Below are 70,652 nucleotides of genomic sequence, written 5' to 3' on the forward strand. Positions count from 1 at the left end.
ACATCACATATGTGAATGGCCCGTCGAAATTGGATTCAGTAGCTTACGTAAGTGCGACATATTTTTATAGTTTTATTCTTTTGCTACGTGAGCAAACTGATGTATATGAAAATCATATCGGTTAAGAATCAGATCGTGTCACATCTCAACTATATATCTATCAGTCGCCGTCACTTTGAAAGTGCGAGGAGGGATGATGCAACCTTGTTGTGTATTACATTCATCAACAAGAGGAAAGTGTGGATTGAAAACCACGAATGAGAGTGATTACGTGATCGGACTCAGTGACTAGGGAGCCGAGATCACACAGGTTGTCAGCGAGGGTCTTGACCTTGATGCAGTAGGCGAGAACGGACATGACGCCCTGGAAAACATTCCGAAACTCGATGCTAACGTACACCGAGCATATGGCCTTCTTGTCGCGAAACATGGATTTGATACTACGCCACAAAGAGTGGGCAGTATCTTCAGAGGTTTGCACAATCTGAAGAATCTCTGGAGAGATTGTGGAGTAGAGCCATGATACAATAGAGAAATCGTTCTGCACCCGGTTACTATCGCCTTGAGCTGGGGCAGAATCGGAGATGTGATCGAAGAGAACAAATTTGCAAAAGACGACGAGGAAGGTGCGGCTCTAGACGCTGTAATTGGAACATGGGTTTTGATATTGATGAGTTGAATCATCTGGGAGGAAGGAAGAGGGTGGTTTGGACTTGCGTGCCAAGTGCCGATTAGCGGGAGTCAGAACCAGCAGAGGAGACGTCCCTCATGGTGGAGAAGGAGAGCAAGCAGCAGAAGAACTAGTGATCAGGATCGCAGAGTCACTGAAGCCATGTGAGAGTGCAAGGAGAGGTGATGCAACTTTGTTGTGTATTGCATTCATCAGTACAGGTTAAATAGACAGTACATGAAGCTAATCAGCCGAGAGAAACAAACTCACTAACAGTCAGCTAACAAACTACCGAGTCAGCCACAAGACCGGATGACTGAAGAACAGGTCAGTATACATGTTCGTTAACAGCCAAAAAAGACACGTAATTAGTGTTTTGTCTCTCTGTTACGTTACTATATTTATACTTGGCATATTTTACTCGGTTTTGAGTATTACGCAAGGTCTCCTACCATTACATATCGTCTTGGCATCTATTTCTATAAATAGTATGAATAGATATGGAAAGGCTCCCGCCTTTGGCCTATATATGTAACACATTGCGTATTATTCTTACTATCAGGGTATCAAGAGGGTTCATCATGCACCTTCGCTTTTACGACATGTAGTCTATTATGTCCCACCGTATCAGCGTGCACCGACGATCGAGAGAGCGGGTCTCCTAAAACTCTTCGTCCTTGTGATCATGCATCGGAAGAGAACGAATAAGGTTTTGGGAAGCTCTCCGCATGATTGTTCGTGATCTGCTTCATCATCGCCATCGACTGCTCGTGATTTGCTTCCTGTTCGTCATCGTCTTCTGCGTCATCATCATAGGGGCTTCGGTGTTACTAGTTGCCGATCAATATGTTTATTGTGATTAATCTTATTTTAATCATACTGTGCAATACTCTATTGTTTATGTTATAGAGTGTATTTTATATATGTAGTTTTGTTATATGTGTTTAGATTATGCTCTTGCCACGTGATAATAATGGTATATCTGTTCTGGTTCATAATTTATCTATAAATTAAATTAAATCTAGAAATGTACATTTATCCAACACGGGCAAGTCCAATCGTTTAGACCATGATCCATTCCCTGGAAACAAAAAGTCTTCGGATTAGACACCATCAACGACCACGACATCGTTTATCTGTCTTTACAGGACTACAGGAGCGATAGCTTTTCTCGACCCCGTGCGTCAAAAGGTGGATTCCCAAACATTGTCTTCGATAATCCAAATCCCGATGTAGATTTTCCAAGAACCTTTGGTATGGGAGCTACTACTCGCGTAAGGTACGAGTACTCTAGACAGTAACGTTGTGTACGCCGGTGTACAGGATTTCAGCACGTACGTCCCGTGCTAAGTGCTACGTATAGTACTAGCAAGTTTCTAAGCATGAAACCATATATTAAGGTACTCAAAGCATGCGTGTCTACGTGCGAACAAACTCAGTTGGACCAAAACATTATCTCGTTTGGTAGTTGCCTTGCTGCAGGGTTGCTTCTAGTTGGTGCAGCGCCCACTTTTATATCTTAACATTTTGATGAATATAGGTTGTGTTACTATATTAGTGCGAGGTAGATTCCACATGCACTTTACATTTGCAGTGTGTATTTATACTCCTATAGAATATATAAGTTATGATAGATCTAGATGATCTCCACCGTATATCTTACACGATCAAACAGTCCAAATTAAAGTTGATCCTCCTCTCCTCTCATGTAATATAGAAAGTCATAATCAAGTAGCCGATTAAAAATCAACCTACTCCGCACGCGTCATCCTTGATCATCTTCCTTAATTACAGCGTACTCTCTTTCCTTCTATCACTCTGTTTCTAAAACTTAAATCAAGATAAATGATCATCATATAATAAAAGGCTAATACCAATCAACGGTGTGTCATTTTCTTCCTCTCTTTCAAAACTATGGTAAGATCTTCAATGATCATGCTATCTTTCCTTCCTTAGTCTATTTCTAAAATTCGGGCACAGCCTTCAATCCTTACTACCGCCTACACGGATCGATATACAACAATCTCAATTTCAGTCACGTGTTGATCAGCTCCACATATGGGTATCAGCTACCTCCGCTCATCGGCTCACACCCACCTCATCAACATAGCCCATCTCTGTTGATCGAATGACGACCATCTCCTCACTCCACGTCATACAACCATCTAGATTCAATCATCATTTATATAAATCCCTCTTTTATTATGTTATATTCTTTTACTTATTTAGATTGTTATATCCTAAATTAATTCTATATGTGTAGTTGCTAGTTTTTTTTATAGAGCCCACATTTATGTGTAGTTACATAATCATCTGGCCACATATGATTACATCATCTGGCCACATATGATTACATCATCTGCAAAAAGAAGGGAATGCAAAACTGGAGATCGTGGGACCAACTGGATTCCTGATATTCTCCCGCCCTCTAATGCATCTTGAGCCTACGCGTGAGTTTATTTATGGCTATAATGAAAATATAAGAAGAGATGTGGCATCCTTGTCGTATACCTCGGTTGATTTGAATGTTCCAATATGATTGACCATTAACGAGTATAGAGAATTCCGAGCCTTCAATATATGCTGCAACTAGAGCAGTAAAGTCATACTGGAAACTAGACGTCTCATTGCTGATTTAATAAAATTCCACTCAAGTCTATCAAAAGCTTTAGCAAGATCAAGCTTAAGAATGAAAGCATGATGTGACCATTTCCTGGTGTTAAAAGTATGCATGATTTCATGTGCAACGATAATATTATCAGTAATTCTATGACCTTTGACAAAGGTATATTGGGAATTCTTGATACAGTTAGACATATAGGGTTGCATCTTAGAGGCTAGAGACTTAGCACATATTTTATAAATAACATTACAAAGACTGATAGGTCTATAATATGTAGGAACCATGCATTGCTTCTTTTGGAGAATAAGCACTATATTAGTCTTTTTAATAGAATTAGGAAGAGACTTACTTGTGTAGAAATTTCTTACCATATTATGAACAACATCTCCAATCCAGTTCCAGCAGAGCGATAGAAATTGACATTGAGTCTATCTAGTCCAGGTGTTGCATTACACCTCATTGAATTTAAGATACATAAGATATCATCTTTGGAAGGGACTTCTGTGAGACTTGATCAATGATATAGGAAGAAGTAAACAGATCTGAAAAATAAAAGATGAAACAGTTAGCAATTTGATCATCAGTGTTTAATTCATGTCCTGTAGAATTATAGCCACAAGATGTGGCTGATCCTATTTTTCTTTCTTCTCTTAATTACATTCTTGTGATAGAAGGAAGTTATTTCGATATCCTAACCATCGTGTTTAAGAGCCGCCCCAAATAGATATCTGCGTACCTTTCGTGATGCTAGATTAACTTCGTATCAATGCATAGGGCTTGTTGATCAGTAGAGTAACAAGTAGCAAGCAGGACATTATCGACCCACGCCTATCATTTACTTTTCTTCTCATATCTATTACATATATTAAAAGGCTAAGAATTAGAGCAATTCTAGAGGTTAAGTTGCTGTAGCTACTGCCCATGTGGGTCCCACATATTGTGTACGGATATATGTATGGATATGTATATATATTAGTCTATACATATACATGTATGTATATATATGTATACGCATACGTATCTATGTATATATGTGTATATGTACACATTTTTTTGAAAATCTAGAAAAATAGCTAAAGGAATAATAGTTATATTGATAAATCGGTTGAAATAAGCTAAAATGCATAGGAAAATATCTAAAACTAAAAAAATATGAAATAAATTCAGTTAGTTTCATATTATTGTCGTCTACATGTTAAAATTATATGCATACATGAAAGTACTACTATTTTTTCTATAATTAAATGAATATATTAAATATTGATTAATTCATAATAAATATTGAGATGCCAAAAATAGTGAATCTAATTTTTAATTTTTTTATTATGCTATATGCAAAAAAATAAGCGCGGCAAGACGCGTCAATCCACTAGTAATTGTTGAGTCATCCTCTAAAGAGCGACGAACTGGTGCCTTACAGCCACACCCTACGTACATGACGAATAGTCTCCTCTCCTAACAAAGTTGTGAAGACTTATACACGTACACGAATATCGCAATCGAAATAGACTACTCATAATGAATGAGGTTAACGGTTCACAACCACTGGAGATGATTGTAAACTATATAGTGGTATATCACGGAGTAGCGTGGCTCTCATTAGGCAAGGAAGGTCCTTTGTGGTTGCTACTATAACATCAACTTAGACCTGGTTTATTTTTTATTTTAATTATCGATTCTAGCTAAAAAGTAAAATAAAAAATAAAAAATTTTAATTTAAAAATTGATTCTTACAATCCATAAACTAAATTATATTTATGAAATACTACAATCTAATAGGAAAGAGATTTTTTATAAAATCTAAATTGTAATAATCCACGTCAAAAACAAACATAACCTTAAACATCGTCGGATCAACAACTGATGACCAAACTCATGACCGAAACTGGTGCCCGACCGAGGTGCCGTCGCCCACCACTTGTAACCCAAGTGAACGTCCAAACCCAACGCAGGCACCAGCATGTCCAATCAACTCCTTCCGTCATGCGCTGCTTCTTCCACACGCCCTTCATATGGGAATCTATAGCAAAGGACAGAGTAATAAAATGGAGTCACTATTCGTCCTATTCCCTGTCCCCTTCAATACCCTCATCATTCATTTTCTCTCGTGCACTTGCTGTCACTGTTTTGTAAGACTACTTTTAACCATATTTATTTTATTTTATTTTCTTTTCTTTTTATTCATCTCTCTGTCTTTATTTTTTTTTTATCTTTAACAGTTTTTTTAAATTAGTGAATAAAAAATAAAGAGAATCCTATCTTATCTTTGTGATAGAAACCGTGAAAAAAATTATTGAAATGTTAAAAAAAAAAATCTATTCGTGAAGAAATCCCTAGGGTGCCTTAAGGGACAACGTCATTGCTGATACATAGTGCCCATTAAAAATTAACTCATTTATCAGTGATGGTGTTACGGTACAGTTTCATCAAATCTGCTTTTGGATACCCATGTCGGGTGCATGTAACCCCTCCTCGTGGCCACGCAAACAAAAGCGCTACCACCAGCACCAGCACCTGGCTTCACCGATACCCGACGTTGACCAGCGGGGCCCGGGGCTCGGCGGCAGCGGACGTAAACGCAGGCCAGCGCGGCTTCACGCTGACACTTCCGAGCGGAGCGCACGGCGAAAGCAACGCCGCGACGTGAAAGGGGGGAAAGGGAAGGGAGGCCCCCGCCGGTTGCGGCGTCCACGTCGCGGAGCGCGCCGTGGCGAGCCACACCCCCACCCCGCCCCCTGACCGCGACACCGTCACCCGGTCGTGACCTCACCGGCACCGCACTCGCGAGATGAAAGCCACGCCGCCACAGTAACCGACGAGCTGCACTGGTAGCACAACTGCTTCGCTCGTTACGAGGTGTGGCTGCGCGCGCGCCGGGTCTCGAGCCTGGAGCGCGGCCGGCCTGGGTCCCCCACCTGAAGGCGACGTTACGATGCGTGGGAGTTGAGCCCGCCGGCTCGGACGGCTTCGATGGCGCCGGCGGAGGCCATTGAAGGCCTGCAGGGGAGGTGGCGCGATTCGGTCTGCCATTCCCTTCGCATTTACTTCCGGGGATTGTGCGGCTGGCTGCTGTGCATTGACATGCATGCAGCACACCACGTCATTTCCAGTCTCTTTCTTCCCAGATACTCAGTAGTGTACGCAAGCTGAGAAAAAGCCTGTTCAGCTTGTGTAATTACACGACGAACTACCGGTACTTATTTGGTGGAATGTATCCGCAGAATCTCACCCGTGCTGGATTGATTGATTTCTTTTATCCTTTTCCCCGTCTTGAGGTCATGACCATGCACAGGCAAGGCAGACAGCAAAGTTCCACGCCTGCAGTCCAGTCCAGGCAGGCAAAGTCGTGGAGGGGAACAACACTAGATCATATCATATTATCAAAAAAAGAAAAACACTAGCTCATCATCTCTCGAAGTCTCAACAGCCAGCGCAGCAGGAGCTCCAGAAGAAATACAAAAGGCAGCATGTCGTGCGTGCGTGCATGCATCCCAGAAAAGGCCCCAACACTTTGCTGTCTGCCCGTGGTTGCTACTCTGCTTTCCTGCCCTTATTTTTTTAACGGGAAAAAGAATTCCTCCACCTCCTCCTCTGCGAGTGAGCTGTGAGCACAATACTATTATTTTTTAATATAAAATTTTATTAACTTTCTTCGTTACGTCAAGACGATATAATAGTTTTTTCTAAATCTCTATATCAAACATACATAGCTAAAATATGAAACACACCCAAAACTCTTTGATAAATTCGAACTAGAGCCGCACAAGTTAGCAAAAGATCTCCACAGCTATAGATATTATTGCTTAAACTTATTTGTAGAGTCTAGAGTACTATCTAAATTAAAGTAACCAACTAACAATGCTCTTAATGTTGTAGCACAGACAACAGAAGGTAGAGGGGGTAGTTTACTACCACCACGGCTTCCCCCATCTCGTATTCCTTGTCTTCCCCGCATCCGCATGCACCAATCGGCAGCAACCGCAGCGTTCGTTGCCCCCTCCACATCCGCCGGAAAACTACGCCTCCCCTACCGCCTCTCTCTCTCTCTCTGTGCGTCTCCCGCTCTCTCCCCCTCCGTCTTTCTCTGAGGGTGATGAGGTGAGGTTCATCGGAGGAGTGAGTGGGCTCGCCGGCCGGCGGCCATGGCGGGCGTGGTTGGTGCCGCGGCGGCGGCGGCGGCGAAGAGGTGCATGAACTCGGCCTGCAGCGCGCCGATGGGAGGGGGAGGGGAGTGGAGGAAGGGGTGGCCGTTGCGATCCGGCGGCTTCGCCCTGCTCTGCGACAAGTGCGGGTACGGCCTCCTCTGTCCGCTCTGCTCGTCCCATGAGCGTCGGGTTCCTGTGTTCCGAATGGAGTGGAGTGATTGGATACTTGAATTAGTTGATGCCTTCTTCGTCTGTTTGTGTTTCGATGCTGTGCCTCTTTATCCCTTTCCAAAAAGACGATATTTACCACTTAAAAGTGTGGCGATTTGTGGATGATTATTCATATTGAATTCCCTAACGGTGCCCAAGTGAGCTGATTTATGCGGAAACAGTACCGAGGTGGAGCGTGTAGAAATTTCTGAAAGTTGCGTTGACTCTATGCCTCGGCTGCTGCTTGGTGGGTGTCAGTTAGATAGAGCAATTTGGTGCCTCCAATTGATCGAGGAGAGCTCCCGTTCAAGCTCAGTTGACATGTCGGTAGTTTCTCCGAGCTCAGGTGGGTATTAGCATATGTGCAGGTCACTGTCGAAATTGCCCCAGTGAGTTCTGAGTTCTGTCCGGATTGATGACAGGGATGAGCCTCGCTTGCTTTCTTGTAACAGTGTCTGCTTGACAAATCTCTGCGTGCTATTTATTGGATCAGAGTCGCTGCTTGGTCGTAAAAAATTAGCTCTAGTGACGAATTGGTTTGGCGCATGAGACTGGATTTTTCTCGCTTTGGTATTTGATGATGGGAAACACATGTTTAGTCGAAAAATAAAAAATCGTCTCTTCTGGGAATGGTGGTTACTTTAACCAATTGTTACCATTTTTCTTGATTGATCTTCTCTCATGAAAGCTTTACTGTTCAATTTCCTGGATTGATCTGTTTCTAATTTCTACTGTGTGGTTTCTGGTGTACCTAGGTTGGCATATGAGCAGCTTGTTTTTTGTGATATATTTCACCAAAAGGAATCAGGCTGGAGAGACTGCTCATTTTGTGGGAAGGTGAGGTGGTGATACAGGTCGCAACTTGTATCCAAGTTCTTGTGCTGAACTGTATTCCAACAGTATTCTAATGATCTCTTACTATTTCAGCGTCTCCATTGTGGATGTATTGCTTCAAAGAACTCTTATGATCTACTTGATAGCGGAGGAGTTCAATGTGTCACTTGCATGAAAAATTCAGCAGCTCAGTCTGTAAGTTTCTTTGTCTCATTATCCTCCTGTGTTTTCCAAATCATCTGATTGTACTTTTTACAGGTTTCCAGTCAAGTGGTTCCAAAGCTTTTTCCATGCCAAAATAATCTGCGGATTTTTGGTAAAAGTGACGAGTTATTGCCAGGTAGAAATTTTGAGCCAACCTCCATTATGGTGGATTCCAGAAATGATGATATTGCTATTATAAATAAGAGCAATCACCCATTCATGGTTAAAAGCATAGAAGCTGGACAAAGCAGTAGCACTTTGAGGCAAAAAGAGATAGAGAATGGCTCAAGGCAGATTAAATGGGAACAACAAACTCTTAGCATTGGTGACATGGGAAGGGTGCCTTTCTTAACTAGGTCTCAAAGTGCACTAGAGTCTCCTCAATGTACTCGAAGAGATGACAATAAAGATCCAACTACAGATAGCACAACAAGCGAATCACTTTCTGAGGCATGTCTCAGCATAAGCTTGAGTATTGCTAATAATGGAAACAAGATGGAGGCTACTTCAACAGTGGAAAGACCTATGCTATCACCAATGACAGCCATTGCTGAAGGAAGAGAACTTGCCCTATCTCCCTTTCAGCATGCACAAAGGGCTCGGCATTTTCTGTCTAGACCACCAAGGGTTGGTGAAGGTGCTGCTTTTGATCCAACCAAGGATATCTTCCCACATCTTCGTGTTGCCAGACCACCTGCTGAGGGAAGGGGCCGCAATCAATTGCTTCCTCGGTACTGGCCAAGAATAACGGACCAAGAGCTGCAACAAATATCTGGAGAGTATCCTTTGCAAATGTATCAACTTTCTGGTGACACTAATAATTAACATTAAGTTCCTTGTAAATACCATGCTCCATAATAGTTCAGTTAGGCTGGTAATCTTCTATAATTTGCTGCTTACATTCCTTTTATCGTGGGTGATATTCTTTTGTCCTCCTTGACTATATTTTGCATGAAGTTCAAACTCCACGATTGTTCCGTTGTTTGAGAAGGTTTTGAGTGCAAGTGATGCAGGTCGCATAGGGCGCCTTGTTCTTCCAAAAGCCTGTGCGGAGGTAAACCAATCATTCATTCTGCGTCCTTTTCACAAATTTTAGTATGCTGACATTATTGATTACCTACAAAATAAAATAAAATAAATATAAAAAGGAAGATCAGAAGCATGCCATTCTCCTCTTATGGTTATTCAGTTCTGAATCTTGTGAAGCCATGTTAGGTCTTAGGGAAACAAAGATGCTATTTTCTTGGACCAATAAGGTCTATATGCATCGTCTATGTATGAGAGACTGTACAGTAAGGGGACCCCAATCCTATCACATTACATACACATTAACACAGACAAACTGATTGATATAGCATCTTATCCTTACTTTTCAACCTAAATGCATCCCTATGATGAACCACCATTTTGTCTGGTAGTATTGCGGTGATGTTACTTGGGTTTCTATGTGGACATGGATACTCTTGTGTAAATGATGTCAAACCTTTTCATTGTTGTGATTTGTTGCTTCCAATCACAAAGTCATTGCTAGTGGGGACTGGGGAAAGCTGCTTGAGTCTTTACTGTGTTTTCTTTTCATTGTTCCTGTCATTTGAGTTGTTGAGGTGCTCTATGTAGGCATATTTCCCTCCAATTTCTCAACCAGAAGGTCGCCCCTTGACAATTCAAGATGCAAGAGGCAAGGAATGGCATTTTCAGTTTAGGTTCTGGCCAAATAATAACAGCAGAATGTATGTCTTGGAGGGTGTTACACCATGCATACAATCCTTGCAATTACAAGCGGGCGATACAGGTGATTAACAACCCATTTCCTTTGACATGATAATAAGCATCACCGCTATTTGCATCATGCACATCACTTCTTTCTTGATTGAGGTCTGGTTTTAGATACTATGTATATTTTTATATAGCTTCTTGTCATTTCTCACATGGTTTCCATGCTACCACATGTATGTTAAAATGCTAGGCAGAATTACGTCATGTATACCTTGTTCTCTGAAGGTGGTTTTGCCAGGGAGGATTTTGTAATTATTGATGGTTCTTATTTTCTGCAGTGACTTTTAGTCGGATAGAACCTGGAGGAAAACTTGTTATGGGCTTCCGGAAGGCCACAAATACTGTCAGTCTGCCAGTAAGTTAGATTTTCCTGTCAATCTTGCAGCAATGCTGCTAATATGTTATTGCAAGTGCTTGCCTTTTGTTTTTTTCCTTTATCTCCTTTCTCCATTTTCACTTCAATGCTTGTATATTACTTTTACACAGGACTCGCAAATTTCAGCTATTGCGAATGGTTCCCTTCTCAGCGAGACACTATTTTCCAATACAAATGAGAACCTAGCAGTAGTAAGTGGTTACTCCGGATTTCTTCAGTCAATAAAGGGAGCCACAGATCTCCATCCAAGCTCTCTATATGATCATCATATGAACTCAGCTGATGGAGATGTTAGTTGGCTTAAGACAGATAAATTCGGCAGCAGGCCAGATGAGGGGTCTTTGCAGTTTTTACAAAAAAGAAGTCGCAATATTGGTTCAAAAAGCAGGAGGCTCGTAATGGATGCTGAAGATGCCTTGGAACTAAAGCTTACTTGGGAGGAGGCTCAAGAGTTGTTGCGTCCTGCTCCCACTGCAAAACCAACTGTTGTGATGATCGAGGACTATGAATTTGAAGAATATGATGTAAGATTGCTACTCATTTTAGTCATTTCTATCTTTGTGTTCTGAACTATGGAGCATCCTCTCTGGCAGGCATAAAAGGCAGATCTTTGTTCACAGCAAAAGACTTGAATTATCTCAAATCTAATCTGTAATACATACATGCAGGAACCCCCAGTCTTTGCAAAGAGATCAATTTTCACCATCCGTGTTTCAGGGTAAGAAATCATTAGACAGAGATATCAGATCACTTACTTTAATTTACTTCCGGTAATTCTGAAATAGTCTTTATATTCTACAATGCCTTGGTGAGTCGTCATTTTTGTAACATGTTTTTACTTTTTTAGAGACCCTTCCAATAACATAAACAATTTGAAATGCCTTGAGACATGTAGTTCCAGCATGATAGATATTTTTGCTAGCTACTGAAGAAATTGGAGTTTGATTAACCGTGTTGATTTATACCTTCCATGAAAAATACAAGACAGTTTCATCTTGAGAGGTGGCATTTAAAAGAACAATAATTGGAAGGTTTGACGGGATTCAGTCAGCTTTAACTGTTAGAAGTGCTGTCATACCATTTGGGGGTTTCTCCTCTGATTGAACATGTTTATATTCATGGTGTCAGTGTACCAGTTTCGGCAAATTTCTGATTATGCATCTGTAGGGAACAAGATCAATGGATTCAATGTGATGATTGCTCAAAATGGCGCCGTTTGCCTCTTAATGTTATAGTTGCCTCCAAATGGACGTGCGCCGACAACTCATGGGACCCAAAAAGGTACTGCTATTTTGATTTTGTGTTCTCTGTTGATATGTTGGATGCTCTGTGATCAAATCTTTCTTTTGGAGAATCTTGAAATTCGGAATACTTGGTATGATGATAACTTTGGTGTGCAACAATGCTTTGCATAATTTACTGGATTGACACTTCTAGGCTCTGATTCTTTAGGTCTTTCTTAAAGCCTTCTTTTGATTTGTTTGATTTGATGTTCTCATATGATTCATATCCTTTTGGTTTGTAGCTGGTCTTGGCTGATCTACAGCCTTAGTTGATCAAGAATTTTTTCTACAATCCTTTGGTTTATAATTGAACAGTTGATCCTGGATTTGTTAGATTTATCCATGTATTTTAAAAGATCTGAGCCTTGTTCTCTCATGTATAGAATCTCTCTATAAAGTCTATATATTGAAAAACTTACTAGCATCAGCATATAATACCGCCCCTAGCCAGACTGTTTGAGCCTCATTTTTGTTACTTTTATCCTTATTATTTCCCCCATATTCATTCCCCAATACTTTGCATTCCACTTGGCAACTTGAACTTCATCTATCGTATCATATTTGCAGCTGTTCCTGCTCTGCGCCTGAAGAGTTGACCCCAAAAGAGTTGCAAAGTGTTCTGCAGCAGCATGAAGGTATGCTTTGCTTATATTCACTGACCCTGATAACAGAATTACAAGATGCCTAGGACATGCCTTGTGATGAAAAACATTGGAATAGCCTGCCTGACCTTATTAAAAAAAAAGAACTTTGTGCATAATACATAATTTTTACCATTGTAACAATAAATTGATTGAATAATTAGGAAGTGAATCACAGATGTTCTGGTGATCATTTGCACAAGTAAACTTTGTCAGTGGTTTGTCGAGAGGTCATACTGCATCTTTTGCTAGTTATATCATAATGGAACATATTATCAACAAATTAACTGTTACTGCAGAAATGAGGAGGCGAAAGTGCAGCTATGGTCTGAAGCCTTCTGTCCCCGAAATGGATGCATCCAGCCTTGATGCTTTGGCCACTGCCGCGGTATTTGGTGAGGTCGGGAACCAAGGCACAGCTTCAGTTGCGGCAACCACGAAGCACCCTCGGCACCGCCCGGGCTGCACATGCATTGTGTGCATCCAACCACCCAGCGGCAAGGGCCCGAAGCACAACCCTTCGTGCACCTGCAACGTCTGCATGACTGTCAGGCGCCGGTTCAAGACACTGATGATGAGGAAGAAGCAGCGGCAGTCTGAGCGAGAGGAAGCCGAGGCGAGCAAGAAGATTGCATGGGTGAGCAGAGACGAGCCTGAGGGGAGCAACCTGTCAAGGTCACCACAAACGCTGGACACCACTCGAGAGAGTGACGTGACGATGTTCGACAAGGTGGCTGACATGAACAAGGGGCACATTGACCTCAACTTCCACCCCGCCGGCCGCGACGATCAGGAGCAGCACGGCGTGCAGCCCCGGCCCGTGAGCATGATGGGCCTCCTCGAAGTCGCGAGCCGGCCCCTGGAGAACTACATGAAGCAGAACGGCATCACGAGCCTGGCTGGAGAGCAAGGGGGCAGCTCCAGCACGGCCACGGTTGCGCCGGCTCCGGTGGAGAGCGAGGAGCGGACGTCCAACGAGGGCCGTGTCGCGTCGGTGGAGCGGGAGCGAGAACCGGACGGCATGGCCATTGACGAGGCCAGCGAGAACCACCAGGACAAGGACAGGGCTGCTGACGATGCTGCTGTTGCTGCTACTTGACCGTGTGCGTGCATGGGTGTGTCAGTGTGTGCTGACGGTGCATCTTATCGGCTCCCCTTGTTTTTTCAGGAACAGCTGGTGAATTTTGATGTGAAAATTACTATAGGGTTTCATCGTGTTTGCTTCTCTGTAACTACGTGTACTTACAAGGCTGTGCAGCCCAGATTGGCAGATTGTATGTTGCAAGTCTGTAACCTCGATGCTCTCTGTAATGAAACGCAGTTGCCTCGGTGTCCGGGGCTTGTTTGGTTTGTGACACTAGAAAGTCAGATCAAATTTTAGTCCTGTCTAGTTGATTTGGCTAGCGTTTGGTTTGAAGTCAAAATTTGGTTGCGTCTGAAATTTTTTGGCCGCGCTCCTCTACAGGCAACTAGCAGCGGGGTGAGTTTTGGATGACTGATTTGGTTGCCCGTGTTTTGTTTGGGATATCAAATTTTGGCTTGGTCACAACCAAACGGCTATTTTTCGACAAATTTTTGGTATTGCCTCGACTTTTGCTATAAACAATATTTGGCTTGGCACTTGAGGACCTGCTACGAAACAGCCTCCTGTGTTGTATCTAACACTTGAACAGTGCTTCATACACTCATAGGCACCTAACTTAGTGAATGTGGTTTTCCCACTTGCGCAAGTGGCAAAATCGGCTTTGAGATTCGTGTTGGAGAGCTGGAAGCTGAGGCAGGAGGTGAAGGTTTCAGTGCTGCCGCCTGCACAAATTGCTTCACATATTTTTTCATGGAAAAATTTAAGATTTACACCTGTCCATGTAGCATAGCATAGATGGCAAATGCTATCGGTCCATATACACTTTGGGGCCAGCCCATTGTATAGTCAAGTGAGCCAACACGTACCCGCCGAGGAAGCGGTTTCTTTGACGTAATTGCAAGAGGTGATTTTGTTGCTGACATACGAAGCCCATTGGGAGCTGATCCACGTGTTAATGGCGATGTCACAGTGCAGTTAGATCAAATGATCTCCTTCCCTCGACGAATTTTATTCTTACCGACCCAATATGAACCCAGCCGACCACATGTTTTCTCTCAACTCAAGCCAGCTGACCCCATCTCCACGGGCCCACCTCCTTCTTTCCTAGATCCCGCACCGCACTCCACTCTTAGTCTCAGGGTCTATTTTGTTTAGATTTCTGGTTTCTGACAGATGATCCAAATAAACGGAATTGTTGAAAAATGATTTATAAAGATATGAACCAGATGCTAAAAGTAAATTTTCTCAGAAATAATGTGCTAAAAAGTTAAAATTTATTATAAAAACCAATAGTTAAAATTAAAAACAGCTTTTTTTAACACAATAAAAAAAGCAAAAATAAAAACCAAACAAACATGCGCAGCCGAGCTGTACCCGACACGCCACACGCTCCCCTGTCGATCGACTCTAGTGCTGCTGCAGCAGCAGCAGCCGCGTTCACTCCCCGACCCGAACACGCGAATCCCAGAGCCGACTTGCGGAGTGCAATGGCGATGCCGTCCAAGCCCGGCGACCCGCCGCAGCGCTCGCCGGGCCGGAGCCCCAACCTCAACCTCCCTTGCCCGCTCCCGCCCGTCCCTGGCGGGGCGCTGCAGCAGCCTGGCGGTCTCCCCCCGCCGAGCGCGGGCCACCACCGCCGCGCCAGATCTGAGGTGGCCTTCCGCTTCCCGGACGACCTGGGCAGCGGGGGCGGTGGCAGCTTCGACGAGATCGGCTCCGAGGACGACCTCTTCTCCACCTTCATGGACATGGACAAGATCGCCGGCGCCGACCGCGACCGCGACGCCGAGACATCCTCGCCGCCGCGCCCCGCCAAGCACCGCCATAGCGCCTCCTTTGACGGCTTCGGGATGGGGCCCGGGAAGCAGCAGGACGGCGGCGGAGGGGTGTTCAGCGAGGTGCTGGAGGCCAAGAAGGCCATGTCCTCCGAGCAGCTCGCCGAGCTTGCCGCCATCGACCCCAAGCGCGCTAAAAGGTGACAGCTTTTGTCCCACTTCCACCTCCTTCGCATTCTCAGACCACCTGGAACTTGAGTTGGTGACTTGATGGCTGGTTGGTAGGATTACAGATGAGATAGCTCTTACTTTTTGTGATCTACAGATGGAAATAAGGTTTAAGGACTTGTGGAATTAGAGTGTAGAAAATGAAAGCTTTGCCACCTGTGAGTCATGCCAAATCTTTGAGACTAGTGGTCTGGAATCATCATGGATAGTGAAAGGCAGCTTATAGGACAGGGTTACATCAAGCTGACCAGCTGAATCGGATATCGCTAGTTCTCACCTTTCCCGCTTAAGCAGATCTCTTTCGAAGTGAGAGCACCCGCTAAAGTTTTATTTGGTAAGTTTCTGTCTTGGTCCATAAAACATGCTTCGTGTCGTTACTTCTTATATTAGTGAAGGGCACGAGGCGAAGGAGGTGGGAAATGATATCATTTTTATTCTATGGCGTTTTTTCTCCAGTGGGTACACCTTTATTTCATTCCTAAGATTCTCCAAGATGTTTAATAAAGTTAGCATGCCATGCTTTTAAATTAAATCTTCTTATTCAGAATATCTGTTTAAAGCTAACCATTTCTCTGTTTTTTTGTTAATGTTAAATGGCACTAGAGATCAGTTAGTTTTATTTTTGCTAAACTTTGTACTATGACAAAGTTATACAATACCTATATTTATGATGTAGGGGTCTCCCTGTGACAATTGATGCAACTGTTTTCCGCATTTGCACTCCTTATTCACTTTAATAATGTTTCTCAATAATATGCTTCTATATGGGTAATCTTTGATATAATAACAATACTTTGGGTACATAACAATGATAAAATTGAACAGTTATTCGCTCAAATTTCAATTTGTTTCGTTTGGCAACTTGTCATTTTAGTCCTAAAGGCTGCTTCCTGTCGTTCATTTGTTGGATAAACTCTTAAATAAGCAAAGAGTACAGGAAGAAAGAGGCGGGAAATGACAAACATTTTTGGCATATTGCTTAGGCATGCACTTTTCATAGTATTACTCCCCGTTAGCAAGGCCTTCTTTTCGTCATGCCCTAAGGCCCTAGTTTTAGGCCTTAGTAAGTTATGTACTTCAAAATTATAGGTCTAAACCTTTTCCTGTTCTAGTTGGACACTTAAACTGCACTACACATTAATATTTTCCCTTGTACTATAAGCAACTATGTAATACCTAGATTATGATTTGGATTTTTTTTAGTTCTATCTGGTACAATTTTCCTAATTGCAACCACATGTTGACTCTGATAATATTCTCTACACTTATCTAATATCAGGTGATTTTCAGTGCAATAGTGTTACATGCTATGCTAAATAACATGTCATGGTCCTTAATAACGACCCCAATATCATTTTAATAAGCTCACTGTTTTAGCTACCTGCATGTTATTGAGTGTCTATTGACTTCCCGAGATTGGTTTGGTACAGAATTTTAGCAAACAGACAATCTGCAGCTCGGTCCAAGGAAAGAAAAGCTCGCTATATAACTGAATTAGAGCGGAAGGTTCAAACTCTTCAGACAGAGGCTACTACTCTTTCAGCACAACTGACACTATTCCAGGTACCTTTTATCCACCTGTTTGTCTCATGGATTGCAGTACTTTGTTTAGTTCTTATATTTTCAGTGCAAAAACAACAATGTGCATAGTAACCCTTCATTTTGATCTTACTGAGCATCCAGCTGTACTTATAACCTGTATCCTCCAAACTGGAATTGCTTAATAAATGACCAGCCAGCATAATATTTTCTTTTCACCGATGCACGTGGCATGTAATTTCTTGTGATTAGAATGTATGGTTATGTGCACCATCTGGAAGCTGAATAGTGAAACTCTGCATGTAGTAATAAAAAAAATCGTTTCCTGGTTCTCCATTGACCAGGACTGTTAGGTTCTAATGCTTGAAAAAAAATTATTATGTAAAAAGAATGGGAACCATACCCCACCACCACCCTCATAGGGGCTTTTTTGAGCCGGTTTGGGCTGCTACACTATCCCATTGATCCTGTGTGTGCGCACGTGCATTGTACTACTATTCTACTTATTAGTCGTTTAATCTTATGCAAACAACGTAGAAATAGTTGGTAAAGTCCGGTAGAATTTTACTGGCCAGTACCGTTTTCAAATCCCTGACCACGACTGCTATTTTTTTAAAAACAATAATACTCATGTTTTGTTTTAAATTGCTTGATATTCTTTAAGCCATTATGTTTTACTGGGCAGAGGGACACAACTGGACTTTCTGCAGAAAACGCAGAGCTCAAGATAAGGTTGCAGGCCATGGAACAACAGGCTCAACTGCATGATGGTGAGCATTTATTTTCATTTTTTGCTAATAAGTTTGTGTGGGAAGGTGGCTCAATGCGGTCTAGCTCCACAGAGGGTAGAATTTTTTTTGTACATTGTATGCAAGTTCCTTGTTATCATTTGTATTTTTCATTTTCGTACGTAAAGCAGATTGGCATTGTCATACTGTGATGGGATAATTGGAGATCTCAACGCTCTTTTTTTTTTCTTAACTTTTTCATTTGTTAGAGCTGCAACATCTTATTACCCTTGATCGTCAATGGGTATGTTTCTGTATTTCTTTTCACTAACTGTAGGTTAATGTCCTCAGACATGAAAGTTATCCTTTTAATTGTTCATTTTTAAATTTGTATGTATGTTCAAAGGGTTATCAGAGTGGCCATTTGGTACTGCTGTTATCTGTTAAATAGACTTATAACATATACCATGTCAGGCCATTATCACACATCTCATGCTGGTAGTGTTAACATGCTTGAATAATATGTAGACATCTTCAACCATTGCGTGGGTTCTGTGATGATGTTTGTGTTATCTGCTAACAGAAATGCCACTACTTTTGCAGCTCTGAATGACGCACTGAAGCAGGAAGTGGAGAGGCTTAAGATTGCTACTGGTGAGATGACGAAGTCCAATGAAGCATATAATATGGGGATGCAGCACGTCACGTACAGCCCATCGTTCTTCCAGCTCTCCGAGCAACACACAGTTCAGCACCATGGAAATATTCAACTGCCATCTCATTTCCAACCACCACCTCACAATGTTCCAAACCACCAGATGCTATCCCACCCCAATTCCCTCTCTGATATGATGCAGCAAGACTCACTTGGGCGCCTCCAGGGGCTGGACATTGGCAAAGGGTCAGTGGCTGTGAAGTCGGAGGCAGAGGTCATGGTGAAGTCAGAGGACAGCTCAATGTCTGCAGTTGAAAGCAATAGCACCTTCTAGTTATACATCTGCCTACCAACTAGTGTTCGTTTTGTCTAGATTTCTTTGTTCATAGTCTGACACCCTGAACTGCTCCCTCCTTCCCGGTAGGCTTATTTTTTTTATTCATTTTGCTATATTTAGTTAACATTGTTTGGTTGTCAATTGTTGTCATGGGGTGGCTGATTCTGTAGAGACATAGATGTGTTTGTTTTGGGTTCAACTCCTGTGTGTTAAGTGTTGTGTCGAGTTAGGGGTTGAGTGGGCACTGAGTGATTTTCCAAGATTTTTCTCGATCCGTTTTACTTATCTTGTAGACTTAACAATCATGGGTATTCCTTTTGTACATTTTGTGTTGTTATGCTAATTGATCTCGTTCTTGGAACCCCCAGCGGTATCGTATTGTGAACTGTTTGTTGATTCAGCGGTATATATGAAGAGAAATGGGTGACACACTTCTTTTTGGAAAATGGAAATGGCTTACACACTTTTGTTTTGAAAAATGAATTACACACATTCTTTTTGGAGTTGGCTGACTCGATGAGGACGTTCGAGTCCTTTAAGGGCGGGTGTATGTGATGACCCAAACAAGCTAGAGCCTGATGAGCTTTATTTACTCTTTGAACTTTGCTACATGCTGAAATTGTAATAAGGATCAGTCATGTAATGACTTTATTTATCCTTTGAACTTTGCTACATGCTGAAATTGTAGTAAGGATCGGGCTAACTGCATTGCAAAATGCAGAGTCTGTAATGAACTTTCCATCTATTATCATATTCAGTCATGTAATTACTTTATTTACCCTTTGAACTTCGCTACATGCTGAAATTGTAATAAGGACCGGGTTAGTGCATTGCAAAATGCAGAGTCTGCAATGAACTTTGCATTTATTATCTTAATATTTAAGGAAAAAAAGAGTCACCGCGTTAGCTCTTAAGGTCACAAAATTATCACATTAATCAGAAAAAAAGAAAATGATATAGACCACTTATTATTATGAATATCCAACGGTCTAGATTAAACCAAAAAGTCTATATCAAATATGATTAAAAAAATAGTTAAATTCAGAATTAAAATTATGAAAAATTACCCGTTCGATTTCCATACGGTTGGGGAGGCAAAATATCTAAATAAAGAGTCCAAATAAAATAAAATAAACAATAATTGAAATTGGGTTAGAATAAAAAAGAATGATCTATATCAAATATAGTCTTAGAAAAAAATCAAATTATTATAAAAAATCAAATATCTAAATAAATAGTCTATGTAAAATATAATTAATCAAATATTATCGTAACAAAATATTACAGCGAAACTAGTCACACTGTAAGCATGTACCACCTTAATAGTTATGTTAAAAAAAATATCTTCGCAAGCTATCAAATCTTGGTAAGATGAGCATATATAAACAGTATCGAATTGTTAATTGTGTGTTGTTTCAGCAGTATATATAAGAGAGAGAAAATGGTGACACTTCTTTTTCGGAAAATGAAAATGGCTTACACACTTTTGTTTTTGCTTAAAATGATTTACACACTCACACGCATAGGGAGACCATATCACCCCGGTTTGGTGACGTTTACAGAAGAAACCCTTGCCGAGCGGTAACCTGTAGGCAGCTGCGCGCCCAGACAGACAGACTGCAACTCTTGCGCGGCCTTGCCGAGCGAGCGAGAGAGGAATGGCGGCGCCCAGGAGATCTCAAAGCGTCGGCCGCCGTGCTTCATCCGATCCGCCGCGGCCAACCGCAACCCCGACCACAACTGGTACGTGCGACGAGACCGTTTGGTTGTGTGTTAGACATGCATTTCTTCTGTGAGTGTCCACCGTCTCTCCGTCTCAGTTGTTTATTGAGATGCCAAGTTGAAATATATATTATTAGTTTATATATGATAAGTAATTAGTACGATTGTTGTTTTAATTTAATAATTTGTTAGATTGTATTAATATGTTTGTGTATTGTAATTATGATCATAATTAATTAAAGTTACAGAGAGAAATAAAGTTGTAGTGTTTTGTCTCTATGTCAGAAAAATTATACACGTTGGATGATCCGATGCTCAGAAAATTGAACACACCGGATGGTTTGGTGTTTAGAAGAATTTCACGTCGGAGCATTTCAACTTAGAAGAAAAAGTTGAAGTACGCACCGAATGATCCGGTGTTGAGTAGCAATGCATGCAGAGCATTTGTTCCAAACAGAGGTTGCAAATCGACTTTGGTGCACCGGATGGTTTAACGATGGGGTAAAATGGACATCCGACTAATATTTGCAGAGATGTTGTAAAATAGGCAGTCTGGTGAGTTGAACACGCTGGGTAGTCCAGCGCTCAAGAGAAGGCAGAGAGGGTGACTTAGTCTATATATTAGGTGTGAGCTTTTTATGAGTAATGAAGATTAAGTTTGCTCTCATACTTGTGTTCATCTCTTTAGAGTCTCTTTCTATTGGCTCTATCGCTTCGTTGCGAGTTTTTCGGTTCTCATTGCAATTTTCGTTTTTGCTTAAGGGTTAAGATTTTGTCTCTTATTGAAGATGTTATTCTTATTATTAGAGGTATACAATTCATATACAAATATATACAAGTAAGTCTTCAATTCTCTTGCCTCTAAATTATCAACTTAGAGAGTTTCTTCACATGAAGTCTATCTATTTGGATCTAAGTGTTTATTTTTCAGGTTGCAAACTTTTGTGTGCAATGATATATGGATTGAGTTTCAGTAGAATCTAATGTTCAATTCCAACTATGAGAATCATGTTTTTCTATTTCTATAGCAACCTGTTTCTCTCTAATTTTGCTTCAACTTTAGTTTTGAGGTACATTGAGTGACTATAATAGGAGAAAATCATCAGTTTTGAAAGAAATTTATGAGACATCTATTCATCTCCTCTGATCGTCGTTCTCAATTCTACATTTACTTAGATCAGCAACAAAATGGTTTGCACACTTCTAAGTTTGTGTGTTAGCCATTTCTTTTCTGCGAGTGTTGGCACCGGTTGTGTGTGTTAGATACAATGTACAAGAACCGGTCGATTTGCATGTCCTTCTAAGTTTATTATTTGAATAGAGTAATGTTTTTGGTTCTTCCTGAATGTATGGTAAATTTTATCTGCCAGTACCATACAATATATATTTTACTATGTGGTGGCTTTACTAGAAGTTGGATGCTGCCCAGTAAACTGAGAAAATCTAAACCTATCGTCGTCGTCATGGCCATCTTCAGAAACTTCTGCACGATCACATTTCCTTCACCTGAACTGTTCCAATCAGATACTCTCTTTGCGCAACAAAATCCTATTGTATCGTCGGGCCTGGCACTTAGACTATTACAGAACGATCCATCACTGCCGGCTGATAAACCAGCTACAATGCCGGTTTTTTCAGCCGGCAGTAAGTATCGAGCAGTGAAAGGTGGAATAACATCACTGCTGGTGTTTTAGAACCGCAGTGAAGCCTTTTTCCCCAACAAAAAAAAAAGAAAAAGAAAAAATAATCCCACCGTGCCATCACTGGACCTCGCCGTGCCGCTCCGATCCCGTCACCGCTGCACCACAGCACAGCACAGCACGCGATGGCACGAAGGCCACTGCCACAACACAGCACGCGGTGGCACAAATGCCACCGCCACAGCACAGCACAACAAAGCCTTCGTCGCCAGATCGAGCTCTTCCGTGTGATGACCGAATCGAAGGAGGAGGGCACGGCTGGAGGAGGTGCTCGGCCGGAGAGGAGGGGCTCGTGTTCCTTGGAGGATGAGGCGCACGACCGGAGGAGGAGGCGCCTGCTTGGCCGAAGGAGGAGCACGGCCAGAGTAGGAGGCACGCGCTCGGCCGGAGGCGACGTCCGGCCGTTGGAGGAGGAGGGCACAACCGGAGGAGTTACGCGTGGTCCGGAGGAGGAGCTCGGTTGGAGCGGCACTTGGACAAAGGCTATTGGAGGAGGAGGGCCGGCATAACTCTCTCTCCTTTCTCACCTTCTCCCCTCTCTTTCTCTCGGGTGGATCGCGAGCAGATAGGGCCGGCGGACTTAGATTTTTTAAATTGGGCGGCGGGAGGAGCATACGTGACGGTGATTAAATGGATACAATGGAAAAATCGGGTCCGAAACTTTGTTCATTGCCGGTTGGTATGAACCGGCAATGAATATCAATCATCAGTGCCAGTTGATTTTAAGAACCGGCAATGATATTTTCTTTTATGGATCAGCAGTGCTAATTGTATCAATGTCAAATTTGTTGAATCGGCAGTGATAGACCGCATATAAGACCTATTTTGTAGCAGTGTTACACTATGTGGAGTTTAGATACTTTGTTTTAATTCACCAAAAATGATCTACACACATATCGTTTGTTCCTTAGGATGCCTCATGAATTTGCTCCAGGAAATAGAAAGATCATAAAATTTTGATGTGTCCTTTTTATTGCCATATGATCATATTAAGCAACACATGCTAACTTGACCATACAAAATTGATAAGTGCTGCTCGGGATTAAACAAAGACCATCATGTCTAGGGTTTGCCTTAAGGTCAGTGACAGATACACACTGATACTCAGTCTGTCAGTCAGTTGTCATGGCCGTGACAGACATTGGAGATCAGGTCGTCAACTAGGCTGCCCTTCTTGGGAATATAGCGCTGCGAGAACCAGAAATCTTGTTCCGCGTGTGATCTGACTTATATTTTAAAAAATTTTGAAAAAACTTTTTATCAAGGTAAAGAATAGGGTTCCAGGCAGTAGATATTAAAAAAGCTGATTTTGAAGTGCACATCTCACAGGGCTTGCGCGACTAGTCCCCTGATCGAGGAAGGAAATCCCATGACCAGTCCGCTGGAAGGGCTTGCTAGTCGTGTGACAAGTATTCATCTAACCAGTCTAATCTAATTTAATGTTACCCACTCAAGTATTTTTTTTCCTTAGACACCTTCTTTCTATGAGTGAAGTCGTGATCGACGCGGTGGTACAGTGTTCTGTCCCGTAGCTACAGGACAGCCTTGCAAGCGGGGGCGATAGTCTCACAAGTGGCCGTGGTGACGTTTAACTAATGGGACATGACGTGCAAGATGACCTGACAGATCAAGCATGCCCACTCTCCATAACAATGGCTTTGTGGTAGGGTTTTTGGCAGGAATGGGACTGCCATAATTCTATTCGATTCCCATAGAACACAAACTTAAAACAATGTGAAAAAAACGTGGCTTGTGAGGCATATGGGATGGACCTGCATTGGGATAGCTCAGGTGAAAAAAATATATTTTAACTTTTTTGTCTAAAAAATACAAAAAATATTTATCAGTCATTAGTGACGGATCAAAATTACAACATGTCACTAATGTTCAATCAACAGTAACGGGTCACAGTTATGACCCATCACTAATAATTGAACATTAGTGGCACGTTACGGTTATGATCCGTCACTAATAACCTTATTAGTGATGAGTCGTCAACCGTCACTAAGAGTAACGGGTACGAGATTCGTCACTAATGTCAGTTATCACTCGTCACTAATGATTTTTTTTTTGACATAGTGATTCTATTTCACAGAGGAAATTCACGAGGCATCCTAAGGAACAAACGATGTTGTTGATATGCAATGTTTTATATTGCTTGTTTAATTGCTGTATGTGCATCTAACTCAACTTCAGTCGTGCTTATTGTGGAGTTTATATGACATTGTTCTGATTTACTAGAATATTGCCTCCCTGTGTGGGAGGAACCAGATTCTGGTCCGGCCTGTTGAAGTCCAAACTCTTAGTCCATGTAATGATCAAGTTAAAGGGTTTCTAGGAAATCAAAGATTTAAATTTGACGGAAAAAATTATAGAGAAAAGTTTAATGTACATTCTTAAATAAGGATATCATGTTTGAATTGGCGAGATCCGGTACACCAAAAGGGACAATTGAATGCATGAAATTTGGTGGATGAATATGTGATGTTATAGGTAGGAATTATAAATTTTCCTGTTCGGTTTATTTGGAACCACAGAGAAGTGAGTTCTCCTAAATTTACAAGGAAAATCCTATTTTTTATTTTAAAAAAATCTAGAGGGAAACAAACTCCAGGTTTACCTTATAAAAATTTCATCCTCTCCTACTTCAGGGAAAATCTTTCTGAAATTCCCAAGTTATTTTCCTACTCTAATAAACCTTGTTGATCCATCATAATATGTATGTTTTTTTTTCAAATTATATATATGATGTATAATCCTTTGTGTTTCATTTGAATGTTCTAATTAATGTGCGCTAGCTCTAGAGCTATTGATGCCTGCAATGGGTTTCAAGAAAACCAAGAAGGAGTTTGATATGCATAAAATTATTGCTTTTAAAAGTAATGCATTGACCATCCAACGCCCGACAGATATAACGGTATAGGCCATCCATGCACTATAATTTCTATTTTTGGTTGGGTTGTCCATTCCCGCCTTTTCTCCTCTAGCCTTCTCTAAGTAAATAAATGCGCTTTAAGGCCTACCTTGAAAGCACACCTTTAAATTTTGACACGAAAAGGTCCTTCATGAAAAAAAAGAAAACACCCCCCTCGTGGTGAGATATCAAAAGCCTAGGAGCTAGCTAGGGTCTAAAAACACCAAAACATACCATAAGTATTAAGGGAACCAGTAGCGTGTGCAAAAGACGGGTCTTAAGAATGAGCTGGCGTTCTTGAGGTCGACCATATACATAAGGAGACTCGGCTTTAGGGGGGGGGGGGAAGGCTAAAGACCGGCCTCAAGCTTGAGACCCACCATCAAGTAATAAAGAATTGCAACGGCACAACTCTTTGCAGTTGCCCGCAATGGGAGAGAATGGGAAGACGGCATGTTGTGGGGAGGAGTTCCCCGTCAAGACCCACCCCGCCAGGACGATGAGATCCACCACACTGTCGAATAGAGAGATGGAAGAATAGCGTGCGGTTGAGGAGGAGGATGAGTCCACCCCCACCGGGATGATGAGATCTTGTCGTGATCCACATGCCGATTGTGGGGGGGGGGGGGAGAGAGAGAGAGAGAGAAGGTGAAGTGGGTCGCCGGGACGGTTTGGATCCCCTTCTTATTTCCCTTGCCTCCTTCCTCTCTACACCTTGGCCGTTGCCTGATCCACACTTGGGTTTATCGAATCTGCCCGACTAGAGCCGAGAGGAGTGGAGGGCGACATAGTGGCTAGTGGGGGAGGAGGATGGGGCAGCGCTGTGAAGGGATGGAGGAGAGCAAGGTGGAACAATCACCGATGGGAGAGGAGGAGCGGAAGATGGTAGGGTGGCTGGTGGGAGAGGAGAGGCGTTGCATCTGTTGAGGTGTTGGTGGCATTGAGGTAATGACGGAACAAGTTCGGGAGGAAAATGGGGGAGGAGGGGATGAGTTAGTTAGAGTTTTTTGTTTTTTGTTAAAAGATGGGTTCCACCTTAAGACTCCTCCTAGGGTATATACACTACAAAAATTTGCAACATGCCACATCATCTCCTTAAGATCTACTTAAGAAATAAACACTAATAGTGTCCTAATAAAGAGCGGATTTTATGCCCATAGGGCCAAGTGTCCATCGAGTGTTTAGTTGTCCGATTGGTTGGAGATTCGTTCTAGATAGCCACGGCAGTAACTGGTTTGTTGACACAACAACTATTAGTGGGCGGGTAGATAATAGTGGTAGGCGGTACGCATGTTTCTCTCTCATCAATACACACTTCTCCCTCCTCTCTTGCCGCCATCACATCCGCTGCTGCAATTGTAGATGTCAATGTGTTCCGTAGAAAATGGAATCCCTATGCTGCCCCATCTGCAAATCTCACCATATCGACATCTCTCCAAATCTCACCATCTCCCTCTCATGCTAGCAATGGAGGTTGAGGAATCATGTGTTGTGCATGCTCATAAGATTTTCCCGGCATCACGCTGTAGGAGGTCACGACGATGAGCCATGGCAGTGGCCTCCTTTCAGATCCTATGTGACGTGACGACAATGGATCCATTACTTTTTACATGGATGTGATATAGTGACAGCGACCCGACATCAATGGAACAATCACCTTCTCTGTCCCTGTGCGAGCTACGTCATGGTTGTTGCTGCTACTGCACTGTCGTCGTCCAAGTTAGGTCAGCAACGGAGAAGGTGATGGCTCCCCTGCCATGGCACATCAATAAGACACGGCATGCCAAACGCAACACTCCATTGCCAGCTTGAGAGAGAGAGAAAATTATATTGGGAGAGAGATAGAGAGGATGAGGTACAATAGTCCCCATCAACCATGGCGCAACAGCAGCTTGGATGGAGGAGCAGGGGATCCATGGGTGCTTTCTCCATGGGTGCCTTCACCGTCACATCGCAGCCTTCATCACCTACAATAGCGAAGAAGCATCAAGAATGCGCGGAAGCGGGGCGGTAGTGAGGATGCACGGTCGTGGATTAGCCAGTGTCAGCAACGACTGTGCTGTAGGGCAGTACCTGTTGAAATAGCGGCACGCAGCAGCCATAGAGCCTGTACAGTAGGGTGTTTAAAGGAGATGTTGTGAGGAACCGTCCAAATAGTATTCTAATTAATCATCAGGAGGATCATTATTCATAATCACAACCTCGACGATTAACCCGAATACCATTCCGGTAGTCCCGGCACGTGTTTTGTGCCCAGGATCAGAACACATGCCTTCCAACCCAAATATCACAACACAGTTTAATAGAGAGCAAGTAATTAAACTGGATTATAATTATTAAACATGCAACTGCTTCCACAATTTACAACAAAAGAAGAACAGCAACAACTAAGCAGCGGAAGAAAAACCTATACAACAAAAGAGTATGGAGCCGTATGCCCTTAGGCTCCATACCAAAAGCGTCGGAGCTCGGAGTAGAATGTGCTACTCCTGCCCGCCACCCGGATCGGCAGGCAAAAAGTAGCCAAAAACCGCCTCTTCCTCGCCGACCTGTGAACCTGAAAGCAACTTAAGGGCAGCACCCTTAGTACGAAGGTACTAGCAAGTCTTACACAGTATGAGTATATATATATTCTCGACTCCAAGGATCATGCATTTAAAGCTGTAGCAAGGATTAAGACATGTTTAAGTTCATTAAGCGGTAAGCAACCTAGATTCTAGGTGTAAGCAACTAACTTAACCAACCACCAACTCAAACCCTGCCAACCAACTGACCATAACAGATATGTAAACAACAAGTGTATAAAAGTAAACCAATACCACCAAATCACCGACCACAAACCGACCAAACCACCCAATCCAACCATGCCACAACCCACATCGAAACTCTACGACCAAAATATGGTCGCTCGGTGGAGATAAGCAATAGCGATGCTCATGACCGAGAGCGCGACAGTTCGAACTGATTATACACCCTGCAGGGGGATACTCCTGGACCCACACGACACAGGGACCATACGGCTTGTGCCACCCGCTAAGATGCGTACAAGGGGGTACCCGTGACAACCTTTCCCAACCAGGCCCAACCATGTGGATCAACCATAGCTCGGCGAGGCGGTATTAGAACTACTCCTCGAGCAAACTAATACCGCTAAAAGCCCGGACTCAAACCGGACTCACACCGTCTATGACGAGGCCCACATGACCACGTCTGCGAAGGTAATCGGCTCGCCTACCATTATATCAGCATGTGGTGAGTAAGGTAAGTGCTAAAGCCGACTACACCGATGATCGGTGCTTAACCGGTGCAAGCGGTCTACGGTGTCCGGGTTCCCTTCCCGAACTGCCTGAGGACTCCTCGTGAGCAGATGACACCCCTAACACCGCCCACACCTCGTCTCAACTCACCACTCAACAACCGACACATCATCAACATAACCACAAATGTGAACAGGTAAAAAGCCCTAGGCTCGCGACAACGGTGGACGCCGTCGTCGACTTCTACCGGAAAGCCTAAGTACCACTAAGCATAGCGAACTAAAATCAGACTGCGACGACACCACTAGGCTCCAATGGAATAACACATGATACGTGACCGAAATAGAAGAATGCATAGGCATAGGTTCTACCCAACTCGGAACCCGACACATGCAATGTATACATAAGCGTAGATAACATATTAGATTTTCAAGTAGATACGGTGCAATATGATAGATGCTTGCCTTGCTGCCCTAGCTGCTGCTCACAGCTACCCGAGTCACGATCACCACTGCGGGAACCTCCGGGTACAGCCCCGTTCGCCTCGTTCGCCGGGTCGAAGTTCCCTAAAAGAATCACGCATGCAATGTAATGAATATGAATGACATGCAATGAAAGATGCTTCACTGTAAGACAGCAGCGGAGATGCAATGCACTTATGCCATGAGTTAAAAGCCTGAAGGATTTCCTTATTTGAATTATTGTTTAACATTTAACAACTTATTAATCCTCAGTAAGCATTTCATAAACCCTAGCATTTTTAATGAACATGGCATAATTTAACAAGATTAACAGAATTTGATTTACCAATTTTGGACTCATCAAAAATTGTTTATGAATTATTAAAGATTAAACACATTCGTTAATTGAATAAAATTAATTATACCTTTCACAACACCTAGTATTTTTCATGTGCAGAGTATGATAATACAAGGCCAACAAAATTAGATTCATCAATTTTAGAAACACCAAACTTTAATTAGGAATTATCAAAGCCTAGACATAATTTATTAACTCAATAATTCACAGCACATATTTCATGGCCACTGGCATTTTTAATGGACAGATCATGACACAACAAAACCAACAAAATTGGTTTTAGGAATTTTGGAGCTCTACACAATTTCCTATGCACTTTTCAAGTTTTCAGCCGATTTAATATTAAACAAATATTCTAATTCGCATTTTCCGGAGTTTTCCCGATTAATAAAAATGCCCGAAATACTTTTTGCACACCCGGCCGGTTAGCCACTGAGGCTGACAGTGGGCCCGGTGGGTTTGACCCGGGTCAAAATTGACCCGCGCCCAGTACCCCACGCCGGCGGCTCGGGCGACGTCGCCGGCGGCGAACGGCGGTCTGAACGGCCCGGCCGAAGGTGGCAACAGCACCAGCACGAGCACGTGGTCACGGTGGGGGTACATGTTGACGCCGGCGATGGCCGGAGCACGGCGATCGGCGGCGAGGGGCAAAACCAATCCGGCGGCGGCACTGCTTTGACGCGCCGAAGGCGAACGGCGACGCAACAGACTCGGGTGAGGGCAGCTATAGCTTCTACGAGGGCGCGTGGACCAAATGGCGCGGCCCAACGCTGAAGAACTCGACGGTGGCACGGCCGGCGGCGAGAGCTATGGCGCGGCGGCAGCCGGTCGTCACGGACTCACGCGCCAGCGACGGGACGGAGGGAAAGCGGCATGCGCAAAAGGTGTACAGGAGTATGGGGAAGCTCACCGAGCGCTTCACTGGGCCGAAGAAGCAGCAACGAGGCAGCTCGACGGTGAGGTGCGGAGGGAGGCCGCCGGCGCCGAGGAAGACGGCACGAGCTCGCCAAATTCGACCGAGAGGGGAGGGGATTCGCACGGAAATTAGTTGGAGAGGCTCCGACGATCCCTCTTTGCGCTTCTCGCGGCTTGAGCTCGAGGGAGCTTGCCGGTGGCGCGTCGGATTTGGCCGGCGGCGCGGCGCAAAGCGGCTCTGCTCTGTGGTGCGCTGGGCGACAGGGAGAGAAAGCGAGGGAGAGAGAGAGGAGCCACGAGAGAGCGTCCAGGGGGGGGGGGGTTAAGGCCGACGACGCATCCACTCGAACGTTCGGCCGGTGACTCGACGGCGTGCTGGGTTTGCCAGCCACCGAAGTCAACAAAGCCAGCACCGCCCTCTGGAAGCAGCGCGGCTGAGTGAGGAGGGAGGATGACAAGCGGGTCCCGCAGGAACAGTAACCGCCAGGCAAAATATCTCCACCACTTTAGCCAACCATTTTGGAGGTCTTACTGTGGTCTAAAATTTGTGGAACAATTTTTGTTGGCTTCTATAAATCATGAACAATCCATTTTACTTTGTTTGACCCAAAAAGCTTGCACCAAACTCAAATGAAAATTCTCCAAAGAGGCAAGCTTTTCAAACTTGTGCTGATTTTTATGCTTTGAAAACAATCCCCAAAATTTGGAAAAATTCATTTATATTCTCCTCCAGGCACCTACTAATTTCTAAAATTATTTCCAACTCTATGTTGTATAGCAATATTGTGAGTTGCTTAACAACGCATCAACTAATATTGATTTTTACAATTTGTTTAATTGAAAATTGCATGCCTAAAACTGCTCAAAACCAAACAAATGATGCTAATGACGCCCATTAGCACTTAAATATATGTTTTAGAAATTCTGGGCCATGACAGATGTTTTATAAAAAAATGTTTTTTCTCAACTATATTGGTACAAGTGATTAAACGGTGGGTTAGATGTTTACTTAAGCATTGTTGTTTATTTAGTGCTAACAATATAGTTAACTATATTTAAAACACATGTGGTCTTCGTTTCTATTAAAAATTATAATTTTTATATAAATGTTTAATACTCTCTTTCCTTAAACATTAGCTATGAACATCTAGCATTGTTTATGGTCTTATGGACTGTAGGAAATTTGATGTGGTGGGAGGCAAGTAGCGCATGGTTTGGGGACATCCCAAATGGCAAAAGGACTTAAGTCTCTCCCACATGGGTTGTCAAAGCATACTCAATGGTATGTTTAAAGGAGGTGCTTACATTATATATAAAAAATCGGTTTGTTTGTACCATTTTACATGGGGTGAGTGCTTATTGGGAGAAAAAAGTGTTTAAGCTTGCTTCGGTGCTTAAAGTGTGTTGAAAAGGTAGTTGAACATTTGTAAGCACCAACTTGCATTGGAGAGAATGATTTTTCTACACGTGCTTAAAGACGTGGCAACATTCACCTTACTTAAGTACTCATCACTAAGCACCTTGTATTGTAGGAGTATATGCCAGGCAAGATAGTTTGCTTAGGGATGGTAATTTATCCCGATTATCCATTTATCCGGGGGTAAATACCCGAATAGGGTAGTGTATGGATAGCATTTGGTACCCACGGGTACGTTTGTGGACGAAAAATACTATCTGATGGGCAGATGGGTATGGGTATGGGTAAGATGTACTCATACCCGCGAAACCCGTATACTCGTATAGTTCTCTGATGATGTCCTTGTTCAGTATTCACATGTTCATTTGAGTCTTTGAAGTGCTCGTCTGTTCAAATGTTTATTTGAATGAAAATTGTGCTATGCTTGGGAGTAGATGACCATAATAAAGTTCAGTATACGTTTTGCTGAAATCATACTGAAATAATACATCTTGCTGAAATCATACTGAAATCATTTATTTATATATCTTGCTAAAATTATTTATATGTCATGTTGCAACGATTACACTATTCTAGCATAGAATGAACGAATGATGTATGAAACTTGTGACATTGTTTGGTATATTTGTTGTGGCAAGCGGGTAAATAGGTATACCCATGGGTAATAGGTACCCGCGGGTGATGGGTTTGTGGGTCGCTCTATACCTACGAGCGTTCGCGGGTATACCCGTGGGTGGGTAAAATTTAACTGATATGGATATTGGTGAGCACTACCCGTACCCGCCATACCTGATTGTCATCCTTAAGCTTATCTCCTTTTAGTCTCTCACCTCTGTCCATGTGCAGGTGTTAGGAAATTGACTGGTGGGCACTGGGTCCTGTGCCTAGAGGATAGTTTCCGGTATTAATACACAGGACTTTCGCACGTTAATTGTTAATCTCCTTATCACGCTAGATCCACTACACAAACTAATCCATAGTTGATACATTTCTCAGAGGAACAAACTTGAAAATGTTAGAGGTGCTAAGATTGGATTATGGGAGTACAAAGATGAGCCTGGAGGTGTTGGTCTGATAAGCCCAAACATGCCATGTTCTATCTCTGTTTCCAAATTAATGGCACTACTGATAGAAGAAAAAAAAAACTATCTCCAGTATAGTATCCGGCACTTCCCCAGTTCAAAGGGGGAAAAATCCAATTGATTCTCACTGTTGAGCTTATGTAAGAATGCAAGAGTGAGAATCAGTTGGATGCAGTATTGTCAGTGTTACGTTGGTCACTGAACTGACGAAAGCGACTGATATTCCCGCACTGATCCGGATTGCATGGAGTGGCAGTGAGTGTGGCCCTGCACGTGCGCGGCAGAGTACAACGGTAGGCCCGACCGATCGATCGAGAGCGACGACGCCACAACGGCATCCTTGATTCCTTGTACCACTCACGACATGTATCCTCTCCTGATGCTCCTAGGTCCTAGCCAATCAGCAGTCAATTGCAACTGGAGTGTTCATTAGCACTTAATTAGCAGTGTGACAGTTCGTGTATCTGCTGTCTACTGTCTCTGCGCAACGATGGCTTAGTTTTTGCATATCATTTCCATCTCCAGATTAATAATATCAGAGAAAAAGCTTGCATTGGTACTGCCATTTGTCAGAATTCATCATCCTTGCCTAAAGACATACATACACCGATTCTTCGGCCACCACTCTTTGTCGCGATTGCTCAATCTTGTTCTCAAACCCTAGTGACGCTAGTACGACTTATCTAACACTTTCTCGACGTAATTAACACTTCCTAATTATACCCTTTGCTACCTTTTTTTCGGTCACCATCAATCCCTTAGCCTGAAATCACCTCTACTACATCTTTCACACCAGAAGAACACTTCTTCTTTGGCAGGATAAAACATTTTTCCCTTTTTGCGGGGTAGAACACTTCTTTTAGTGTCTCAGATTCATCTTTCTGACAAGCAAGATATTGTTTAGCCTTCAACCTCACACCTTTTTTTACCCGGTACGTGTAAACGTAAAAATTCTATCATCGAAGCTGCGTCACGTTGCATGCGTGTGCAGCCCCCGGGCAGAAGTCGTAGTGCAAGAGCCGTCGGGAAACTGCCGCCCAAAGTGAAGGTCTTCGCTTCGCCATCTGAAAAAATGCAGGGCATTTCTCAGTTGCCGTCACCGTCCCTGGTACAGTGGTACTGCACTACTGCTACTGCTCTTTGGAGTGCTATATATATGGCGTCCTGCCTCTCCGTGACTTTCTGACCGGCCCCATGCACGAACCTGGGACGTGTACATGCAGTCGTAACCTGGACGTACGACTGTGTCGCAGGATTCTTTTGGCACAGGCAGAAGGGATCATAGCAACCACAGAAAAGTACGTGCATCACGCTATATATATATATATATATATATATAGAGAGAGAGAGAGAGAGAGAGAGAGAGAGAGAGAGAGAGAGAGAGAGAAGAATCAGCAGCTTCTCTAGCTACTTCTCTTTTTACTCGCACTCTATTTCTGTAACACAGACTCCATCTTTTCTGTTTTCTTCATGTTAATGGAAAATAGGGTAGGCCCTCGGTTCGGAAAAACAACAGCAGCAGCTTCATTTTTCTTGTAGGTAGCTCCAGTATGGTTATTTCTCTCGATCGCATCCGACGCTCACAATAATTTTATGCTGTACAAAAAAGATGAAATCAAAGGGACGAAAAATCCGACGTCAATGGACCAAGAGTCTTTTTGTTTTCGCCGTCCTAACTAGGATATGTGCATGCACAAACAACTATTTTCATAGTGTATATATATATTGCCCCTCGTTTTCTTATTTAGGACCTAAACAAAGTTATTTCTAGCTACGGATCGAACAAGGTTTTTGTCCCAATCCTTTATCTAAAAATAATAATCGGTCTACATTAAATATGAGGGCTCGGTGATATTTCTGTGAGATTACATTGTAAAAGCCCAGAGGCCATGCATTGAAATACATACTGATCAGTGATGTTCCTCAAATTTTGAAAACATACGACAATTAAAATTGTTGCATCACTGTCTCCACTACTTGCTAGAGTCTCAAGTCCCAACTACTCTTACATCATGCACGAGTGCAGAGGTGAAGCTAGAGCTTTAAAATCCGAGTGCACACTTCATCATATGCAGATTTAGATGGCGTATATGTTTGGGGTTATATGGTGCACAAAAGATAAAATTGAATTGCTAAGAAATAAGATTTTATTTTATTTTTTCCTGGTGCCCGCTACTGTCCCTGCACGAGTGTCTTCTCCGGACTGACTTTCATTAGGAAACAAAACAACTTGTGTCACTACTGCAAAAGAGGACATAGCTGACCTTTGCTCTCAGCAGCAGCAGCCCAAGAAGATCCACACCGGGGTGGGGCCCACCCGGGTGCTGACCTGTCCTTTTGACTTTTTGGACAGAGAAGAGAAGAGAACAGTATGTCTGAATATATATATATATATATATATATATATATATATATATATATATATATATATAAAGAGAGAGAGAGAGAGAGAGAGAGAGAGAGAGAGAGAGAGAGAGAGATGCACTTGAGGTTTCTCACGTCCAGAAATTGGACGAATGCTGGTGTATTCTAGCTAGCCTGATGTTATGTATATTGGCATCGAATGTGAATCACTCCGTGATCATGTCATATATTTTATTTGTTTATTTTTTTTTGCCGAATTAGTTACCAGTCACGAGTACCTTAGCATCTGAATCAAGAAGATTTGTAATATGGTGGTATATCTTTTTTCTTTGAGACCAGGTGTATCTTCTTTTCAATATGGGTAGAAGAGTTAAAAGGTGCTAAGATTTGCAGTACAAGCAGCATATCTTGTTCAAATTAATGCGAAAGAAATACGTATATGTGCATCTATCTTTCATTTCTACCCTGCAACGTATACAAATAAGATGTAGATGTATGCAAGGGAGAGAGGATAAATATATGCGATCTTGCACCATACTATTTCTCACAAGAATTAATTTGCTGCCGGATTCGTCCATGCATGATATAGTAGTAGCAGGAAATGAATGAGATTCCAGACTGCTTCTTTTAGGAGACGGAGATTTTTTTTGTGATATTATGGCACTCCTTGAATGCAGTAGTGACCTCTGCAGCACAGCGTCTTCCGTTAATGTTTCGCTGCAGTGTTCGTCCATTTCTAGCGACGACTTGGAATGCATGCCTGCGCGCGCGCCGGTACAGAAGAACAGAAGTGCTGAACTCAACTCTCCCGGAATTTGTGCGTTGCACCCTTAGAACTTCGGTTCCTGCATGTCGTCGATTACTTTTGACCTTTTTTCACTACCGTTCTTGATGTGTGCCTGTGTGATGGCAGTGTTGCAATGCACGCCACTCCTGTGTCGTCTGTCTAGATCTACTAGCTCCAATGGACTGTAAGTTAGTAGTAATTAATAGTTGCCAAGCGGTTTCCAGGGCGGTTTTTCGCCTAGTTGAGACATCTTGCGTATGACACGTGGCACTGGAAATGCGATAGAAATCGAGAAGTTACACTGTTTTTCATTAACATCAATCTATAGACATACCAAATGGTCACCAAGGTTAACTTCCATATAAGAAAGAAAAAATTAGGCACCGGAGAGATGTCAAGACAGTGAATAATGTTTTTAAAAGATTGTGAATAATGCTGACAATTGTATTTTGTAGCCAAATATGATTCACCTTTTCCGGGCACACACCCCTTATTTCATGTTTTTAAGAAACTAATCCGTCCATGTAAATTGATCATGTGCAAATGATCAATTATTTGGGTTCGGAGAATTGACAGAGAAATTTGAAAGTTTTTGGAGCTCAGGTATTCATCGAATTATTTTATGGGCGTGTTTGTCAATCGATACATCCTATAGAATCTTGATATGTATAACTCATATATAAGAGGCCTAAGATGCTATTCATCATTATTTTTTTCATATCAGTATATATAACTCATATATCCTGGTTTTGGCAACCATGTATATCCACCCTCTGTCCATATACAGAGTATATATACGCCAACAAATTAAATAAAATAAAGGATATGAAAAGAAACTAAATAAAGAAAATAATCGAAAAAGGGTGGAGATAATTAAAAAAAAACCTCCCGGCCCTATATAAGCTGAGGCGAGGCGAGGGCGGAGGGCCCCGGAGGCAGAGTTGTTCTGACCTCGGACAACACCCCCAGGAGGCCAGGAGAAGGGAAGGGAAGGGGGAAATTTTGTAAAAACTAAGGAAAAAAATATTTTTCTGCCGTGCAAAACCCCTTCGATTCCGCAGCGCTTTCCATTCCATTCCTCCCCGATTCCACCGCCGCGCCAAGCTTCTTCTCGGACTCCAATGGCGTACTACGGCGGTGAATGGTACGGGGGCGGCGGGGGGATGTTCCCGTGGGGGAGGGGCGCGGGCGGCGGCGGTATCGATGGGGCTGGAGGCAGCGGCAGCGGCAGCGGCGTCGGGGGCGCGAGGACGACGACGCTGGCGGCGCTGATGGCGACCAGGGCGTCCGCGCCGTCGACGATCCGGCGGGACGCGGTGCGGGCGGCGGAGGGTGTCGCGCGCGAGGTGCTGCTGCGCCTGCACCCCACCGAGGAGGCGGAGCGGCGCCGCCAGGGCGTCATCGCCTACCTCAAGCGCGTCATCGGCTCCTCGCTCGGCTGCGAGGTGCGTGCGTGCTCCCCCGCTCTCCCCAACCCCCACGGAACCCTCTCGTGCGCTAGCTTGTCTGTGCCTTCGCTGGTCCGGCCGCGGCGCCTCGGGATTCGCGTCGCGTTTAGCTTTGTGGGGGAAAGGGCTTTACCTTTTTGTTCGTTTCGTTTCGTCTCGTGCGGCTGCTTGCACCATTCCCGGCAGGAAGCCTCGTGCCGCTGCTTGATCCCGGCCGGTCGCCGCGTACCTTGCACTCTCGTGGAGTCGTGGGTCCTCTGCTTCGCCTCATCGAGCCTGCGCTGCTCCCGTCGCTTTCACCTGAGGCATGGGGATTAGGCCGTGGATGATTATACTAATCGGTCGGTGTGATTTGGATTAAGGCTAACCTGTTTATCTATCCTTATTCTACGCTGATCCTGGTCTTATTTTACTGAATCCCCGTTGACTAATCAGTCATCCTCAGTTCTGGTGTACTCGGAATCCTTGTCCCAACTGACATCATGTTGTACGTACTGTAATTATCTCACTTTTTAGTGCAGGGTTACAAGAGATCTTTTGCTCACTTTTTACCCTGTTTCTCATTCTTCGAATTTTTTTTACCCTGTTTGGCGATTAGGATTTAGGAACACTTGAAGCCTTTCTGCTTTGCTGAATTGCTGTGGACTGTGGTCGCTGTAGCCTTTCTGCTTTCTCCCGTCGCTTTCATGGGACCTGGGGATTAGGCCGTACATGATTAGATGGGACTAATCTTTTTATTAATCTTGTTCTATGCGTATCCTGGTCCTATTTTACTGATACCCCTTTTACTAATCAGTCAGTCTTATTGTATTGTGTTGTTTGTCCCAAGTGACATCATGCTGTAAGTTATTTTCTCTCGCTTTTTACTGCAGGGTTAGATCTGTTGCTTTCCCTTTTACCCTTGTGCTTGCGCAAGTACAGGTGTTGTTAAACAGGCGATTAGGACGTTTCTAGGTACACTTAAAAGCCTTTCTGCTTCTCTGTCTGTGGTGGACTCTGGTCGCTGTAGTCTGGGCTGTAGCTTTCTCCGTGTCTTTAGACAAAAGGCACGATCCATCCATGTTTGATGGCTTCATGCGTGTGGTTTCTGGAACGGGGAACGGAAAGGGTCAAACTTTACCACCCCCAAAAAAAGTAATTTCAGGTAGTTATCGTGTCTGGGTCGGTCTTTCGTCTTCGTCATAGTACGTGCATGCGTAGGTGACACTGTCACTGTATTCCTGGGTGACTTCATCACGTGCCTGAACCGAGCAGGCACCGGCATCTTTTCTTGATGCCGTAGTGCAATCTTCTCTGTATGAGGCGGCTAAATGCCTACGTCACAGATGGGAGTGCGACAGAGCACGAGCAAGAATGCAAGATTTTAGGTCGATGCAGCAGCCATCTCCACGGCATGGTGCGGCCGCATCCCAACATTGGACATGGGTATGCAACAGAGCAGCAGCAAAACTTAAGATCGATGCAGAGCAGGGTGGCTGCCACCGTCTTGCATTCAATTATGGTGCACACTTGGGATGGGGAAACTTCTGTTTGTCTGCATTTAACATTGATGGGGAGCATCATGTTGGGTGTTTATAGAAGTTCATCCTCACTGTACAGCGTAGGCTGTACCCACCACCATCTACAGATCTGGAAAGGCAATTAGTGGCCCTTGTTGCTGTTTTGCCCGTCATATTTATTCGGCTTCGTACAAAGTGGAAAGTGGTAGGAAGTTTGTGTCTAGTCATATGCATCAGCATAATAGAGTGTGCCCGATTTTTGGTCCTTCCACTTGTCGACAGTTGTTTAGTTTTTCTTCATTTGGTTTTACTGGAAATGCTCTTAGTGAGTTCCTATTATTAGAGGCCCTTTTGGGTTGAAATGCTATTCGATTGGTAAATCCTTATATGGTGAAATGCCAACAGATACTTAACAGGAAGCCAAAATGGCAAAGATCCCCACAAGGGAAGCAGCAAAATGGTTTTTCCACTTAACAGGATGTCATGTTCTAATTGTCCAATTGAAATGCATGTAACATTTGCTTGGTTGATTTTGCTATTAGTGTGCTGCACATTTTCTCCTTTCTTTTGAACAAGTGTAGCAAATTTTCTTAAATGACGATTCCTTTGTATTATCATAATCCAGGTCTTTGCATTCGGATCAGTCCCACTGAAGACCTACCTCCCTGATGGTGACGTTGATATAACTGTACTGGGGAACACATGGTTGAACAGTACGTTCATGGATGGTGTTCGCTATGTACTTGAGGCGGAGAAGCATTGCGATGCAGAGTTTGAACTGACGGGCTTGAATTTCATCAACGCAGAGGTGTATATTCCTACTTTTGCATCTTATGCTTAGCCCATTTATGTTTTCAAAGTAGCTGAGACACTTTATTTTTTTAGATAAAGTTGAGGCACATTTTGATATTACCCACTAACGTTGATTTTATTGTTCAACCAGGTCAAGCTCATTAAATGTGTTATTGATAATATTGTTGTCGACGTCTCTTTCAACCAGATCGGTGGTGTGTCCACATTCTGTTTTCTTGAGCTGGTATGCAAATGCAAACTTGAACTGTTTGCTCCAGTTGAACTTTTTCAGCTTGAAAAACACTTGTCTTCTTGAATAAATAGAATTATTAAGCTTGAATCCCAGCATGAATAAGCTATCATTACTGCTTCAGGTTGACCGTCAAGTTGGGGAAAATCATTTATTCAAAAGGAGCATTATGCTAATCAAGGCTTGGTGCTACCATGAAAGTCGCATCCTAGGAGCTCATCATGGACTGATATCTACTTATGCCTTGGAAACACTTGTTCTTTACATATTCAATATGTTCCACAATTCTTTGCATGGTCCTCTGGAGGTAATTATTGGAAGTCAGAGCTTATTTCAGACTTCTTACGAGCAGCTTTACATGAAGTGTGAACTAAATCTTTTGCATGTTACTGCTTTATTTAACAGGTATTGTATAGGTTTTTGGAATATTTTAGCAAGTTTGACTGGGACCAGTATGGCATCAGTTTAAATGGTCCTGTTGATTTGTCATCGCTGCCCAACTTATCTGGTGAGTTACATGCTCTTGTATTATTTTATTTTGTGAGGAATCACCACTGATGTGATGCTGTTCTAATTATTAAAATATGACTTGCAGTTGAACCTACAGCAGTACATGATGAACTATTGCTTGGCAAGGAGTTTCTTCAAGGCTCATTGGATAGGCTTGTTGTAATTCCAGACAGTTCGGATGGGTGCGACACAAATTTTCGCACAAAGTATCTAAACATAATCGATCCACTCAAGGGGAATAATAATCTTGGTAGAAGTGTCAGCAAAGGTTAGAATAACCAAGGCACTGTATCATTTTATTCTATTTATTTATTTATTCTGTACCACGTACTCTCGTTTGCTATGTTTAATCAAATTCAACATTTTATACAGTACACATTCATGTATGTGTGTTCCGTCTTTTCTCCAAAAATAAAATGCATGCGTGTTCAGTCATGTCACATGTAGTCATGTTCTTTCCTGCTTTGCATTGGGAGGAAAACTGAAAAAGGGATGTTTTCCACTTTTCCCGCTGTACGCACATAAGAAATTCCTTTAATGGATGGTTTTTGTGATAAGTGTTGTTGACATATGGTTTTTTCTGCAGCAAGCTTTTATCGCATACGGAGTGCTTTCTCGTTTGGTGCACAGAAGCTTGGTCAAATTCTCATGTTACCCTCCGAGCTTATTCCTGATGAAATTTGTGGATTTTTTGCAAACACGCTGAAGAGACATGGAAAGGGAGAAAGACCAGACCTTGGCGATTATAGTTCATTTGAATCCTTGCTTGGCCCTGAAAATGCACTTAACGGAGAAGGATCAAGCTTCAATTCTTGCATGAATGAGGGTGAAAACAGAAGTCCGTGTCACTCGTCGAAACTGCCTGACAAGGAATCGAATGTAGCAGATATGCATAAGAATTCAGGTAGATATTTGCCAGGTGATGTTCTAGATCTTCCTTGGAACAAAATCTGGTTCATGGAATATGCATCTGATTTCAGAGCAAATTCATCAAATTTAGCCAGTTTCAGGAGCCACTCATCCTTTTCTCGAGAGAATGGTAATGGCAACAGTGAGCAGTGCTTCAAGAATTATGCAACAGAGGAAGATTTGCATCTCATCAGTAGATTACACATGCCGCAACAGATTTATGCAAACCATCATATATTAGCTACCTCTACTCGTACAAATACTTTGGATTTTTCCAATTCTTGTCCTGTTAGTGAGTCAGACTGGACTGCTTTCCGTGCAGAAAAAAAGCCACTTCCATCCTTCTCACAACCAAATATGCTGGATCTCTCAGGCGATCTTGATCTTCACTTGGGATGCCTTCGCAAAGTTCAGTACCACCTGGAGTGCTTGTTTGATGAACTTCTGCAGGCAGTTCAAGAAGCATGTTTAGCTAGTGTGCTAGACGAGGATTCTTTCCAGATTCCAACTGTGAGCCTCATGTCAAATACCGACACTAGACCCCCAAGGCTATCATTAGCTTCATCTACTGATAGCGAGAGAAGAAAACTATCTTCAGTTTATTGTTCTTATAGCACAGGAGATGTTTCTCAGCAACCACATGCCGAGGACCAAGTGGATGTGGTTTGGTGGCAGAATGTACCATTGCCCTCCAACGTATTGGCATTGTCTTCATCTCTTGCAACTAATTCAGAATATTATCCTGTTTATTGGTTTTCTGACTCTCCTAAGACGCGTGGAACTGGCACATACATTCCCAAAATTGTAAGAACTCCTAGCACATGATCTTGTTTGTTTGTGCTCCATGGTTTGGAACTGTTTACGCTTTCAGTAAATTAACTCAGTTCCTGTTTGATTCCTTATGCACCAATTGTCCACCATGCCCTCTTTCCTTTTAAGGGTTTACATTCAGCTTTGATGATCTTCATTACAAAAGTTGTAATTTATTTTTGGTAGGCTGCGATATTCTTGAAATAGGGGTAGTCGACAAGCACGGTTTTTATATAGACTGGGAAGCATGTGTTAGTATATTTCTCGCTACTCTAGGTTATTATTCATTTCAACTCTACTCTCGTGTGTTTGTTTCCAGAGTTACAATATGTACAAGGAACGCATGACACCTGGAAGAGGAATCATGCCTGAAAGAGGAAGAAAGCTAAAACAAAGGCTACCTGATCAGAAGTACTCCTCACTTGAACAGGGATGTTCTGGTCCTGGAAATGAGCACACTACAGTTCACAGAGCAACAAACCAGATGCCGATGAAGCAGAACAGTTCACAACAGGATGGTTATTCAAGCAAGAGCTCAGTTCCAAAAGGAGGTTTTGTTCATTTCAGGGAGCAAGTAGCAACAGAGGGTGGAACCAAACCGGTTGCAACAAACCTGCCGAAGGTTCAGAACAATCAAGGCATTGCCCCCTCACCTGCCATTGGCGACTCGAGCAGAGATTTTGTCGAGAAGGGAAGACAGCCAAAATCATCATCATCAGGGATAGTACTTCCTCAGTTATGTCAAGGAAATCCCCCAGTATCTAATACCTGTCAGCCCTCCTCACCTCCAACAGCGGGTTATTGTCAATTGAAGGCACAAGTAGAGGAGAATCTTGAGTTTGGATCTTTGGGGCCTTTCTCGTTGGGACTTCTCTCAGCGCAGTTCGAGGAAGAATTCCCCCCTCTCCCTGCTACTAAGAGACCTGCAGAAGTCCCTCTCCGTACTAGTAAGACATCTGCAGAAGTCCCTGCCTCAACGGTGCTGAGCCCTAAGCCTGTTGACCGCGAAAGCAGGTAGCCATTTGTATCTCATAGAATAAAATTTTCACTTGATGCTTACGTTGCAATTACTTATTGCCCATACTGAGCTTTTGTTGTGCAAGGAAACGAAGAGAATTGGTTACTTCTCGACACTCTATGCAAGAAACTAGTCTCAATGGCAATGCTGCTTGTATACATCAAGCTATGTTCTTGCATTTTGTGACACTATATTATGTTGCTTCAACTTTGTGTAGACACCATCTGTCAAGAAAATTTCATAATATTTTAAATGAAAATGTGCAGGCCACAGGATGTGTACCAACTGAAAGATGAAGCTGACTTCCCTCCTCTCCAAGCTGGTTACCGCTGAGACTTAAAAGACACAGATGATAGAACTAATCAATAGAGTTAGAAAGTGAGAAGGGAAGTTCACATGAAGAGCGATAGGTGCCCCAGCAGGATTTTCGGGCGACAGCATTGCAAATTTGGATGCTATTAACCGTCGTAGTAGCGTGTGTGGTGCCATGTGAAACGATAATAATCCCCGTCTCTCCTTTCTTTTGTTTTATCTTTTCTTTCTTTCTTTTTTAGATGAATCCTTGTCTCGTGCATTCTGTAGGTAAGCAACCCCCTAGAAGAAGGCTCATAGTTTCGCCTTTAGCTTAGAAAACACCAAAAGAAAGAGGGGAACTCTCAAAAGGAACTATTCCTCTGTAGATCCCTAGTTTTAACTTTTGAAAAAAAAAGAGAAATAGAAGAAAAGGCATTTAGGTGCATCACCTTCTGTTCTGTGTGACTGTTTTCGTGCTTGCGTGCCAGCCTGATCATAATATACTCTATGCATCATGACTAACTAGTCTTATGAATAGTAGGCTCATTTTTGCAAGGACCTAAACTTGGCCCTTGTCCAGTTCCACAATATGAGAGAGAGAGAGAGAGAGAGAGAGAGAGAGAGAGAGAGAGAGAGAGAGAGAGAGAGAGAGAGAGAGAGAGAGAGAGAGAGAGAGGATTTTCCAAGCATGCCAGTGACATCTTGTGGGTTGTGGCTGAGGTAGTTGACAACTTGCGATGGCATCTCTTGCAAAGTCGGGCAAGGTAGAATAAGCATCTTCCTTGGCTGCACAATTGCAGTCTCAGTGCCGTGGACAGTGGGGAGTCCAACATTTTAATAATGGATATATATAATTAAAAAAAATGTTTGACAACAATGATAAGATCTAAAGTACAAATTGTTCATAACAATAACAACATCTCAACTAATATAAAGAAACTACAAAACAAAAAAATTGAAATTATAATACAACTTTACAATTCTTTATCTTTTGTAATAAATAGTCTTTCTCTTGATTTTTTTAGTTTTGTAAAATTTGCATAGCATTCGCTTTTCAAATTAAAACAAGCATTCAAAATACTAAGCTAAGCAATGGACGATCAGACTATCGTGTCAAGAAATAAATGCTCACCGTGGTCATGCCACCGTGCCCTGCCTCGGTCCCACAGCCGCACCTCGTCGTGGTCACACCATCGCCCTCTGCCCTGCCATTGAGCGCCGCCTCCACTCCACTAATGTCGTGACTTGTGCGTGCACCTCTAGGTCTCCAGGAATACAAGTTTGGGCGTTGGACCATCGTGAACTAGTTGCATAGGTGTTGGGTTGGGCCACCAGGCGCTTTGCGTATTTGGGTGTTGAGCTAACCAGCCTGTAAATTTTAGAAAATGCATTGACTAGAATGGAGTAGTTAAAGTCTCGACTCTTATGTTTACACACACCAATTGCAATCTAACTTATGTGCCATTATATGGTGGCTCTCAAGAAACAGAGTGCTTATGGAGTAAAATCAGAGTAACAAGGGATTCTACAAGTTACCAAGTGCCAACTCAACAGCTGAAAACTAGCAACCTTGGCATGTCATGCCAATCCATTCTAGTCAAATATTTTTTGCAAATATATTTGGTTGTACATCTGTACCCCATGCCCCCATATAGGCCTGCCCCTGGCCGTGGAGGACGAACTGTGCATGCTACAGTGGTTGAAAATAGTTAGCTGTTGCCGCCGTTGGCTAGGCCCTGCCCCTGGATCAGGATGTGTTGGCGCGCACTCCGCGGGCGGTGGTCTGTCGGCCATCCAGAACGCCATGACTGGGCTACTTGCGAGGGACCAAATCGACGCCGACGGCGGAGGGGGCACCCATTTCCTCCTGTTGTGGGCGGGTCACTCGACCTGGGCGTCCCATCTCTGGCGCAGAAAATGGCCGGCCCACTTTAGTTTTCCCCTTTTTGGACGCGGTCGGGCTTTTCTGCGTTGCCGGCTCCAGACGACGACAGCAACCAACAACAACCCATTCTGCTCTGATCTGGTCGAGACATGATCGATGAGCGTCCTCTTGGTCGGAGAGCTCACGGTGAACCCGCACTCTTCGCTGCTGTTGCCTTCATTGATGCACTCGCATTCCAGGAACTAGAGCAGAAAGCATCAGGACGCCGTAGACACATCGGCACAGCGCAGCCCGAGGCACGAGCATTTCGTCGAGCATCCTAGCCGCGCCCATGGACTAGCACGTGCTCGCGTTGCCCGCTGACGGCTCCGTCCTTCGCCGAGCCGGAACGAGTGGGATGCACACGGAGAAGAGATGGAAGGAGAGAGCAGTCCTTGGCGAATCTCTGGAGTGAACTCTTTGCATTTGTTCTCAAGGGAAGCTCTCGTGAGAACTCCAAATGCAACAGAAGGGAAATAATGACTTGTATCATGCGTCTGAGACACTTGTCCGCGTGTGTGCGTGTAACACTTGTACGTTTGCCTCCATTATGCGCCACGTGATACATATCAGCTCCAGTTGCAGTCAAATTTGGTCCTTATTACGTTTTTCCGTTACTAAAACTTGTCGTTCTGGATAAGTTTCAACTTGTCACTATGCTATATCTAGGTGCCTTCCTGCCGCCTGGTCTTTAAATATAATTTTTTGAAGTCTTTTTTAGACTATGAAAGTATAATTCCCTAGTTCGATTTCTGCAGATGATGCAGCTAAGTGGACTCAAACATTTCAGGGTAAGCGAACAGCCGCTGATCCAGAAGCAAAATAACTTAAGAACATCCTGTACAGTAGAGAAATGGCGGCAAGCCTCCAACTCCAACAGATTTAGAACCAGGCTGCTACGGAAACCTTACATAGTCCACAAGCATGACCTTCCCCGCAAAGAAATGACAAACAATGCGAGCATTCTCCACGGAGCCAATCTCAGCACTCGAATGAAATAAAATACTGGAGAATTGGTGATGTTTATTTTCATAATATACCAGCGTGCTGTCAATCAGGCTTCACCCTTTTGTGATCAACTTGAAGAGACACTGACGGCAGGAGTAAAAATGTACATCTTGCAGTCATGCACGTCAACTTGTGCTCCGAAAGTTCCTACGACATTTTCTGATAGAGTTTCATGCTGAAAAAAGATGCAAAATTCATCAATCAGTTAGTGTATCGTGCAGAAAATGCTAGCAAGATAAGGATTTAAGAATGATAAAGATCTTAACAAAGCCTATTTTGTCTGCAGTGCTGATTGGTAGATAACTATACTATTCGCACGATCATTCTCCCTGGTTAGCTTGAGATGTATATGAACTTAAATTCGTGCATCCAGAAAGCGAATGGAAACTACCCATGGACCTTAAGAAAACTAAAATAACAAGAATGCTCATCCCGTTATTTGTGTTCCCAAATATCAGCAAATACTAATATCGCATGAGAACTGCTTTTTGTTGCCCCCGTGTTTTAAAGAGATGAGTTCTAACATCTAATAGCAATTGAAACTATTGGACTTACCTTCCACAGATCTCTGACAGAATAGGCAGATGACCCATCAAGGCCTACTGCTGGCAATTTCATTGTAATATTACCAGTCTCCGAACAACGGTTCCATAGAGCAACAGCAAGCCGATTTCCAGAGAGAGGGCCAGCCCACACCTGCAACCACGAGTTACATTGAGAGTTTCACATAGTGATGCACTGAATTTTGAAACTTTGCAAACAAGTTCCATTTGTAATAGTTGAATTCCATACGGGCATGAAGCAGCCACTCTACACCAAAAGCTTATGCTATTAGACCCAAACTGCAAAATTCTATTGAATATTGTCTGCAGGCTTTGGTCCATTGAACACTATAAGCAGCTTTTACCTATTACAAAAACCAAACAGTCAACCTAAGATATGCTCATCGTTAGGCTGTTAGTGGTTTAGTATCACCGAGTCAGTCCAAAAGACTAAATTGCTGGAGGAACATTATACAAAACAATTGTTATGTTCATATCTGATCATACCTCTATATGCATGACTTGTATGCATAAGTTTTTCATGCATAGAACTGTTCTAAATAGTATTTTACAACTGTGCAGTGAAAATTTAAGACACATCATGAGGCCAAACCCTATGACTACAACACTGCCTAGTAAATGAAGGGAAAATGAACAGTTAAATCACCTCGCGACATCCATATTTTCCTTGTCCTAAAATTTTTCTTCCTTGAACTCCGAGAGGATCTGCAGAAAATAGAACACATTTACTCAACAGATCATGTAATTAAATGAGAATTATCGACTTGATTTTTCTGCCATGAGAATATAATGATATGCCAAGAAATTCTATACAAAAAAAGAGAAGGTAATCAGTTACCTTGTTCGCCCACAAACAAGGTTCAGAATAATACCTTGGTTCACTTGAATTACTTCCTTGTTGCTCAAAATTTCCAATGTTTCTGAAGTCATATTTCTGACATCACACCCGATTAATAGAGGAGCCTGAAGCATACCAGTGCACAAGGACTTTTTAGCAATTAACACATTAGAAGATCCTTTTTTTCGCATCTGAAGGAAATATTAGGAAGTGGAGAAATCGATACAAGTAATAACACTTGTGTAACCTGTATTATGCGATAATATTACAAGTTAAAGAACAGATCTAATTAAATTCCTACCGCTGTCATGAGAGCACTAAAACATGGCATAGTAAAAGAGTTTAGTCTAAAGCTACAGTGTTCCAGGAGATATTTTTTAAAAACTCTTCAGTTTGCCCATATACACAAGTGCCCTATAAATAAGTGAAGCAGTAAATGAAATGTGATCATACAAAATTGACCCAACCCTAGTAAGTGCTTACCTTCATGAGAGCCCAGATGCTAAAATGAGAGCGATACTCTGCAAAGGTCATGCCACCATTTCCTACCTCCAGCATATCTGGGTCTGCAAAAAAAAACAGCGGTCGAATAATAGTATACAGTATTTTAACAGTCTCTGAAAGCACATAAAATTGTTGATATCTTGTACTCCTCGCTAACACTATTACCATTCCAGCCACCAGGTCCAGCATATGACGCCCACTTGTTATTCTTATCAGCAATGTCTGTCATGCTTATTTTCACCAGATACATAGATTATAGATAAGTCAGCATGAGAGCCCATCAACATAACTCTATATTCTTTTTTCAACATAACTGTATATTCCTTTTTTGGGGGAAAGAGCATGAGTCACCTTTTCCACGTATCCACTATGTCATCTGTTGTACGCCAACTATTGCCAACTTTTCCAGCCCATAAAGCTGGATCATCCTGGCCCCTAAGATAGAATAGGATGATAGCACATCACACACATCTGAACTCAACAAGATAGGAGGTTGAGCATGACATGTAGCAGTAGCAAAGGAACCTACCATTCGCATAGAGAGTAGAATATCTGGCGCCCCGTTGAATTTAGAGCATCACGCATAGGAGGATACCTGCGAGTATGACATCATTAAACAAATTTTAGCACTACAGGTTAAGGTCATATGTGTTATAAACTGTGGCTGACACTAAGGGAAGACATGTGAGTCTTCATACCTTTTCTGAGGCTTTATTCCCAAATTGTAACAGTTGTCATACTTCAAGTAGTCAACGCCCTGAAAATAAATTTCAGTATTCATGTACAATGAATTAGTACAATTATATGCATGTTTTATGACAGTTCAACATAGTTCAAGACACAAATAGGTAACTTGCTATTAACATTTAGATCAATATTGTGCAGGAACTATTTATACATTAATAGTTCAGTTAATGCTTCTTGCACATACCCATGATGCGAAGAGATCTGCATCGTCTTTTTCATGAAAGAGTGAACCAGGTCGAACTTGACAAGTAGATACCCTGAAAGAGTTAACTAGTTATACTTTTTGGTTACTGGAATTATTATTGACGATGCTAAACTAGCATACAGAACCAGATATTCAAATCATCTAAAATTGGGATGTCCACTTACCCAGCATCAGAGTATATCCCAAGTTTTAGGCCTTTCCCGTGCACATAGTCTGCAAGAGCTTTGATGCCAGAAGGGAAAGTCTTCGGATCAGGTAGCAATTGATCCTACATGTACAGGAAAGATATATAAGAAACTGTACAGATAAAGTGATGATGCATATATTAGGATAAATCAATTTCGTGAGCTAGAGTATTAATCCATCCGAGATGTGGCACATAGAAAGAATGTGTTCGAATTTGCAACATAAGATCATTTTGCTTAGAATAAAGTGGATCAAGACTATGTTCAAATTTACAGAAAACTACAATTTAAAAAGAAACAAGGCTTATGGAAAACTTACAAGAAAATAAGTAAATAACAGAGCTGTTTGAACAAGAGTATGTTGTATGAACAATATTGCACAGATTATGAAAGGTTTGGAGCACAATGTAGAGTTCTTTTGTGTGTATAAAATCAGTAAAAATAAGATAGGTACATAAGCATGTGGAAGTATTTCCATTTAGATTGCATACACAGAAGTCCGGTTTTCATTGAAACCAGGAAAATTCATTGTATTTTTTTAGTGAAGTATATAAAAGAAGACATTCGGCAAGTGCAAAAAAAAAAAAAAATGCATCACTCAAGCATGAAGGTTAAACTTACGAATGATGAAAAAAGCCAAAACAAAATACACATATTAACAACCTAACTGATTTCAGGACAGGTATCAGCATACAAAGGGACAAAGCATTTGAGAAATCATGGATTAAAAGCAGCAAAGATACTCTCTTTTTTCTTTTTGGAAAACTGCGGCAGGAGATACTCATTACCTTCTTTCCTCTTATCACATAGGACCAACAATCATCTGAAGAAGGAAGCAACAAAAAATTGATAAGATAAACAAAATAGTTCCTAAAACCAACAATACGTAGTATTGAGCCAAGTGGTGTACCGATATTTACATGATTGTAACCCAAATCAGCCAATCCCGTGGATATCAGCGCATCAGCTGTTCAATAACATGGGGAGAACATTTAAATACCTGTCTGAGCCAACTCTACTCTAGAGAACGCATTTGCCTCCTATAACACGCAAACACCAGGTGCTGCTTGGAAACATGCCACTTGAATAGTGAATCGTACTAATCTATTCCATGCCCCTACCCAACCGAGTAATCCGTTTATATTTTTGAGCAATGGAAAGGCACCAGATATGGAAACAGTATGAATTGGATTCAAATTTGCCGCGGATAGAAAGTAGTGAGGAGACTGAGCCGGCGAACCTGTCTCTCCGATGAGCGTCTCGTTGATGTTGCAGGCGAAGAAATTCCAGCTGTTCCACCTGCGCGCACGACGTAGAAAACGATTAATCAGTTAAAATTTGATCGTAACGCTCTCCGTAAAGGTGTATCAGAGGCACCGCAAGCGCATCCGCGCGAGCCAGAGCAACAGCGGTTGGGGTGGGGTGGGGAGCAGCGAGCGGGAGCGGGAGCGGCAGAGAAAGAAGTTACCCCATCTGCGGGGTGAGGGCGAGGCCGTTGTTGAGCTGCAGCTTGCCGTAGTTGGATGTGTCGTAGAGGCGGCGCAGCGCGGCGGTGGCGAGCGGCTCGATGCGCCGCCGCGGCGCCACCCTCGCCGCCGCGGCCGGCGAGAGGAGGAGGACGGGGACAACGGCGATGAGGAGGAGGAGGAGGACAGGGAGGCGAGGCGGCACCTCCATCTCTGCTCGCTTCGCGATGCTTCTCGCGCACTCTGCTTCGTGCTTCCTCGCCCCGAATTCGAAGGAGTTGATCTGTCTGTGCTGTGCTAGCAAATGCAGGGGAGAGTTTTGTAGGGCAGAGCGAAATAATGGCCCCACATGTCGGCTGGCGTCGTACATTGAGGGCCCACATGGCATGGACGGGATCTGGAGGGGCCCGCTGACTCTTATTGTGCTCTATCCAGTCCAGATGATTATATACGGCTTGGGTGCTCTGCAAAGATGGTTGTACCCAATCTAAATTTTCGATTGTCTTTTTATGTGTTTTATTAAAATGGGATTTTTTGTGTTAGTCGATGTACTATCAATAATAGGATATTTGTAATGATTTTATTAATTTCTAAATTATATATCTTTAATCTTTAATAGACGTGATGTGTAGTTTTTATAGGAGTGTAGGTGTCTGTGTGTAGTACTGTATTTTTTAAAATAAAGTTATAGACAAAAAGGATGTAACAGGTGGCAGCAGGGCCCTGCATTATCCGATTCACGAATTTTTCTTCCTGCCCGGACAGGGACATTACTATTATTATTTGAACGTGATGCAGTAGTCCTCATATGTTTGCTTCTGAGTTTAGGCTTAATCATGTTTCTTAATTTTTATATTATATAAAATACGAGTTTGTTATGTGTCACATCTTCTCTTGCTTTTCTCTTATCTAATAATTTTTTTTTAAATTTAAATAATTTATTTATTTTTATCATACATACTTATTCTTCAGCCTCTTCGTCTCGTTACCGGTTACAAACATAGATCATATTTTACTAATAAAAATAAAAAAAATTGAAAAGAAATTAACGAATAATCTCCTCTTTTCTCAAATCATATCTAAAATCAACTACGGTATCGCTCCTAATATATTCATTTGTTGACGTTCTTATAGCGCATATACATCTCCATAGCTTATATTTATAATTGATATTATCATATTTAATATGTATGTTTTCATTGATACGTATAGTCTACTTATAACATCTCTAAGCTGCATCAGTGATCACACGCTGCGTGAATTGCCCTGAAGATCAGATGGAATCTCCATCTCCAGACTCCACTTCTTACTGGCCGTTCAAAAATGTGAATTTCTTATGTACTTATCTCCGTTCACAACTTACAAGCTTTCAACCTTGCATAAACATAAACATTTTGGTGGTGAGGTGGCGACCGCAGGACGTTTCTCGAGCGTACCACGGGGAGGACGATGCGTGAGGGGCACCGTGATCAAGACGGCATGCGGCAAAACGGGGCAACATCATAGAGTACAAGCAGACAGATTATATTATAGCGTACTCTACTGGATTAACCACCTACCAGAGACCATACACGGACGTACAGTGAGACGCGTGTACTACTCCTACATCTGATCGGCGCATCACCGTGAAATTTTTACTTTTTAGTCCTTTTAGGAACTATTTTTACAAATAGATCCTCTCAAGAAAGATGTCCAGAAATGAAATCTATTCACGGCGCCATATAATATGGCGCTTTAAATACATTAAAAGGTGCCATGTTATTTGGCTCCGATATATTGCTACGTAGAATGTGCGACGGAAGCGCTTGCTGATGTGGCTAATTACGGCGTCAAAGAACATGATGTCATTTATAAATGTTATGGCACCACTATTGTTGGCGCTGTGCTATGCGACTTAGGAGCAAGCCGGCTCGCATCATTCCCTGGCGACTTGTCTCCCTCACTTTACTCATCGACGTCATTCAGCACGCGTGAGGCCGTCGCCGCTCCTAGCTGCACCTGCGTTGCCACCCCAGGCCTCCAGCGTTTCCCCACAGACAGCATCGCCCCACTATCCCCCCCCCCCCACCGGCTGTCCACTTTGTTGTCGACCCAGTCGCTAGCGCCTCCCCGTTGTGCCGCCGGCTGCACCCTACGCCACCGTCCCCGACCGCTCCCCACTGCTGGCTTGTCGTCTCCATCGGCTGCCGGTGTGGCGCTGCCTCACCATCTCCCCCTGCTGCCCCTGTGCCACTGCCCTACGGACGCATTGTCCTATCGTCCCCGGCAAGGTATGCACGCCATCTCCTGCCCAGGGTTAAAAAACCGTCGGTAACCGCTCAAAAATCGCGGTTACCGACCTCCCCGGTCCGGTCCGGTTTCAAAAACCGCTCGGTAACTGAAATTTGAATTCAAAAAATTCGAAAAAATAAAAAAATTTAAAAAAAATCCAAAACAAATCTTAAAAAAAAACTAGACATAATTCTAAGAACTTCTGTGAAAAAAATTTCAAAAATAATGTCGTTTGCATCATATTCTATAGGGAGAAAGTTTGAAAAAAATGAAAAAAATTGAAGCGCGCGGCTCAATTATTAACTCACGTTAAGGAAAAGTGTAACATGCAAATACATATTTTTTTTGTATAAAACGTATTTTAAGAGAATCTTTAAAATTGATTTCACTTTATTTAGAGTTTTATTAAATTCTCTATGATTTTTACAAAGTTCACAAGCATAAAGTGAATATGTTAAGAAACATCACTGTAATTAATTTTTTTCATGTCTACTATTATTTTTTCTACGTAAATCATAATATAAATAAGCTAATGAAAGTGGTTTCACTAATTTTTAAGGTGTGATGGGTCAGTTATGAATTAATCTAGTCGCAACACATTTACACAATCATGCATGTTAAAATAACTAATTCATGAGTTCATATATTTTTATAAGATATAGGATCATGTAAGAAGACTAACAAAATTAGTTTCATGATTTTTGGATTAGCAAAGAGTAAACTATGCATTTACCTTGGTTTAACAAATAAATTTTCTCACAGAAAATTTTGAACTTTTTTATGAGTATAAATACTTTTTATCATGTATATCATATTACAAGGAAGCCAACAAAATTTGTTTCACTTGATTTGAAGCTCGGATGAATTAGTTATTGATTTTACAAGATTGAACCCTTTTTTAGTTTTTTTGTTGAACTGCGCTGAAATTCGATGAAACCGCTCGATAAATCGAGAAAACCGAGCGGTTACCGACCCAAACCGCTCGGTAACCGACCGAATCAAAAATACGAGAAAACCGCTCGGTAACCGACCCAAACCGCTCGGGAACCGACCCAAACCGCTCGGTTACCGAGAGGGCAAAAACATGATTTTTTCGCAAAAATTTAAAATTTGCCGAATGAATTTTCTCCGATTTTTTTTGAATTTTTGACCGGTAACCGCGGTTATCGCGCATTTTCGGTTACCGCCGGAGCTCGGTAACCGAGCTCCGGTCAGTAAATGAAACCTTGCTCCTGCCTCACCTTATTGGATGATGTGGTATCGCAATACCTTGTGTTATTGTGCACTGTGTTGTGAATCAGTAGTTGAGAATAGAGCAACGATGTCCAAAGATTGCATCATATCAGTCAAATTAAGCTAATTGTTGATGATTTAAGTAATTTCACCAAACAATTTTCATACCAAGTTTACATTCAGAAGCAAATAATCACCTACAGCACACGGTTCTCTTTTGGCCTTATAGCTTAGTTGACTTTGCAATGAAATTTCATGATGATGATACATATATAAAAAAACACAATTATACAAATACATTTCCTATATATTGTTTGGTATAATCTTTCCTGCATTTATTTGATTTGTGCTTATTTTGTATGTCTGGGTTAAACAATAGTAGAAGTCTAATATCTATTTAGAGATGTTATCCCCGAACAAGATGATGGGTTACGGATCTATGACATCAAATACGTCAATCTCTATTGTATGATCATAGTCCAGAGTGGATTCGTTGTAATTATAACCAAAACATGTGGTTGTATCTTAAACCTTTTAAGAGTGTAAAATTCTAGGTCTATAGTTAACAATACCAAATACATGCATGCATTGTCACTTCACTACCACCTCTGTATGGCTGATTGGCTATTGATCATCTTCTTTAGCATTCCATCAACGGCACCACCTAGAGGGTCAACATCATTGGTAGAGTGATATCATAGAATGCCGATGCTATAAAGACTGTCAACGTCATTATACGAAATTCTAACCATTCGTCTTGTGTAGCAGACTATGTCATCACTTCGTAGTGTAGATGGGATATCTTCTTATTCGCAATTATTTGATGGATATTAGTGATCACCTGTTATTTGTTGATCAAAAACTTAGTTTTCTTGGTGGTAAAAAAAATTATAATTTTGTAATTTATGGTTAAGCTACGTCCTAGTGAGCAAACTCATTAAATTATTTTTCTATGTCAGGCAGGAAGAGTTGAGCTGACAATCGAAAAGGCGGGACACACAAGAAAGTCAGAAGGTGAGGCCATATGCATTTTTGTGGTATATCTATATAAATATTAATATGTGATTGTGTGTATATGACTTGCTCGTTATGGTTGCATATATGGTACTATTTGGAGTCTAGAGACAATTTAAATGCATATATGAACATTATGAATGCATATATGCTGAAAAAATAAATTGAACCAAAGATCTATTCGCATCATTGCTTCAACCTGTAATTGTGATAAAGTAACAAACAAACTATAAGGAAAGTTCTGTAGTTTTTTTATACTCTAATGAGGTAGATCAGTGCTACAATTACATTATGCTGATCTAATCTAGAAGCTGTTAAATCTATTGGTTTTGTCTAGTCTATTTTTATTTTACAAGTTACTTGATTGTGTATTTGTAACTGTCACCTACATTTCCCAATATGCCTTATTTTCTTTTCTATTTTTGCGTTGTGGTCTTTGTCTGCATATTGTCATAGCCTCTCACCCTCATGCTGTTTAAAGGATGTCTTGCGCCACTACCAAGGGATAGCTCATTGTTTGTTGCCTGGAAGTGTAGTTGATGTGCATTGTATCCTTATGGTGCAATGGCTTCCTTAATTTCTGCGTGCACATCTCTCTCATACATGCTACATATGCATCGATACGGATGGGAATGATGAAGTAACTTGACCTTTCAAGTTACTTCATAGCAGCTTATACCTAAATGTGCAGCTCCTTGCAGTTGTTCATTTATGCATCTGTATATTTAGTGTACCATTATGGTGCAATGACTTCCTTAATTTCTGCGTGCACATCTCTCTCATACAAGCTACATATGCACATATACGAATGGGGATGATGAAGTAACTTAACCTTTCAAGTTACTTCATAGCAGCCTATACCTAAATGTGCAGCTCCTTGCACTTGTTCATTTATGCATCTATAAATTGCACCGTGGTAAAGTTTATACAGCTTTGACTAGTGCTATACATACCATGTACTGATTCTGTAGGACACAAATGCAGTGCAAGATATATTGATTAGTCCAAAGACAACTTCAATCAGAAACAAATACAGATTCATAGTTCACATCGTTTCATTCGTCCGTAAATGAAGGGTTAGAGAATAATACATAAAGTTCCACCATTTCGTTACATGAATAGAAATAACACATCATAATTGACCAGAATTCTAATCTAATACAACCTACTTGCTAGTCCTCGTCGCCATCAACTAGCACCTCATCATCATCATCTTCGGGTATAACTATGGGTAAATTAGCAAAAAGACTGTTCATCGTCTCCAGTTGCACCTCTTTAGCCACCTCCTCATAGCATACCAATCCATAGCTTCGTTGTGTGATTTGAACTTCAGTTTTTGGCCTTCTTTTTGCGTCCCCCGTTGCCCATTCCCTTTACACGGCGGTTGGTACTTGTCACGATTCTTCCTCCACCACAGTAGCACCTCATCCATACCTAATTTCTTCTCCCTAATAATCTGGCCCAGAACGTCCCACAATGGAGATACCACATTATACCTACTCCTCATCTTGTTCTTAATATTTTGAATTCTTCTCTTCTTGGCTAAAGGTTCGATCTTGCGTATATACTCCAACAATTCACTCCGACCTTCAAAACTCCCAATTGCATCTCTGTGTCTCCTGCAACATAGTATCTACAAGTTAGACTTCCAAATAACCAACACAAATGCTTTCACAATTCGTTACTTACCCAGTCATCGTTGACCACATTACCACAAAAGTATTCATATCCAAGCTCAGATGGCACTACGCCCTTCCAAGATGGGATCACACACTGACACTTTATCGGTGGGTTCTCATCACATGGCATCTTGTCGTATGACATGTATTCTGTCACTTCTTCTAACTCCGGCCAATACGACTTCAAACCATATATGAACTCTTCAAAGTTGCAAACAGCCCAACCATCCTGCAACCATGTCCACATTAGCAAGCAAACAATACCCAATCGCCATTATGATTCACATGTTTCGCAACATACATGGTCCCGTCTCGAGCAACGGAAGAAAGGAGTATATGTCAAACCCGCAGGCGGACGCTGCAGCTCTGCACAGACACCACAATGGCACAAGGGGGGGGGGTTACTCACACGCCAAGCACTAGCTTCCTCCTTCTCCTCCTCCGCCATTTTTTGTGGGTTAGGTGGAGGTGGCACCCACCGCTTGAATTGATGGTACGGAGTTGTGTGATGATACCAATACGGGAAATAGACGGATTCTAGGGTCATACATTTCTGGGCCATCAATCCACTGGAAGAAGAAACATCTCATGTCATCTTGACAAATTGTGAAAAATAAATCAACAACCATAAAGTTCCATCATTACTATAAAAAGGCTAATACACACTTACACAATTGTCCGCACAAGTGTAGTAAGCATGAGCAGCCGTCGAAGGATGCCTCGACTGTTTAACCTCGACGGGCACTCCACATTCGCAGTTTGGAATGGGAATAGTGGGAGGCCCAAGGGCATCGTAATCTTTGACGGTGGGATAGGTTTTTTTTTTTTTGTCCCTCGACCTAGGCACTCTATGGCTCAATGACATCTCAACGCTACAAAATACACCCTTAACTATTAAGATGTAATTGATACATCTAAATCTAACTAAATAAAAATGTACATATATAAGTGTACTGAAGCCTATTGAGTAAATACTTGATAGGCATATGTTAAACTACTTAAACACTACATATTATATTTTCCATACCTCACATCGCTAAATCAAAAAAATTGACCTACCAGTTAAACATTGCATCAAACCCTAGATTCTAGAGTACCTACCAATCTCATCACAAAGAGAGTTTATATTGCAAAAAATGGTGGATGGAAGGAGGATTACCTTGCCAATCCTTTTTCACCAAAAAGAAGGGTTTAATCCCTTCGGATTTGATGGATTTTAGAGAGGGGAGGAGAGAGGGGTGTTCACTGCATAGAAGAGAGTTGAGCCGGTGGGGAAAATGAGGGGAGAGGGTAGAGAGAAAGAAGCGGGGTCTGATTTTAAGTCCCAAAGAATGCTGCCAAGTTTAGTAGCACTGTGATATTGAAATATGGCTACAAGACTTGACGCCGTTATTGCCCATGTCATTCCATCATTCCAGCGCACACATCTGACGTGGCACGTCTCGATACCAAGTTCATGGCGCCATGCAATATAACTATGGCGCCACAACTAGTGGCACCATGTTATGTGTCAAATGATAGCTGTTCATGTAGTCTTTTATGAAGGAGGGATCGATATGCAGCTTATGAATCAGGGCAAAGGATTGTGCAGGGAGTGATGAACTGCTTCAATCTATCACTTGTATTCTTGAATCAAATAAGGGGGGCGGGGGGGGGGGGGGGAATACACGACGGTTGATTGATGCATCACCGCTCGTGGGCATCTATTCTAGCCCATGGTTCGTGTCTGCACATTTCCAGGTACAAAAGTTTCCACTCAAGGGACTGACCCAAGACACTACGCATAGCCTTCGGAATGGCCCAAATTCAACCGGCCTTCTCTCGGCGAGCTGCTGCTGCGACACCCTGCATCACCTGGAACGAAAGAAGAACACGCATGACCCATCTCTCTACCTTGTTTTGTAGAGATTCTGAAGGCGACAGATAGATTCTTCGCAGGGTAGTGTTTACCATCTCCCGTTTCTGGCCATGGACTTCCATGCCATGCGTATGCACTTTCCCATCACGAGCGCGGATTGCAGAAGCTGCGGGCAGTGCTGCGAAATCTGACGGCCCTGCCCCTGAGCGCGATCAGATCAGATGGCGAAATCTTTTGCGCCTGTTCTCTTCTCCGCATGTGTTTCTCTGTCTGTCTGCGTTTCCCTCACTATCAGTAGACTTTCAGGATCTGACAGAGATGCTAAACTGCTAGTGGTGAAATGAATAGTAATTCTGACGAAAGACTTGCACATTGCACAAACAATACAAGTCCCCACACTGAACTTTTGGATTTATAGGTGCTTGTTGCTCCTCTGCACTTTCACTCGCAGTAGGCTCCAGGGAGGGCAATCATTTAAGCATTTCTTTCTGATCCCTTGATGCTCCATGCTCGCAAGCTTTCTGATAAGTGCATCTCCCTAAAGGTCAGCTCTGCTCATTGCTGCCACTATCCACAAGAAAGGAAGGGGTCCAGTCCTGCCCTGCATGCTCCTGCCAAACTGCCCATCGGTGTCGCAGGTCAGGATCCATCGTTTCGTTCTCCTTTCCGCACGGCTCAGATGCCCCCACGCGTACGTCCATACAGTTAGGCCTGCCTCTGTGTGCCCTGGAGAACTGACAGCTCAATCTTGCTGCTACGTGACAGGAAGGTTTTCTGGGCGGCCGTTTCTTCAGTTGGTGCGGTGACCTCCTCCGGCGTCGCCTGACGAAAGTACAGGCAGCAGATGCGGCAAGCCGAGCGGACGGGTTCTCGCGTTTGTTGCATTGCTGTGGAGTGGAATGGAGTGTGGCACGGGAGAGAAACCCAACAGTGTGCTATGGTGCAGCAGGTCCTCCCTGCCTACAACTCTCGAGGAGGAGTAGGCTGACGAGTGGATATCTGAAGACACGCAGACACGTCCATTTCACCTGAGGAAGCATGTGGGGTGAGAGAGCGATGTGTCCTGCATTGCAAGTGGATTCCCTGTTGAATCAGTGCTTCAGAGCGTATCCGGCCGGTTGACATGGACGGAGTTTTCTTTTGCACACTTCCTGAAATCTCAGACGCCGTGAACACAGGCGCCGCGAGGATCCCGGTAGGGGTTTGATTCAGGGGTGGGTGTTCTTCTTCGCCAGGTTTAGAGGAGGCTTTGGGGGAGACAGGCTGATTCGACGGAAAAGGCGAACGCAGGGGCAAAGCAATGAGATGTCGCTGGCTACTGACGACGGAGAACAGGTGGTGGACCAGGGTGGGGGTGGAGGCTAAGGGGCAGGTAGGAGGCGGGACAGGCATGGCGGGAGCTAGAAGACGACTATAAGGGCCTACTTGGAAGAGCTTCTAGAGTAGTTTTCTGGTTAAAATTAAGGAGAGCTCTGCTAAACAGTACCTTTCAACTTTTAGCTCAATGAGTAGAATTCATGGGAATGATTCTCTGAAATAAACTAAAAATTGAGAGCTGAAAAAACAGCTTCACCTGATTCACTTCCCACAGATAATCACTTTCTCCATATATTTTATTTTAAAGAATCACTTTCAGTTATAGAATAACTTCTTCCAAAGAATCACTCCTCGTAGAAAATTTGAATTAGAGAGAGCTCTACCAAATAATATCCATCTTTTGTTGTTTATTCTAAAGAATAGTATTTGCCTTTCTTTTGCTGTCTATTCTGAGTGTTGACTTTCTCCTGTAACTTCTCTTGTTGAAGTTGATGAATCTGATGATACTGGACGGAATGACACCGTTTTAAAATCATCTTCAGAACCTGTGCAGTCGTTTTGTGTCCGCGTATTAGGTGCCGTTTGGAATAGGTAAATTTTCTCGATTCCTAGGGAGTGTTATTGTTTCAAGTGCAATGCTTACAAAACTTGCATGTTCCAAATCAGCTCTTAACTGCAAACTGCACGTGAGAATCGAGACGTGACAACATCGATTCATCAAAAGAGAAAAGATGCGTTCTTCCATTTCTCTGACGCAAGTTTGCTCACTCTGATCTGTAAAGACGGCACAGGATCGATACCCTTCTGAAGAAAAAGAACTGAAACTAAAGCGTCATGCCCCGTTACGCGCATGCATCGATCGATCCTTCAGCTTTGCAGCAGCAACAAGAAGAAACAAACAAGAGTGAAGTGCCACGCACGAACAACGAATGATCCGTACCACACCATAATTCACATGGACTCGCGCGCCCCGGATCGATGAAACTATACAGGCATGTCGCAATCTTGCGTTTGCATGCAGCGATCGGTAAAGTCAATCAATCGTGCAACGTTCCCTCGGCGGCGGCGGCACGCAGTGCAGCCACGCACGCCGGAAAGCGGCGACGATGGCGCGGTGGTGCTCGGCAGCGTTGAGCGCGAGGTAACACGCGAGCAGCTCCTCCAGGCCCCGCGGCGACCGCACGTCGTTCGCGGCGATCATCTCCGCTATGCTCTCCAGGAAGTCCTCCTCGGGGTCGGCTGACTCCTTCACCACCACCAGGCTCTCGTGCAGCCACCGCCGCCTTCGCCTGCAGGTCTCCGACGGCAGCGTGGCCATCTTCTGCCTGTCACTCGGCGCCCTCGGGTGGAACCGGCGCCGCACCCTGGCCGTGGGCGACGCGGCCGCGCTGGTGCCGCTGCTGTCCGAGGCCTCTCCCCCGTCGGCCCTGGCCGCGGGCTTGGTGAGGATGGGCCGCAGCTTGAGCTCGGGCATCGCCTTGTCCACGCAGTCCAACCGGTCGGCGCGGCGAGCGACGACGTCGAAGACGATGTCGCTGGGCTGCGGGTTGCGCGGGAAGTGGGTGTCCCGGAGTTTGGGGTTGTCCTCCTTGGCCGGGCGCGGCGGGAGGACGCGGTCTCTGCTCGGGAAGTAGTAGGACGCCCTGCTCGGGGAGCAGGGCGGCAGCACCGCCGTCGCCATGGGCTTCGTGAACCCCGCGACGTCGTCGGCCTCGCTGCTGGCGATCGTCGCGCCTCTCTTGCGCCGCAGCTTGTAGAACCAGGAGCTCATCGTGCGGGAGGAGACTAGAGCTGCCTCGCCCTCGCGCTCGCTACACGGGGCTCGTCCCTGCGTCTCTTGCACTTGCAGCAGGGGAGGGTGAACTGTGAACTGGTGAGCTGCCGTGCCGTGCCGGGCCGTGCGTGCACTTTTTATCGCGAAAAAGTTTGCCGCGGGTGGACGTCGAGGGAAGTTGCGCTGGAAAAGCGCGAGCGGCATCTTTTCGGAACCTGTCACGCACCTATGTGTGAGTGTAAAATGCACCACTTCCTTGTGCATGGTGTTTGTTGTTTCAAACTGGAATGGAGCCTCTGACTTGCTGAACCAAAGCGACGAATAAACAGTAATTTGTGAGATGAGCTACAGTAACTTACAATAAAACAGTTACTGTTTACGGAGTGTAACTGTACTGCATTTACTGTGGATTAGGTAATATTGATTATTATACCACTGAATCTTGATAATCCATTTTCAATCCAACTAATCACAGCACGGTCAAAGTCACCGAAACTGTTTCTCCGTAACTTTGCTTTTAGCAAAATCAGAGGATCCAGTTCCATTCCAAACGGACGTCGTCAGGTGCCATGAGATGTGGATTTGGGTTCAGAACTTCTGATAATAACATTCTACGGCAAAATCCAAATGTTTGCTCATCAACCATCCGTGACATGTAACTTAAATTTGCTTGGACAGTGGATTCATTAGGGACGGCATGCAACATGGCAGGAGGTCAAATCGTTTGAAATGCAGACTGAGTAATCTCATCCGGGTTCTGGAAAGGAAGGGGCTGGACCACTGAAAGGTGTGGGGACCGAAGACCCGGCAGAGGGCAATGAAGGGAAATTTCCGCTACTTGATGTGTATACACATACTTAATGTTTTTTTATGTTTTATTTAACTATATTTTTTGGTTTTTTTATGGTGTGTAAATGTTTCGGTTAGTTATGTGTTTATTCTGATTAAATAATTTTTTATAGTTTATTTATCAGTCCGAATCTTAAAACACTCTGACGACTCCGGTAGTATATATGTGCACACCACATTATGGTCTTGCATTTCTCTAGAGGCAAGGGTGGCTAATTTAAATTTGAAGTGGATTCATTAGGGACGGCATGCAACATGGCACGGAGTCAAATCGTTTGAAATGCCGACTGAGTAATCTCACCTGGGTTCTGGAAAAGAAGGGGCTGGACCACTGAAAGGTCTGGGGACCGAAGTCCCGGGAGAGGGCAAGGGTGACTGTTATCGGGGTGAGGATGCAGACTGCACAGTGATTCAGAGACAACTTTTTCACCCGACGATTTCAGGCAGTACCACTCATTGTCTCTGTCCTGAGCTCAATTTGGCCACCTCTGCGGCTAAACAAGGATGGCTTTTCACACGAGGAATTAGAGGTGAACTGCTTTTGTTTGGAGTGTGAATCAAGCCATTTTTCTTGAGGCACGCTGGCAGCTTTGGTACGGTGCTAATGCAGGGGACAGGACTCATGAACATTTCCAGAAAGTCTAATAGAGCTTGGTCCACCACGCACGACACAACTGAGTTCAAATCCAAAGGGATTTGCTTTGATCCTCATGTGGGGCAACGCAATTGCAATCGCACACAAGCTTATGCTAGTTGCTACTAGATCCCAATCATGGTGCAGTCAGCTACATTAGCACTGCAATATCTAGTAACTGGCAATGCACTATGCTTCAGCTGGTTAGAGCGGTTGGTAGTCGAGTAAAGGAACTAGTGCACTCCTTTTTTTTTATCTATTCCAGAACTTGAACAACAGTTGTACAGTTTATTGCGGTTTTCCAGGGTTATTAGTACTGCAGTGCAGACTACAGACTACAGACTACAGAGGAGTAGAGATCAGATATTCAGATAAGTCTGCACGCACAGCAACCACAAGACCGTTTTCAGTCCAGGCCGTGGCTAGCTTCCATGACGAGCTAGAAGTTCAATTCACGCATTCAAAATATTTGAAGAGATGAATGAGTACACCTGTACTGCGTCCTATTAATTTCACAGCTGCTTGCACTCTAATTCGATCGTTTTGCTTCAGCATACAAGTTGTAATTGGACCAGCTCAAGAGCCGCATGCTTCAATTTGCGACGGCGACACGAGCGGAGGAATCATTGGCCCGGCAGGCTCGCGTTTCCCGGAGCAGACATCATCGCGCTAATGATTTCGCGGCGCGTCCTGCCGGAGCCGGACGACGAGGCTGACGGGGTCATCTCTGCCGGTGGTTGTGGCGACACTAGGGATCGAGCGAGGAACTCATCGCGTTGCGGCTAGCAAGACGAGTGGCACAGATCAGTGCTCGTACCGAGTCAGTCCGTGCCAAACCGGCGATCAGATTTGCAGGCACAACCACCGGCCTAGCTAGGTAGTAGCTCCGTAGCTCCCTGCCTTCCCGCGACAACTCTCGTACCTCGGGAAGAAGTAGAAAAAACGTCCTTAATCGCTCTCTCTGTCTCTCCCTCTGGAGTGTTAGGTACGAAGAGAATTGTATTGGTAGTGTAAGACCCACTACGCCATGATTGCGGCTTTGCAAATCCTGCTCGAGGGCCATCATTCTCTTGTAGTAAACAAATTGACAAGTTTATGCGAAAGGTTCGGTATCAGATTGAGGGTCGTGGTCATGCAGCAGATAATCTAAAAGCTGACACACCAGCACTACGTAGTACATGCTAAGGATATATGTACTTATATCTCTGCCAGATCATACAATGCGGCCAAAGCCAAGGTAGTAGTGGTAGTCAATCACGGTCTCCGTCCTTCATTTCCCACGTTCAGTTCACTTATGGCGTTGTCCTCTGAACATCATAACATGGAATCACTGATGATCCACCCTGAGCTCCTGACAGGAGTACTAAAACAAAAGAGAAACAGGCCGCACCGGAAATCGAGCTACATCGACAGCTAAAAGGCCTCTGCCTCGGATTGGCCTCCCTTGAAGGAACCATAGCTCGTCAACGATCACAACTCACCCACTGTCAAGGACTGCCCCCCCCCCCCCCTGCCGCCGGCTGGAGTGGGTTAGCGCACTCTGTGGTCCAAGTTGACGTCAGGACATGGAAGGGCGCTCTCCTCCTTTCTAGGTGACCATGCGTACAAAAGGGGAGAAAGACACGGAGGAGAGACCAATAAAACAAGATAGAATATCAGTGATCGATTTCTAGGTTTCGTTGTAGAACCGAACCGGCCCTCTTCTTCTACCTCCGGCTCCCTCTTCCCTCTCCCGGCTATGGACTTCCTCTACTACTTTCTCTCTCCCCTAGACTCTCTCTCTTTGTACTCTGTTTAGCTTGCTTCTTTCCTTCTGAACTCCCTCTCTTCCCCAATTTGTACTTCAGTTAACTGTTGAACACCGAAGTAGATTGATTTGGGTGCTTGTGAGTTGGTTTGATTGCTTGATTTGGTTTAGGCCCGTGACAATTGGTATCAAAGCCTACTACCACCTTCCATCGACAGCCACCGAGTTTGTTGTTGCCATGACTTGGGAGGAGGAGTGGGCTGCTATGTTGGACGAGAGGAAGGCGAAGCTTCAACAACAGCTCACGCAGTTGATGGAGAGTATGATTGAGGAACGCGCCAAGAGAGCCAAGCATATCGAGGAGATGAGGGCGATGATGGACGACATGATGCGTCAATTCTCATCTTCCACCACTTCCTTGTTGGTAGCATCTCGTCTCGTGCTGTTATCGGCAACAACGCCATCATCGCCACCGGCACCTCCCACATCTGTGCGCACCTCTACGTGCATCGCCGAACTGCTTGAGCCGCGGACGACTTCTTCCCTCAACGGCACTGTCGGTGTATCAGGAACTGGGGGTCCCTGAGTCCCGAGGCCCGACCAGCCATCCGCCACATGGCACCATCCCGCGAGGTCTCTCCTGAAGGATGAGAAAAGTTCAAGTCCCGGAAGAAGGTGCTCGGGGGCACAGTCAGTGGTTCCCGAGCACCCCAGTTCCCCGATGATCCACGGAGTCTAAGTACCGGGAAGAAAGTGCTCGGGTCGGTGCCCGAGCACCCTAGTCCCCCGATGATTAGAAGAGCTGAGTTCCGGGAGAGAGTGCTCGGGGCAGCGAGCAGCAGCTCCCGAGCACTCGGTTCCCCGAGGTTCCACACAAAGAGTGCTCGGGAGAGAGTGCTCGGGGCTACACGTGGCAGCCCCCGAGCACTCGGTTCCCCAAAGGATCGTGCAAGAGTGCTCGGGGTGGTGAATAGTACCCCTAGCATCCGGTACCCCGAGGACAAGGATAGGTATTCTCGGGAGAGAGTGCTCGGGGAGGTGAACAGTACCCCCGAGCACTCGGTGCCTCGACGACCCAGAAAGGCCCCCGAGGGGCCCACTGAAGAGGTGTCCACCAGTCAGAGGTCCGAGACCGTATTTAATGAGCGTGCGTGGACTGACACACCCAACTGCTCCCACCGCAGCATCAGTTCCTGCCATGTTTTAGCAGAGAGGCGTGGGGCCATTAATTGCACGAGCCCTGTCCCGCGCCATCCGGCTTGCCTCGGGATAACATCGCAAGGATCAATGCGTTCCGTCTGCCGCCCTGCTGTGGCAGAGGAACAAGACAGGACGGGCACGCCGGGTTGCTCTGCGGCTGCCCGGTGGGCCCTCTCCACGGTGCCCGTTGCCAGGGCGTTTATGGTGATAGGTGACCGGGCGTGCGACGCATTTTTCACCCCCCGGTCACTTCACCCAGAAGAAATGATGACGCCTTTTCCAGTCGCGGTGTCTTGGAACTTGTGCCCCCTCCTTCCCATTCGAGGCATGTCTCGGCCGGCGGATACTTAAAATGGCCGGCAGCACAGAAGCAAGGGAGACGGATCAAAGAGGGAGATCCAGAGCCAGAGGATACGCAGAACAACACAACACACAAGGCACAACGTCAACAAAGAAGAACGAGAGACACTGTGAGCTAGGTTGAGTACAGTTCCAACCGAAGAACAAGGAGCCTCAAGCTCTTAGTTAGGCCAGTGTTCTTGTAACCAGCAACATCCTTGAGGAACTTCCTCGAGACAGTTATACATCCATACAAGAGTAGGGTATTACGCCCCCGTGCGGTCCGAACCTGTCTAAATTCTGGTGCATTTACTTCTTCTTGCACTAGGTCATCATCCCCCACCACCGGCCGTTGCATTCACATTCACTTCCATTTATTTCTCCGACGAACTTATTCAGGATCATCCCCCCGGCCGAATATCTAAAAAGGGGTCTCTCGGGATCCCTGCGACAGGAGTTAATCCTCCGACAGGCACCCTCATCAACAAGCCCATCGTCACCGAGCTTGGCTTGGATTCCCTCACCAGTAGCTACTTCACCACGACTTCCTTCGCCGGGGGCATCCACTTCACCAAGTCCAAATAAGACGTCAGCGTTGCATCCATTAGGCACCGAGCGACGATGAGGACCACCGCCACGTCTCTATGTTGTCATTGCAGAAGACCTTGATCCGCCATTCGACCTGTAGAATTCCTTCGTCCGCGCCGACGTTGACTAGATCCACAACGAGAACTGCCTCTCCTCCACCAATCCTGACACACTGCTCGATGTTTGACAGAAGCTGGTCCTACTTCTACCTTGTGGCTGCTTCAACTCCTCTGACAACAACCTGCCCACCCTTTATCTTGGCGGTTTGGGGGCGAGGACGACAATCAAGCTGTTCTCAGGGTCGGACTCGTGCCTGGCATTGCTGGCCGCCAATGTGCTCGACTGCGCGGTTCCAAGGGCGACACACGGCATCTAGCCCATGTAGCTCTTCGTGCGCGTGCCCAGCCGACACACTCACCACCGTCAGCCTCAACGGGGCTGCGCACGCCAAATGTTCGATGCTAGGCCATTTCCGTTGCACAACCCCTTGTGTCTCCACCCCTTAACGTGATGAAGGGTGGCGACGGTCTGCTCGGTGGCTGACACCGCGACAGCCCATTCGGTGTCCATTCTACAGCGGGTTCGTTGTGGCACAGCGCGACCGCATCAGTCAGGAGTTGGTCACCGTCCAACAAGAGATATTGTGCCGGGTCCTTGCCAACAACATCGTCGCCAAGTGCCTTTAGGGGCCGTGCCTTGTCGGTTGCACCGACACGGTGGTCTACGGCCCGAACTTCACGACGTCACTCTACTATCACCTCCTCTGTGGCGTGCTCAACGCCTACAAGGCGCCGACCGACAAGGACCGTGTCCGCCCAACCTTCTCGTTCGGCTATGACAACAGGTGGATCGGGCTTGATGGTGACATGGGGTGGCTCGAGCACCTTCTCCTCGACGCTGACTCCACGTCACTCTCCAACGCCTACACCGTTCCCTCGATCATCGTCCTCCGGGGCGCACTGGATGAGTACATCACGACGATGCGGGTGCTAGAGGTGATGGCAGAGGGGCTGAGCATTGAGCCCTCAGAAACGTTGTGTGCGATGGCGAGGGGGCAGGTGTCAGACCCGTCCAAAATACACCCAGCTTAATTGACAATTAAGTCAATTAAAATGGGAGTAATCCAGACGATCTCGATATATGCTCAACAAAGCCTAAGATCACATCATATACCATTTACAACGTAGTTTTGTCACAAGATATGAACATAGTGCAAAAGTTTTAACTTTTATTACAGACTTTTTTCACATGTACACTTTCTACTTACTACCAGAGTTTTTGTATGCAATGTAAAGATATTAATAAACAAAAGGCTAGTGGCACTTTTGCCCATAAGGCACCACCAGGACTAGCTCAGATATTCGATCTCTACTCCTGGCCATCTCTAGCATCAGCGGGATAAAAGTAACCATAAACCAGTTCATCGCTACCTGCATCAACTTAAGGGCAGCACCCTGAGTACGAAGGTACTCGCAAGACTTACACAATATGGGTATATACTATCCCGACTCCAAGAATAATACTTTGAGTTGAATAGCAAAGAATAGCCATAAAGTTAAGTTAACTTAGCGAAAAATACTTGCCTTGACGCCGCTCCACACCAAGTCGGAAGGTCAACAAATTTACCGGCGAGTCACCAAGACTCCAAGGTGCTGGCGTACCAAGAGGTACACTGTTGGATCACTGCTTGATCCATTCTCTAGGCAGCAATCACCTAGCAACTCACTCTCTAGGCCTTTAAGCACTAATCACTCACTAATATTGTGCTTAATCGTCTTGGATGATCACTTTAAGCACTTTGATGTCTTGGATATCTTCTCGGGTATGCATGAACTTCTCTGGACTCCAGCACACTCAAATAACAGAGTGGAGGGGTATTTATAGCCTCAAACTCGTGCATTAGCCGTTAACCAAACGGCTCTAAAAAGCTGTTAACACCAGATGATCTGGTGAGAATAATAGTACTAACACTGGATCATCCGGTGAGTACTTCCTCAGAAACTAGCCATTGGAACCCCACTCAAGCCTCTGTAAACACCGGATACTCCGGTGTATACTCCATCTTCATCATCAGATTTTTCGGTGAGTATACCTTAGTCATCCGAGCTAACATGTTCTCTGTGTAAATTGCTCTGGTGCCTTCTCCTGTGCTTATCACATCATCACCGGACTATCCGGTGTGGTCACTGCATTCTCCCCTTTTTCAACAATGCTCTGATGCTTTCCTCCAGTGTGTTCAAATCAATCACTAGACTATCCGGTGGGGTCTTCTTCTTCCTTTTCATCTTTGCACTATTCATTATCCGGTGTTGCCTACACTCAATCACCGGACTGTCCGATGAGGCTTTCATGCCTCGGTCCCCCTTTGACAGAGATGCTCCGGTAAGTGCAAATACCCCAAGCACCGGACCATCCGGTGTAGTCATTTCTCCTGTGATGTTTTCCAATTCAACCAAAATTTGTCCCGACTTCGGTGGTTTCTTCATGTATTGCATCCATGAGACCTACTAATATATATTATTTACAAACATATTAGTCACAATGACTATGTTATCATTAATCACTAAAATTACAAGCATGACTTAATAGGGCCATTTTTGCTACAACTATTATGGCACCAGCACAACGCGGGGATCACGCTGGTGGCACATGTGGTCGATGGCGAGGTCTGAAGAGCATCCAACAATGTCAAGCAGTGACAGTTGCTCGATGACGGCTCGGTCCCACATGCCAGTGGCTAAACGGCAGCGTAATTGACCCTACCGGGAGCTCCAATAGCATCTATGTAGTCCGGAGAACACAACGGCACGGCTACTGACCGGTGAGCCCAGCCGTGGCTTAGTCAGCGGCGAAGAGAAAAGGCGGTGGCGACTAGCTCACTCGGAGACCCGTGCCAATGTTGGGCAAAAGGTAAAACGAAATGCGCCAAAGCATCTAGGGGTCACGGGGAAGCTCACCAGCCATTTGGTTGGACCGGAGAGGCCGTGGTGAGGCAGCTCGATGGAGAGAAGCAGAATGAAGCCGCTAGAGACGAGGAGGACGCTGGCGCGAGCTTCAATCCGGTGGGGAAGCGTGTCAACATGACCGGGAAGGG

General features: G+C 43.9%; 5 protein-coding genes across 8 annotated transcripts; 3 read left to right on the forward strand and 2 right to left on the reverse strand.

Moving 5' to 3' along the window:
- The first annotated feature begins 7,155 nt into the window (after nt 1-7,155).
- LOC133893547 (B3 domain-containing protein Os07g0679700-like) lies at nt 7,156-14,146 on the forward strand. 3 transcript variants are annotated; one of them, XM_062334596.1, is made up of 13 exons: nt 7,156-7,584; nt 8,404-8,485; nt 8,576-8,677; nt 8,741-9,480; nt 9,644-9,740; nt 10,304-10,478; nt 10,741-10,817; nt 10,949-11,029; nt 11,144-11,362; nt 11,507-11,556; nt 12,006-12,119; nt 12,689-12,756; nt 13,062-14,146. In XM_062334596.1, exons 1-13 carry the CDS (start codon nt 7,436-7,438, stop codon nt 13,859-13,861), a joined length of 2,754 nt encoding a protein of 917 aa, XP_062190580.1. In that variant the 5' UTR covers nt 7,156-7,435; the 3' UTR covers nt 13,862-14,146. The 3 variants fall into 3 exon arrangements, with proteins under 3 accessions (XP_062190580.1, XP_062190578.1, XP_062190579.1); XM_062334594.1 differs by having other exon boundaries at nt 7,157-7,584; nt 10,949-11,362; XM_062334595.1 differs by having other exon boundaries at nt 7,157-7,584; nt 8,741-9,465; nt 10,949-11,362.
- A 1,086-nt stretch (nt 14,147-15,232) lies between these two features.
- On the forward strand, nt 15,233-19,426 carry LOC133893548 (transcription factor RF2b-like). Its single transcript, XM_062334597.1, has 4 exons — nt 15,233-15,821; nt 17,280-17,412; nt 18,074-18,158; nt 18,720-19,426. Exons 1-4 carry the CDS (start codon nt 15,334-15,336, stop codon nt 19,103-19,105), a joined length of 1,092 nt encoding a protein of 363 aa, XP_062190581.1. The 5' UTR covers nt 15,233-15,333; the 3' UTR covers nt 19,106-19,426.
- A 17,851-nt stretch (nt 19,427-37,277) lies between these two features.
- On the forward strand, nt 37,278-44,050 carry LOC133893156 (uncharacterized). The gene is made up of 9 exons (XM_062334127.1): nt 37,278-37,530; nt 39,658-39,840; nt 39,976-40,068; nt 40,199-40,381; nt 40,480-40,582; nt 40,670-40,852; nt 41,171-42,297; nt 42,623-43,317; nt 43,588-44,050. The coding sequence occupies exons 1-9, from the start codon at nt 37,357-37,359 to the stop codon at nt 43,652-43,654; spliced, it is 2,808 nt and encodes a 935-aa protein (XP_062190111.1). The 5' UTR covers nt 37,278-37,356; the 3' UTR covers nt 43,655-44,050.
- Nucleotides 44,051-46,346: 2,296 nt separating this feature from the next.
- Nucleotides 46,347-51,361, reverse strand: LOC133892780 (alpha-galactosidase 3). Of its 2 annotated transcripts, XM_062333730.1 has the most exons (15): nt 51,058-51,361; nt 50,830-50,888; nt 50,500-50,556; nt 50,378-50,412; nt 49,569-49,672; nt 49,384-49,456; nt 49,151-49,209; nt 48,982-49,047; nt 48,804-48,887; nt 48,618-48,682; nt 48,432-48,514; nt 47,983-48,073; nt 47,757-47,815; nt 47,103-47,243; nt 46,347-46,722 (listed from the first exon to the last, which is right to left on the reverse strand). In XM_062333730.1, the coding sequence occupies exons 1-15, from the start codon at nt 51,264-51,266 to the stop codon at nt 46,615-46,617; spliced, it is 1,293 nt and encodes a 430-aa protein (XP_062189714.1). In that variant the 5' UTR covers nt 51,267-51,361; the 3' UTR covers nt 46,347-46,614. The 2 variants fall into 2 exon arrangements, with proteins under 2 accessions (XP_062189714.1, XP_062189713.1); XM_062333729.1 differs by having other exon boundaries at nt 50,378-50,556.
- A 10,099-nt stretch (nt 51,362-61,460) lies between these two features.
- On the reverse strand, nt 61,461-62,405 carry LOC133892956 (transcription repressor OFP1-like). Its single transcript, XM_062333942.1, has one exon. The coding sequence runs from the start codon at nt 62,403-62,405 to the stop codon at nt 61,461-61,463; it is 945 nt and encodes a 314-aa protein (XP_062189926.1).
- Nucleotides 62,406-70,652: the final 8,247 nt, after the last annotated feature.

This window comes from Phragmites australis, chromosome 15, assembly GCF_958298935.1.
Source record: "Phragmites australis chromosome 15, lpPhrAust1.1, whole genome shotgun sequence".
NCBI lineage: Eukaryota > Viridiplantae > Streptophyta > Magnoliopsida > Poales > Poaceae > Phragmites > Phragmites australis.

What these genes read in the sequence shown, in the direction of transcription:
- LOC133892780 (XM_062333729.1), bottom strand. Translation starts at nt 51,266, where the DNA reads ATGGAGGTGCCGCCTCGCCTCCCTGTCCTCCTCCTCCTCCTCATCGCC. An exon ending in GGGATATACTCTGATGCTGG is followed by an intron (nt 49,457 to 49,568) that starts GTAAGTGGACAT and finishes TAACTCTTTCAG; the next exon opens with GGTATCTACTTGTCAAGTTC. An exon ending in CAGATCTCTTCGCATCATGG is followed by an intron (nt 49,210 to 49,383) that starts GTATGTGCAAGA and finishes ATTTATTTTCAG; the next exon opens with GGCGTTGACTACTTGAAGTA.
- LOC133893547 (XM_062334594.1), top strand. Translation starts at nt 7,436, where the DNA reads ATGGCGGGCGTGGTTGGTGCCGCGGCGGCGGCGGCGGCGAAGAGGTGC. An exon ending in AAAATTCAGCAGCTCAGTCT is followed by an intron (nt 8,678 to 8,740) that starts GTAAGTTTCTTT and finishes TACTTTTTACAG; the next exon opens with GTTTCCAGTCAAGTGGTTCC. An exon ending in GGAGAGTATCCTTTGCAAAT is followed by an intron (nt 9,481 to 9,643) that starts GTATCAACTTTC and finishes TTTTGCATGAAG; the next exon opens with TTCAAACTCCACGATTGTTC.
- LOC133893548 (XM_062334597.1), top strand. Translation starts at nt 15,334, where the DNA reads ATGGCGATGCCGTCCAAGCCCGGCGACCCGCCGCAGCGCTCGCCGGGC. An exon ending in GACCCCAAGCGCGCTAAAAG is followed by an intron (nt 15,822 to 17,279) that starts GTGACAGCTTTT and finishes GGTTTGGTACAG; the next exon opens with AATTTTAGCAAACAGACAAT. An exon ending in CACAACTGACACTATTCCAG is followed by an intron (nt 17,413 to 18,073) that starts GTACCTTTTATC and finishes TTTACTGGGCAG; the next exon opens with AGGGACACAACTGGACTTTC.
- LOC133892956 (XM_062333942.1), bottom strand. Translation starts at nt 62,405, where the DNA reads ATGCCGCTCGCGCTTTTCCAGCGCAACTTCCCTCGACGTCCACCCGCG.
- LOC133893156 (XM_062334127.1), top strand. Translation starts at nt 37,357, where the DNA reads ATGGCGACCAGGGCGTCCGCGCCGTCGACGATCCGGCGGGACGCGGTG. An exon ending in GCTCCTCGCTCGGCTGCGAG is followed by an intron (nt 37,531 to 39,657) that starts GTGCGTGCGTGC and finishes ATCATAATCCAG; the next exon opens with GTCTTTGCATTCGGATCAGT. An exon ending in ATCGCTGCCCAACTTATCTG is followed by an intron (nt 40,583 to 40,669) that starts GTGAGTTACATG and finishes TATGACTTGCAG; the next exon opens with TTGAACCTACAGCAGTACAT.